This window comes from Helianthus annuus, chromosome 7, assembly GCF_002127325.2.
Source record: "Helianthus annuus cultivar XRQ/B chromosome 7, HanXRQr2.0-SUNRISE, whole genome shotgun sequence".
Lineage (NCBI taxonomy): Eukaryota > Viridiplantae > Streptophyta > Magnoliopsida > Asterales > Asteraceae > Helianthus > Helianthus annuus.
This window is the reverse complement of record NC_035439.2, coordinates 119,427,243-119,499,331: the sequence shown is the minus strand read 5'-3', so window position 1 is coordinate 119,499,331 and position 72,089 is coordinate 119,427,243. Positions and strand designations below refer to the sequence as shown.

Sequence of the window (72,089 nt, the reverse complement as noted above, 5' to 3'; positions counted from 1 at the left end):
AGCAATAACTTTGTCGCGTTGCATTAACACACAACCGAGCCCATGGATGGATGCATCGTAGTAAACCACAAAGTCGTCAGTTCCTTCAGGCAGCGAGAGGATAGGAGCACTACAGAGATTATCCTTTAGTTTCTGAAATGCGGTTTCCTGAGCTTCACCCCATTTGTAAACCATACCCTTCTGAGTAAGAGCCGTGAGAGGCTGAGCAATCTTTGAGAATCCCATGATAAATCTTCGATAGTATCCCGCTAGTCCCAAGAATTGGCGGACTTCGGTCGGAGTCCTAGGGGTAGGCCAATTCTTTATAGAGTCGATCTTGGCCGGGTCGACGTGAATTCCATCCTTGTTAACCACGTGCCCAAGGAAATGGACTTCTCGAAGCCAGAAGTCGCATTTCGAGAACTTGGCATACAGTTGCTCATTGCGGAGGAGTTCGAGGATAAGGCGTAGGTGCTGTTCATGCTCTTCTTGACTTTTTGAGTAGATCAGGATGTCGTCTATAAACACAATCACAAATTTGTCGAGGTAAGGTTTGCACACTTGGTTCATGAGATCCATGAATACCGCGGGCGCGTTGGTCATTCCAAAGGGCATAACAAGGAATTCATAATGACCATAACGGGTTCTGAAGGCAGTTTTGGAGATGTCTTCATTACGGACTCTCAGCTGATGATAGCCTGATCGCAGGTCAATCTTAGAGTAGTAGCTCGATCCTTGCAACTGATCGAATAGGTCGTCGATTCGCGGGAGAGGGTAACGATTCTTGATGGTAACTTTGTTCAGCTCACGATAGTCAATGCACATTCGGAACGTGCCGTCCTTCATCTTAACAAAGAGTACCGGTGCTCCCCAGGGTGATGAACTAGGGCGAATAAACCCTTTATCCAAAAGTTCCTGTAGTTGAGTAGAGAGTTCCTTCAATTCTGCGGGGGCTAGTCGATAAGGCGCATGAGCTATAGGCGCTGCTCCGGGAGCTAGCTCGATTTGGAATTCGACCTGACGGTGGGGAGGGAGTCCAGGTAGTTCCTCAGGAAATACCTCGGGGTAGTCACGCACTACTGGAAAATCTTCAATCCTCTTTCCCTTTTCCTGCGTGTTGGTGACAAGTGCTAAGATAGCGGTGTGCCCTTTTCGTAAACACTTCTGGGCCTTCAAGAACGAGATAACGCCGGAGATTTCTCCGCCTTTGCCACCTTGTACAATGAGGGGTATGCCAGAACGGCGGGGAATACGAACTGCTTTCTCTTGACAGAGGATCTCAGCGCGATGCTTGGATAACCAATCCATACCGATGACGACGTCGAAGCTTCCAAGAGTAACAGGGAAAAGATCGATGCTAAACGTCTGACCAGACAATTCTAGTTTGCAGCCTTCGATAACATGTGAGGCCTCGATGTTTCTACCATTAGCTAACTCGACGATATGAGGAGAACTTAGTAACGAAAGCGGACGCTTAAGCTTCTTACTAATACGTAGGGACACATAACTAGCATCGGCTCCGGAATCAAATAATACAGAAACATAACGATCATCGAGTAGGAACTTACCCGCCACGACATTGGGGTCATTCCTTGCTTCTCCAGCTCCAATCACAAAAGCCCTTCCTCTAGCACCATTCCCAGCATTGTTGTTCTGATCATTGTTTCCAGCTCCCTGATTGTTGTTGCGGTTCTGGTTCAGTTCAGGGCAATTCTTCTTATAGTGCCCCTCAGCTCCACACTGGAAACAACCCTTGGCATTCCCGTGATGTTGTTGCTGCTGGTTCTGCCCCACGGGACGTGGGCTCCTACAGTCCTTGGCCTCGTGCCCCATCTTGTTACATCGCTGACACTGACCTTTCCCACACGGCCCGCTGTGATGTCGATTGCACTTGTTGCACTTGGGGTGGTTACCGCGATAGCCACCCTGTTGTTGAGTGCCCTTGTTGTTTTCAGTTTTCCTTTGCTGTGCTGGGGCCTGAGTGGGGTTAGCATCCTTGCTTTGATTTCCTTCCCACTTACGCTTATTGTCACTAGAAGTTCCGACAGTAGCACTGATCCTTTTGGGCAACCTGCCCTCTTCTACGGCCTGATCAGTAAGTTTGTGAGCAAGTCGAACGATCGGCTGAATGGTAGTGAGGTTGGCTGAAGTTACATGGCTTCGAATTTCTGGAGCCAAACCCTTGACGTACAATTCGATCCTTCGATACATGGGTCGAGACATGTTTGGACAAAGGGCAGCATAGTCATTGGACAGCTTGGTGTAGGTTTCAATCTCTAACCCAACCATCTTAAGCGCATAGTACTCGTTCTCAAGTTTGTGGATGTCATCCCGGTGACAGTACTCCTCCTTAATCATGTCCTTGAAATCCTCCCACGCAGTAGCATTAGCAGTTTCCAATCCAAACATCTGAATTTGCGCCTTCCACCAAGAAAGCGCGTTTCCTTCAAGCGTAGCAGTAGCAAACTTCACCCAATTTGCAGGGGGACACTCACAGACAGCAAAGACAGCTTCAACTTTCTCTATCCAGTGCAGAAGACCTATGGCACCCTCAGTGCCGTTGAAAGGGAGAGGCTTGCAATCCATGAAAGTTTTGAAAGTACACACGGGTGGTTGCGCAGGTGCATGCTGACCTGTTCGTGAGAAGCGAAGCGTATAGATTCAGGGATAAAAGGCGATGTGGCGGTAGGATCTAAACATCCTAGGGTAACGAGTTTACCTCCAGGGTGAGCTGCGAAAGCTGCAACTACCGTGTTAAGCAGGTTAGTGAATTGAGCCTGAGTCATGTTGATGTTTCCTCTTCCACGTCCACTCATTGTCTTCATAACCAGAAAACACAGTATGAGTGTGATGTTGTAACGTAGCGAGAATGAGATAGAAGAGAGAGGTGTATCTATCTAATTAGGCACACTAGTACGTATAGTAAAACAGGAAACATAAGGTAAGCAAACAAGTAAACACTGGTCCGAGCTATGAGGTCAAATGTGTTGAGCCTTGCACTTGGAGTGTAGTGTCGTCGCGAGTCACAGGTTATAGTCTGGTTTTTTTCCCAAAAAGATTTTCCCCTTTTTAAAACCAAGTTCACTATAACCAATGGCTCTGATACCAATCTGTCACACCCCCAAAATCCACATGCGGAACACCACCGCTTGGAGGCGTGACTGACCAGGATCCAGCCACTAATCATACTGAGCATTGATTTAATATTAGAAATATTTACTATCCAAAGTAGTTAGCAACATTTCAGTTTAAGTTCGATGATTAGTTTAACAAAACAGCGGAAGCATAAACCAAAGTAGTTTTAAAGATAGTTCTTAGTTCAAGATAATTAAACCCATCACACGGGTTTGACGAACACTACACATCCCCAAGCAGCAGCTCCTGAGTCACTGGTTACCTGCAAAGCATGCAGTAAGGGGTCAACAATAATGCTGAGTGAGTTCACTAGTTGTCCAGTTTTAGTTTACCAAAAACTTAGGTTGTTTAGATAAAGCATTTATAATCACGTTGTGGGGAGCTACCCCATCTGTAAGCTCACTAAACTGTAGATACCGAAACTGTTGACGGAATGTTGTTGTGCCCCGAGTCAATGTCTATCGTCATTGACCATGTTGCAAGGTCTACTAGTTCACGCCCGATCCCCCCGGTCACGGTGTGAGGTTGTCAAACCTAATAGCGCTATCAACTAATAACCCGTTCGCCCCCGGCGATTAATCGGTACTGTAAGCAGGGACTTGAAGTGATAGAGTTTCGTTTAGCATGGCTAGTTGTGATTTATAAATAATATCCAAACGTATCTCCCCCGGAGATAGTAATTACCCATTCTGTTTTCCCCCGGAGTAATGGGTCAAAAGTGTTTTCCCAAAGTTTGGTAGTTGGTCCGTGTCCCTCCGCGGGACGCATGCTTTTAGTGTGTGAACTCACCTTGGGTTGCTCGGCAGATTAGGTTACTTGTCAAACACGTTGGTCACCACGTCCTAACATGGTTACCGGTATAGGTCAGGTTTGGTATACAAGCATTCACGTAAAAACTTACACATAACTACCACGTATCATGCATACAAGTAAACAGTGGGTTATTGGGCCGTCCCTAACATTTACACAATCAAACAGTAACACATAGTCCAGTCAACAGGCAGCCCAAATTGAACACATTATGGCCCAATAACCAAAGTGAACAGCCCAGTCGCAACAAGGTGGTCTCGAGTCGCAACCATGAGGTTTCGGCTTGTCACGCTGTGGTTGCGAGTCGCAACTGCGTGGTCTCGAGTTGTTACGCTATGGTTACGAGTCGCAACCGCTGTGGTTGCGAGTTGTCATGCTGTGGTTGCGAGTCGCAACCGCTGTGGTTTCGAGTTATCACGCTGTGGTTGCGAGTCGCAACTGTGTGGTTGCGAGTCGTAATGCTGTCCTTTTCATGTTCACGTGTTGATTCAGATACATCAGGCTCAATTGTACTATGTAATCAGGCCCAAATCAAGTAATAGCCAATAAGGTTTCACTAACACTTTTCCTAATCTGACCATTAGTAAACATGGATCAAACATTGCCTTTTTGAAATCTTCAAACCATATTCAACAAGTTCATCCTATATTCATAAATTTCTAGGGTTTTCATCTTATCATAAACATACATTTTTATGAACCAAAATCACCTATTTTAACGAGATCATCATGCAAGGACAAAGAAACATACATTTAGTAACTTTAACAAGGCTTGATTGGTTTAAACATTCCTAAATATCATTCTTCTATTTATTCAAATGTCAAGTTTAGCATGCTCATAAACAACCACAACAATCTTCATATTTCTCATGATTTCTACTTATTAAGTTAGCCAAGATCATGTAAAAGAGGTCTTAGTCATAAACATTTCATTCATCAAACATACAAGGCATCTAGTACACAAATATAACACTAACCGGTTTGTGAAAAAGGCACCGAATAAAAGGAAGAAACCGAGAGTTGAAGTGTCCGAGTAATGGTGATGAACTTGACCGAGTTTCTTGTCCGAGACTCCTTGGCCGGTTGGATCCGAGAGAAAAGGAAGGAGATGAGTTTGGTGGTTTGAGGTTTGTAATGAGAGAGAATGGAAGGAGTGTGGGTGTGTGGTAACTAAAGAATGAAGAATGAGGGGAGGTTGGGATTTATACAAGGGATCTCGAGTTGGGCTTGGGGGTTTCGGCCCAAACGGTTTCTGTAACACCTCGAAAAATTTCGGCCAATAATGTCTTGACACGTGTCATAAAGTTCCGTTATGTGAAAACATACTTTAGAGGGACTAAAAGTGACAAACAGTGAAAACTATGGAACGTAAGGGTCCAAAGTGTCAACAATGGATAAATAGACTCTATGATAACCCCACATAATGTTTATAACCTTTACCGGATGGTTCATGGATCATACGACGCGGAAATTGCCCAAAAGTGAAGTATTGTAAACTATAGGGGCCAAAAGTGTCAACATGTTTAATTTATACCTCTGAGTGAACTTTTGGCAGACCCGAAGCTTTGTATAGCTAAAATATACTCACTAGAATATGTGGTAAAAATTTCATGAAGTTTCGTCAACGTATGAGAAAGTTATGGCCAAAACCGTACTTAAGGGACTAAAAGCGTCAACGTCGAATTCAGGGCTTTTCGGTTGAGCGCAAAGTTATCCGAGGGCATTACCATGTTGGTAAAAGTCCTAAGGTTCTTAGAAACCAAGTTTGGGGGTTTACGGGTCGAGAGAAGTAGCCAAAACATCGCGTACAAGTTCAGGGGTCAAAGCTGTCAACATTGAAACAAGTTTGGCTGATCAGAAGGGTCAGGCGACCCGCCTGGACATGCCCAGGCGGGCCGCGTGGGACTGCCAGCGACCAGAAATTCGTTTTGGGTTGATTTGGGTCCGAATTTGAGTTGAAAACAGTTGTCTCTTGCCTCCTTTTGCACCAATAGCAACCCTTGCATGCCTACACCAACAGTACACCTCAAGAATCAGCTTTAAATCAGTTCTTGCAACCATTTTTGATCATTTTCAATTGGGAACAAGAACACATTCTCACAAGAGCTCTCAAGAACTTCAAGCAAGCTTCTCTGGAGGAAAACTGATCATCAAGGCCGACTCCTAGCGATCATTTAACATCTATAGGACTCTTGTAAGCATTCAATTCGTTCTCTAATCCGTTTATGCTTTGATTATTAGTAAAAGTCAAACTGGGTGTTCATAACCTTTGACTTTCTGATTAAACGGATTTCTTTCAGTATTTTCTCGAATTGAAACTTGTTATAGATTGGTATTTATGTGGGAAACAAACCCTCTAAAGGGTACTAACTGATTCCCACTACATGCATGCTTAATGTCGAGTCAAACCTATTTCTAAAAAGTCAACAGAAGTGATCTTTGTGAAAAATAACATGATTAATGATATAGATGACATGCAACCTGATTGATCATTGAAAATAACTTGTAATATATATATATAAATGTGTTTTAATCATCATCAACTCGACGATCTATAGTATAGCCACGAATCGGAACCGAAAGTCTTGTAAAACGATTATTTCGTAGACTATCGATTCGGATTCGTACATGCATGTTCAAGATCTGTATTGGAAAGTATTTTTGACTACTTTTATTTTAGTTAAACTTTCTGGAATTTTCGTTGATTGAGTCTATGCTTAGCCTATTCGAATGCTTGTTTCCGGTTTATGCATAAAGTTGACTATTTTGCCTTTTTGATTTAAAACGGGATTTTTGGAAAAGTAAAAGAGTAGAGATCTGTATTTTTATTATATAAACTTGCACCGAAAGTTTCGGATCAGTTGGTGGTCCAGATTGTGAGTTATGGCCATTAGCGTAAACTATGTTATAAATTTACATAAACGGTCCTTTTTGCGTAGAACCCGTTTCTGGCCACGTTTTGGTACAAAACTTTTTACCAACTGATTATATATAATATTCTGGGAATTTTGATGATTTTTAATTAATTTTTGGCTGAACGGATCCTCGATCACCTAGCCATTTCGGCTTATGTCGGTTTTGACCGTTTTAGCCATAAAACGAGTTTTACACATCCATTTGACCCGAAACCTTTTTCTACTGATTTTATATGATGAATAAATTATTTTAAGTATTCTGGAAATATAAAAATCTCAGATTTACTGTGAAAACCCGAAAACGCCCTTAAATCGTATTTTTAGCGTTTTAAGCGCTTAGTAAGCGTTGTACTTGTTTTAAACCTATAAAACTTATGCCTACTGATGTAAACCACATATTTTCATATAATAACAGTAAGTATGATATTTTGAACTCAGGTTTCCAGTTTTGGCATTTTTAGCCCTTGTGAAATTACTAAATTACCCCTACGGTGCATAGTTTGGTTTTAAATGATATATTTGGTATATGGGTCATACCCTACTGATATAATATGTTATATTAAGTATATTTACTGTATGAACCAGACCCGCAACTCAGATTTCTAATTTTACCCTTTTATTATCTTTTAAATGACCAAAATGCCCTTCTAAGGCATAAATTGAGTTTAAAATTATCCCGGGCAATATAGGACATAACTTACTGATATAATATCATATTCTAAGCATATTACTTCAGGAAACTTGCATTTGAATCTTTGGTCTACCCGTAACGCCGTTTTCGCGTTCGGTTCGGTTTACGTAACTAGTTTGCGTAAATTGACCGAAACGGGTCAAACAATATCATTTTTATTTCAAAATCCAGAATGTATTTAGTATACCCATATTATACAAGTATTCAAACTTGTCGGGTCTAAATCACATTCTATCCGGTCTTTCGCTTAATCGTGCGTAAACCGTATCATTCCTAAAACTAACCGGTCAAAGCTTAAGCTTAAATAAAAGGCCGTTAGGAATCTAATAGGTTAATTATAAACCTTTGTTCCAGATTAGGAAGCCCGGTAAAAGCTATCACCACTTATCGTTTGTGACTTATACTTGCTCAGGTAAATACATTTTGACTTATTTTCCCTATACGGGCTTGGGGTACGGTATTTAAAATACCGCTTGATCGGGCGCACAAGTCCTGCTCCCTATGGGTGTTCAGTCTTGAATAGCTTGTGTGATTTCGTTTAAACAGTCTTGTCTTACTTAAAGGCTTTGGGGGGTTATTGACCATGTCCCGGATATCCTTGGCATTATCTTACGAGATGGCCACGACCAGAGCACGGGGTGTAGGCGTACACCCGTCGTGTATAACTCTTTGATGTGGTGTGTCAATTAAATCTCTAGCCCGGACAGTAGATCCCGGGCCACCAGAGATATAAGTGCATGTAAATCGTTCACAAGTTTATATTATATAATTATCCCAAGTTAATAAAATATTTATGCCTTGTGCATTTAAATAAATTTTAAATCATTTTCAAAATGAGTCGGTTGATTTGTATTTACCAGTGTAAACTGACGTATTTTTCCCAAAAGATTAAGTGCAGGTACTATACGGAAATAGGCTGGCTGTTTCCTAGAGAGCGTCCACAATAGTCTCGCAAACTCGGACGACATTTATCTGTTGAACTATTTATTTCTATTTTTATTTGATCCGCCTGTGGATCCATTTCAACTACTGTGATATTATTATTACACTTTATTTAAAAGTTGAAATGTTTCTATTCTGCTTCCGCTGTGCATTATTATATTGTGTTGATTGTCTATGACGATGCCAACTACGTCACTGTACCCCACACCGGGCCCACCGGTGACACGTGGAAATTGGGGGTGTGACAGGTTGGTATCAGAGCCAACGCTGAGTGAATTAAACACTAGTCTTTTGTGTTTAATCTCAGTTACACAATTGCACATTCCTCGATTTTCGAGTCTAGACAAAGAACTTAGGAAATGTTCAACATTTCGTTTAATTTATTTTTAATTATTATTGCATTGTCTCATATATATGTTGTGCAACTTGTTTGATTTTTGACAGGATCAGGATGCCGCCAAGGATGAGAGGTCGTGGAGGATTTCCTACATCGCACGATCATGAGGCTGGTCCCTCGCATAGGCGGGCCCCATCTGCTACACACCACACAGCCGCTAACGACCTTTGGAGGTCTTTTGCCGAACCTGCTAGGCATTCGGTTTCCGCGAGCACTTCTCCGTCATTACCCCACTCGTTTGGGCCCCATTCGGAGAACGGGCCCCATGATTCGCTTGGATCGTACATACCATTGCACCAGTCACCACAGCAGTACCCAGCGCCAGCCTACCAGGGTTTGTATAACCCTAATGCTTATGTGGAGGAGCCAGTGGGCCATAACCCACTTGGACAGGAGGACCACTTTTCTGGTGGTCACGGGATGGACGTGGACGAGGAGACGGACCCTTCGCTCCCACCATCAGGTACACCAAACCACCCGATTGAGATATCGGATGGGTCGCCATACACAGGATCACCATTTAATGGTGTGGACAGCTTCCAGGAGAGGTTCAAGCAGCATGATTGGTACTTCACCCCTAGCCACAACTCTCCTATGCTTCAATCACTCCATGGTACTCCGATGCTTCAATCGCTCCATGGATCGCCGGTGCACTCGCAGCACCACTCGCAGCAGCAGCAGCTCCAGCAGCAGCCGCCTCTACCGCAGGACCTATCTGAGGCCCTGTGGCGTGACGTGATCACTCCGTCACCACCACCGCCGCCAGTCTTACCTCCTCCACCTCAGAGGCCGAGGAGGAACGCGCGCATGTCTACGCGCGGAGGGATTCGCATAGGCACCCCTCCACGTGTTAGTAGCAGCCGCTACACGTCTCTACCCGGGGAGTCTGAGACAGGGGAGTCTCAGCATCCAGTATCGGAGGTTACTTCTGTTCCGATCCCGCCTATGCCGCCGCAGAATTTTGGAGAGCCGATTCCGGCTTATGCTAGTGCCGCTCAGTTCAACCCGTTCGAGCAGGTATTCCCTCAGGGTTATGATTACACGGGAGACCCTTATTGGCAAGCTGTGAACTACAGCTCACTCCCACATAGTGGTCCACTTGGAGACCCTTGGGCTGCTGGCCCATCTACTTTTGGTTACCCTCCGGGTTACCAGCAGCCACCACAGCCGCAGCCTTACCAGCCGCCGCAGCCGCAGCACTACCAGCCACCACCACCGGCGCCTATGATGTCGCCGCCGCAGGTTCAGGAGATCCTGCAGGGGATTGATAGCATGCGACGCGAGTTTCAGCACAATATGCGAGAGGATCGCCGACGCACCAGTGGCATGTTTAAGAAGGTATTCGATTTGCTCAAGGGTAAGAGCAAGAAGGATCGTTGAATCCTTCGATTACCATTTCATGTACTCATGTCCCTGCGTGGACATTTATTTCAGTACTCTACCCCTGCGTGGGTATATCTATCTTATTCTACCCCTACGTGGGTATGCTATTCTGTTGACCCCTGCGTGGGTTTGTTTTATTTTATTTTGTTTTGTTATTGTTGTACTAGTTTAGCCCCTGCGCGGGCATGTTATTCATGCTAGTTATGTTATTTCAAAGTCCCGTTTAGGGCAATTATGTACTGGTATTTTATTGGAAATTTAAATGGTTAATTTGAATTTATCATTTTATTTATATGCATGAATAATATTAAAATAATGGAAAATATCAATTTTTATTTGATTTGCCATTTTATAAGAATCTTAGTAAGGTATAACCTAGCCTGAATGCCTTATTAACAGGCCTGGCCCTGATGGTAAAACCTGGTTGAAAGGATTCAACTCCCTGTTAACATCTGAGAACATGTTAACATTCTGGCTAAGCCTGATCTGTAGAATCACACAAGCCACCCTTTTTAATAAATTATCTACAGATTATATCTGTATACAAGTCTGTTAATGACTTGATACCTACGGGTTATGACTATGTCATATAGTGGCAGTTGTGGTCTATGACTCCCTGCCTAGTGAAGAATTATCTACAGATTAAATCTGTACACAAGTCTATTAATGGCTTGATACCTACGGGTTATAACTATGTTATATAATGACAGTTGTGGCTTATGACTCTCTGTCTAGTAAAGGATTATTTGTTTAATTATACAATTTATAATCCTATAAAAATCTAAATTTATAATTTAGTAATTGTCCATGTGACTAGGCCTATAGTGCCAATATATATATTTTCATTCCTTGATTGCTAATAAGAGCCTGAATGAAATTTATTAAATTAACTGCTAAGGTTTTTGATACCGTGGTTAATAAATCGTCTAGGACGATAATACTGTTAGGTTCTAAATAAGACCTTGTCCTTTATTGTAGCTTAAAGCTACGATGGCCAAATCGGAAGAAACCAACAGTCATTCTGGGGAACGCTCAGATAATGCAAAGATTCACGTTACCGGTGCAGAATTGCAAGCACTGATTGATAATGCTGTCGCCAAGGCTATGGATCGGCAGTTCAGAGAATCTAGTGGTACTCAGAGTAGAACCCGTTCAGTGACGCATGTCAAGGCTAAGACTCATTCTGGGGCTCATAGTAAGCCGCCGTCTAAAAAGAGTGAGCCAAAGAAAGTTGAGGATGATAACCATTCCTCCAACCACAGCAGCGTCCCAAAGCAGGAGATTGAGCTGAAACGTGACACGTACAGCAGGTCCTGTACGTACAAATATTTTGTATCCTGCAAGCCCAGAGATTTCACTGGGGAAAAGGGAGCCGTCGATTGTATGACGTGGATCGACGAGATGGACACTGTAGTTGATATCAGCGGGTGTGCTGATAGGGACGTCGTTAAGTACGTGTCCCAATCATTCAAAGGAGATGCGTTAGCATGGTGGAGGTCACTCCTACAAGCTGCCGGTAAGGCCACACTGTACGGTTTGTCATGGGAACAGTTTGTGGCCCTGATTAAAGAAAACTTCTGTCCGCAGCACGAGGTCGAGCGAATCGAATCAGATTTCGTATCCTTAGTCATGAAGAACCTCGACTGTCAAACGTATCTTACTACGTTCAACACGCTGTCTCGTTTAGTGCCTTACTTGGTGACCCCGGAGCCGCGTAGGATTGCTCGATTTATCGGGGGTCTGGCACCGGAAATAAAGGCGAGTGTTAAAGCTTCAAGACCTACAACATTTCGATCCGTAGCGGATCTATCCCTCTCCCTCACTCAAGACGTGGTTAGATTGAGAGCCATAAGGAGCTCTGAGGAGAACAAACGAAAACGTGAGGATGACACCTCACGGAGAACTGAAAAGCGACATAGAGGGAACAACGACCACAGGAAAGGGTCGGGGTCTAGGAAGAGTGATCATCAGTCGGGTGAAAAACCCAGATGCAAGTTTTGTAGGAGGCACCACTTTGGGAGGTGTCGGTTTGAAACAAAATCCCAGTCTTCGGAGAAGCGATGTGGAATCTGCAAGTCCACCGATCATAAGGCTGTGGATTGCAAGAAGATGAAGGATGCAACGTGTTTTGGTTGCAACGAAAAAGGTCACATTCGGCCCAACTGTCCAAAGTTTGCAAAGAAGGCCGAGGAAGGGAAGAAGACTAATGCGAGAGTCTTCAAAATGGACGCAAAGGAAGCAGTCCTTGACGATAACGTCATTACCGGTACGTTTCTTGTAAACGATGTTTTTGCTAAAGTCTTGTTTGATTCTGGAGCTGATAAGTCGTTTGTAGATAATAAGTTTTGTAAACTGTTGAACCTTCCTGTTAAAACCTTAAGCGTGAAATATGAGGTGGAATTAGCCGATGGAACCATAGAAACCGCCTCAACTGTTTTAGATGGATGTGTTATATCCATTAGGAATCATTCTTTCCCGTTATCCTTGCTTCCCTTTAAGCTAGCTGGATTCGACATAGTGATAGGCATGGATTGGTTGTCGAGTAACCAAGCCCAGATTCTGTGCAATAGAAAGCAAGTAATAGTTAAGACTCCGTCTGGTGAGTCACTTACTATTCAAGGAGATACCCAGCATGGATTGCCGGAGCAAGTGTCCATGCTCAAAGCATCCAGATGCATGCAGAAGGGATGTGTCATTTATATGGCACAAGTTACCATAGATGAGCCGAAGCCGAAGATTGAGGATATCCCTGTTATCTCGGAATATCCTGAAGTATTTCCTGAAGAGCTACCCGGGTTGCCACCGGATAGACAAGTAGAGTTTCGGATAGATATCATTCCAGGCACTGCACCTGTAGCAAGAGCACCATACAGATTGGCACCAACGGAGATGAAGGAGTTGAGGACGCAGTTGGATGATCTATTAGCTAAAGGTTTTATTAGACCTAGCTCATCTCCTTGGGGAGCGCCAATCTTGTTCGTTAAGAAAAAGGATGGTTCGATGCGTCTGTGCATCGATTACCGTGAGCTTAACAAGGTCACTATCAAGAATCGGTATCCGTTACCCAGGATCGACGATCTGTTCGATCAGTTGCAAGGAGCAAGTTACTTCTCCAAGATTGACCTCAGGTCAGGTTATCATCAGTTGAAGGTCAAGGAGGAAGACGTACACAAGACCGCGTTTAGGACTCGTTATGGACATTACGAGTTCCTAGTGATGCCGTTTGGGCTCACTAACGCACCAGCCGCGTTCATGGACCTCATGAATCGCGTCTGCAAACCTTATTTAGATAAGTTCGTCATAGTCTTTATTGATGACATTCTTATCTACTCGAAGAGCCAAGCTGAACATGAGAATCACCTTCGTTGTATTCTCAAACTTCTGTATCAAGAGAAGCTTTATGCCAAATTTTCGAAGTGTGAATTTTGGCTTCGAGAAGTCCAGTTCCTTGGACATGTTGTAAGCGAGCGTGGTATCCAAGTAGATCCCGCTAAAGTAGAAGCAGTCATGAATTGGCAGGAGCCGAAGACGCCTACCGAGATTCGTAGTTTCCTCGGATTGGCAGGATATTATAGAAGATTCATCGAGAACTTCTCAAGGATTGCTGCGCCCCTAACCTCATTGACCCGTAAGAAGATTAAGTTTGATTGGGGCCCTAAGCAGCAGGAATCCTTTGACATTCTGAAGCAGAAGCTGAGCAATGCGCCAGTATTGACGTTGCCAGATGGTATAGATGAATTTGTGGTGTATTGTGATGCCTCACATACTGGCATGGGTTGTGTACTCATGCAGAAAGGCAAAGTCATTGCCTACGCTTCTCGACAGCTAAAGGTGCACGAGAAGAACTACACCACCCACGATTTGGAATTGGGTGCAGTTGTATTTGCATTGAAGCTATGGAGACATTACTTGTATGGAACCAAGTGTATCATTTATTCGGATCACAAGAGTCTTCAACACTTGTTCAATCAGAAGGAATTGAACATGCGCCAAAGGCGATGGATGGAAACTCTCAATGACTATGACTGTGAGATAAGATACCATCCAGGCAAGGCAAATGTGGTTGCCGACGCCTTAAGTAGAAAAGAAAGGGTTAAGCCGATCAGAATCAATGCCAAGCGCATTGAAATAAGAAATAATTTGAATGAAAGGGTGTTAGCTGCACAGAAGGAAGCTGTGTTGGAAGCTAACTATCCTGCAGAAAAGTTGGGAGTAACTGAGGAGCAGTTATCCCACGACAAAGATGGAATGCTACGTCTAAACGGACGAATATGGGTTCCGGTATATGGAGGACTTCGAGATGTTATCCTCCAGGAAGCCCACAGCTCCAAATATTCCGTTCATCCTGGAGCTGATAAGATGTACCAGGATTTGAAATCAAACTACTGGTGGATTGGTTTGAAAAAGTCCGTGGCCGAGTATGTGGCCAAATGTTTGACTTGTGCGCAAGTCAAGGCTGAGCATCAGAAGCCGTCAGGTTTGCTTCAACAACCTGAAATCCCCGAATGGAAATGGGAAATGGTGACAATGGATTTCATCACCAAGTTGCCAAAGACGAAAAAGGGAAATGATACCATATGGGTCATAGTTGACAGACTGACTAAGTCAGCTCATTTTCTACCCATAAAAGAGACGTATAGCTCAGATATGTTAGCCCAATTATACGTCGATAAGATAGTAGCGCTACATGGTATACCTATATCTATTATCTCTGATAGGGATACTAGATATACGTCACATTTTTGGAAGAGTTTCCAACAGTCGTTGGGCACTCGTTTGAATTTCAGTACGGCTTATCATCCTCAGACTGATGGTCAGAGTGAGCGTACTATTCAAACTCTGGAAGACATGCTTCGAGCATGTGCGATCGACTTAGGTGGTAGTTGGGATAAGCACCTACCACTGATTGAATTCTCCTACAACAATAGCTACCATTCCAGCATAAAGGCTGCGCCTTTTGAGGCCCTATACGGTAGGAAGTGTAGATCGCCCATTTGTTGGGCAGAAGTTGGAGATGTCCAGTTGTCTGGACCAGAAATCGTCTTTGAGACGACAGACAAGATCGTTCAGATCCGTGATCGTTTGAAAGCTGCCAGGGATAGGCAGAAAAGTTATGCGGATCCTAAGCGCAAAGATTTTCACTTTGATGTGGGTGAAAAAGTGTTGCTCAAAGTATCGCCTTGGAAAGGTGTGATGAGATTTGGAAAGAAAGGCAAGCTGAGCCCGAGATATATAGGACCTTTCGAGATAATCGAACGTGTCGGGGCAGTCGCTTACAAGTTAAACTTGCCTGAAGAGCTTAGTGCCATTCATAATGTGTTCCATGTCTGTAACTTAAAGAAGTGTTTCGCTGACGATTCACTGGTTATACCGCATACAGATATACACATAGACGAAAGTCTAAAGTTTGTTGAAAAACCCTTGTCGATTGAGGATCGACAGGTAAAGAAGCTTCGAAGGAAGCACGTGCCTATTGTTAAGGTCAAGTGGGATGCCCGTAGAGGTCCCGAATACACGTGGGAAGTGGAATCCACGATGAAAGAAAAATATCCCCATTTGTTTGAATAAATCTCGGGGTCGAGATTTCTTTTAAGGGGGTGAGGATGTAACACCTCGAAAAATTTCGGCCAATAATGTCTTGACACGTGTCATAAAGTTCCGTTATGTGAAAACATACTTTAGAGGGACTAAAAGTGACAAACAGTGAAAACTATGGAACGTAAGGGTCCAAAGTGTCAACAATGGATAAATAGACTCTATGATAACCCCACATAATGTTTATAACCTTTACCGGATGGTTCATGGATCATACGACGCGGAAATTGCCCAAAAGTGAAGTATTGTAAACTATAGGGGCCAAAAGTGTCAACATGTTTAATTTATACCTCTGAGTGAACTTTTGGCAGACCCGAAGCTTTGTATAGCTAAAATATACTCACTAGAATATGTGGTAAAAATTTCATGAAGTTTCGTCAACGTATGAGAAAGTTATGGCCAAAACCGTACTTAAGGGACTAAAAGCGTCAACGTCGAATTCAGGGCTTTTCGGTTGAGCGCAAAGTTATCCGAGGGCATTACCATGTTGGTAAAAGTCCTAAGGTTCTTAGAAACCAAGTTTGGGGGTTTACGGGTCGAGAGAAGTAGCCAAAACATCGCGTACAAGTTCAGGGGTCAAAGCTGTCAACATTGAAACAAGTTTGGCTGATCAGAAGGGTCAGGCGACCCGCCTGGACATGCCCAGGCGGGCCGCGTGGGACTGCCAGCGACCAGAAATTCGTTTTGGGTTGATTTGGGTCCGAATTTGAGTTGAAAACAGTTGTCTCTTGCCTCCTTTTGCACCAATAGCAACCCTTGCATGCCTACACCAACAGTACACCTCAAGAATCAGCTTTAAATCAGTTCTTGCAACCATTTTTGATCATTTTCAATTGGGAACAAGAACACATTCTCACAAGAGCTCTCAAGAACTTCAAGCAAGCTTCTCTGGAGGAAAACTGATCATCAAGGCCGACTCCTAGCGATCATTTAACATCTATAGGACTCTTGTAAGCATTCAATTCGTTCTCTAATCCGTTTATGCTTTGATTATTAGTAAAAGTCAAACTGGGTGTTCATAACCTTTGACTTTCTGATTAAACGGATTTCTTTCAGTATTTTCTCGAATTGAAACTTGTTATAGATTGGTATTTATGTGGGAAACAAACCCTCTAAAGGGTACTAACTGATTCCCACTACATGCATGCTTAATGTCGAGTCAAACCTATTTCTAAAAAGTCAACAGAAGTGATCTTTGTGAAAAATAACATGATTAATGATATAGATGACATGCAACCTGATTGATCATTGAAAATAACTTGTAATATATATATATAAATGTGTTTTAATCATCATCAACTCGACGATCTATAGTATAGCCACGAATCGGAACCGAAAGTCTTGTAAAACGATTATTTCGTAGACTATCGATTCGGATTCGTACATGCATGTTCAAGATCTGTATTGGAAAGTATTTTTGACTACTTTTATTTTAGTTAAACTTTCTGGAATTTTCGTTGATTGAGTCTATGCTTAGCCTATTCGAATGCTTGTTTCCGGTTTATGCATAAAGTTGACTATTTTGCCTTTTTGATTTAAAACGGGATTTTTGGAAAAGTAAAAGAGTAGAGATCTGTATTTTTATTATATAAACTTGCACCGAAAGTTTCGGATCAGTTGGTGGTCCAGATTGTGAGTTATGGCCATTAGCGTAAACTATGTTATAAATTTACATAAACGGTCCTTTTTGCGTAGAACCCGTTTCTGGCCACGTTTTGGTACAAAACTTTTTACCAACTGATTATATATAATATTCTGGGAATTTTGATGATTTTTAATTAATTTTTGGCTGAACGGATCCTCGATCACCTAGCCATTTCGGCTTATGTCGGTTTTGACCGTTTTAGCCATAAAACGAGTTTTACACATCCATTTGACCCGAAACCTTTTTCTACTGATTTTATATGATGAATAAATTATTTTAAGTATTCTGGAAATATAAAAATCTCAGATTTACTGTGAAAACCCGAAAACGCCCTTAAATCGTATTTTTAGCGTTTTAAGCGCTTAGTAAGCGTTGTACTTGTTTTAAACCTATAAAACTTATGCCTACTGATGTAAACCACATATTTTCATATAATAACAGTAAGTATGATATTTTGAACTCAGGTTTCCAGTTTTGGCATTTTTAGCCCTTGTGAAATTACTAAATTACCCCTACGGTGCATAGTTTGGTTTTAAATGATATATTTGGTATATGGGTCATACCCTACTGATATAATATGTTATATTAAGTATATTTACTGTATGAACCAGACCCGCAACTCAGATTTCTAATTTTACCCTTTTATTATCTTTTAAATGACCAAAATGCCCTTCTAAGGCATAAATTGAGTTTAAAATTATCCCGGGCAATATAGGACATAACTTACTGATATAATATCATATTCTAAGCATATTACTTCAGGAAACTTGCATTTGAATCTTTGGTCTACCCGTAACGCCGTTTTCGCGTTCGGTTCGGTTTACGTAACTAGTTTGCGTAAATTGACCGAAACGGGTCAAACAATATCATTTTTATTTCAAAATCCAGAATGTATTTAGTATACCCATATTATACAAGTATTCAAACTTGTCGGGTCTAAATCACATTCTATCCGGTCTTTCGCTTAATCGTGCGTAAACCGTATCATTCCTAAAACTAACCGGTCAAAGCTTAAGCTTAAATAAAAGGCCGTTAGGAATCTAATAGGTTAATTATAAACCTTTGTTCCAGATTAGGAAGCCCGGTAAAAGCTATCACCACTTATCGTTTGTGACTTATACTTGCTCAGGTAAATACATTTTGACTTATTTTCCCTATACGGGCTTGGGGTACGGTATTTAAAATACCGCTTGATCGGGCGCACAAGTCCTGCTCCCTATGGGTGTTCAGTCTTGAATAGCTTGTGTGATTTCGTTTAAACAGTCTTGTCTTACTTAAAGGCTTTGGGGGGTTATTGACCATGTCCCGGATATCCTTGGCATTATCTTACGAGATGGCCACGACCAGAGCACGGGGTGTAGGCGTACACCCGTCGTGTATAACTCTTTGATGTGGTGTGTCAATTAAATCTCTAGCCCGGACAGTAGATCCCGGGCCACCAGAGATATAAGTGCATGTAAATCGTTCACAAGTTTATATTATATAATTATCCCAAGTTAATAAAATATTTATGCCTTGTGCATTTAAATAAATTTTAAATCATTTTCAAAATGAGTCGGTTGATTTGTATTTACCAGTGTAAACTGACGTATTTTTCCCAAAAGATTAAGTGCAGGTACTATACGGAAATAGGCTGGCTGTTTCCTAGAGAGCGTCCACAATAGTCTCGCAAACTCGGACGACATTTATCTGTTGAACTATTTATTTCTATTTTTATTTGATCCGCCTGTGGATCCATTTCAACTACTGTGATATTATTATTACACTTTATTTAAAAGTTGAAATGTTTCTATTCTGCTTCCGCTGTGCATTATTATATTGTGTTGATTGTCTATGACGATGCCAACTACGTCACTGTACCCCACACCGGGCCCACCGGTGACACGTGGAAATTGGGGGTGTGACAGTTTCGGCTCAAGAGGCCCACTCGAGACCGAGTGGCCCACTCGCAACCGAGTGGTTGCGAGTCATGATCTCGACTCACTAGTTTATACGCGTATACTTATATATATAATACATACACAACACATATCATGCAAAAAGATCACGTTTTCATTTAATAACATATATATACACAAAAATATTACAAGGTGTTCGTTCGGAAAAACCTAGAGTGTCACAGCCTTCACCTATACATGCAGAGACATTGTCAAATATCTCTTGCTGTCCCCGATCAAAATTTTTGTAGGAGGGCACCCGTCTCATGGTCACAAAACCCGCCACATCTGCATTGATTTCCCTATGCGGCCGCATGTATCTTTGTCTTGGTCTTTGTGGATCGGAGGGTTCAGCTTCCTCCTCTTCATCACCCATCTCTTCATCTTCTTCCGATTCCGGTGGTGCCCCTGAAGTAAGAAACTCATACTTATGACCCAACCTGTCGGTAATAACATACTTGTTCCCCGAGAATTTAATTTCCATCTTCCAGTTCTTCCTCATGTGGGCCTTGTTAATTTCCTCCAACGGTTTAGCTACCCACAGTGATTCCGGGGGTAGGAAATTTTGTTGAACGATCATGACACTAATGAGGCGTGCGTATGGGATGAAACGCCTCAGTGATGATTCCCGAGTAACCCATGTATTCATCATCACTATGTGCCTCCATGATAGTGTAGGAGTCCCGTATAACAAAGAATGTACCACCCTACAATCACTCGCTCTAGCACCTCCTCGATCGCCAAACCTCACCAAAATATTCTCGAGGGAAATCCCTTGGAGAATCTTTCCCTCAATCGTCATTTGACTTCTTTTTGCTTCTCCTCCTTTGCTGTAAGGTAAAACAACTGCTATCAGCTGCTCGGGATCATCATTGTTCATGTGATTATCCAAGAAACGCTCCATGGGTGGGTAATCGTACTCTTGCACACCCAAGGAGTCGAAACGCGCAATACAATTCATTGTTTCGAAGGATATTGTCATGTTCCCTCGGCTAGTCTTCCCCACCAATTTCCACTGCAATGGAGGTTCATTTTTGTTCATGAGCTTCAAAGTGGATAACCATTCACACACCTCCGCTAAATACACCTGGGAGGTGTTGTCTTCACACCAGTCAAGGACTCTTTCCCAACCTAATCGTTCGAACATCTGCACGATCCCAATCTGCCGAAACTCTTCCACGTTCACAACCCGTTCACATATCACCCTTTCAGGAACTGAAGTGTTCACATTGTTTACCATCTTCCACTTCCATAACTTAGCCTCCAGTTTCCTATCCTGATAACATGATAGTGGCTTGTTTTTCTCTTCATCCCAAACTTGAGCACTACGGCTATCCCTAAATTTTTCCCATGCCCAGTCTTGCCTATACAATCTTGCATCATTCTCTTCTACAGAGCTTAGCTGCTCCCACTTCTTCGGTATTAAACCGGAAGAAGAACCCACACCCGATGATGAAGCTTGCCCTGTAGCCTTTTGTCTCTTACCACCAGCCATAACTACAATCACAAACAAGCAAAACATCAATATAAACCCAACCTTCATTAGACTCTCAAACTTTGAACATGATATGTGATGTTGAAATTTTTATTAACAAGTGAATGTAAAACCGCATTTTTTTTAAACTTCCAAAGTCGCCAATTTTATCATATACTTATCAATTTTCTTGTTAATCTTACAATTTCTTACAATTTCAACAATATATTCAACATCACCTTCATGTTCAATCATATATATAACAAGTGTAATTACTTCACTATAGTTATAACATGCCCAAATTCTATCCAAAACAACCAATTATACTCAAATCCATGCTAGCATAACATACATTGTTTAAAATTTCAGAAGAAAAACACTAAATATATGATAAATAAGCATAAATTTAAAGAGAATCCATACCTTTGTGTTGTTTGAACAAGAAAAACTATGAAAAGATGCAAAGCAAAAGGATTGATGCACACCCCTTCAAAAACCCTAAATAACACGCCAGAAATTTTGCAAACTAGAAAGAATCGATGAAAACCGTATTGGGGGTTTTGTTCCTCTTGAAAAATCACGCAAGATAGACCCAAAAATCAGGTGATTTGGTAGAGATTTGGGAAAGTTTGAAAGGTTGAAGGTTGCTAGGGTTCTTGAGTGGTAATGAAGAAGATGAAGTAGGAGGAGAGAGATGACAGTTATTTTGTGGATGCAAATGAGAGGAAATCAGAGGGTTGGTGATATGGGTCGATTATGTGGTGGAATATTGAGTTTGTTTATGTTTTAAATGGGTTACAAGATGTTTGGTTCGAGTTTGTAGTGTAAAAAACGAAACAGGGCCGGAGAGAAATCGACAACCCGTCGCCGACGGGCTTAGAAAATTGGGTGTTTGGCCGACGGCTTACTTACCTGGTTACGGGAATTTGGTGCCGACGGGTGTTTAGGGAACCCGTAGCCGACGCCTAATGGCCCGTCGCCGACGAGCTTTATTTTATTTTTATTATTTTTTCTATTTTTTTTTTTAATTTTTTTTTATGAAAACTAGGAAGAATTTTATGACTTTTTAATAAAGGGACTATATACATTAAAAATTCCTAAAAATCATTAAAAATCTTTTTGTGAATTTTTATAAGTTAAAATTTTAAAACACGCAAACCGTTAACGGCCCTACCACCCCCCGAAAAGTCGTGTATTGTCCTCAATGCACATAACAAAGCCTAAAAGCATACCTTGTGTCTTGATAACCCGTTCGGAATGTCTGGACTTCACACACTCAAGAGAGATCAGTATGAAATGAAAACGATTAACACAAAAACACACAAACAAATAAATAATTGTACATAACTTTACACAAAATGTTACTGGTCCTTATCACGCAACCTCAAAAACCGAGATGCTTACCACAAAGCTCACCGATTCTTTGTTCTCATCCAACTTTTCGTTACCATCAAGGAACGGTTTTAGCCGATGACCATTTACCGTTTGTCGTACCCCATCCTTCAGGTCCTTGATAGTAACGTCACCCAATTGTCCGACCCGGGTGATCACATAAGGTCCCATCCATTTGCTACGGAGCTTTCCGGGAAAGAACTTGAGCTTCGAGTTGTAAAGCCACACCTTTTGCCCAACCTCGAACTCTTTCTTCCTCAACTTAGCATCATGTGCCTTCTTCATCCCATCCTTGTACTTGGACGCGCATTCATATGCCATTTCCCGTAATTCCTCCAACTCGCATAGTTTGAGTTTCCGTTCCCTACCTGCATCATCATATTGAACATTCACTTCCTTAATAGCCCATAATGATTTATGCACAAGTTCAACCGGTAAATGACAATTTTTACCATAAACCAACCGGTAAGGTGTAGTGCCAATAGGTGTCTTATGTGCCGTACGGTAGGCCCATAAGGCATCGTTCAACTTAATTGACCAATCCTTACGGTCCGCCCGCAAGGTCTTTTGCAAAATCTCTTTGATTTGCCTATTTGACACCTCAACTTGCCCGCTTGTTTGCGGGTGATAGGGGGTAGCAATTCTATGATCAACACCAAACCGTTTTAGAAGTTTCCCAAACTGAAAACTTTTAAAATTAGATCCTCCATCACTTATGATGACACGAGGAATCCCAAACCTTGAAAAATATTAGTTTGAACAAAATTACAAACCACGGAATGGTCGTTTGTTTTGGTAGCTATTGATCGACCCATTTTTACACATAGTCAACGGCCACCAAGATGTACAAGTTGCCATAAGAATTGGGGAATGGGCCCATGAAATCAATACCCCACACATCGAAAACATCGACTACAAGGATTGGTTGCATGGGCATTTCATCCCTTTTTGAAATACCCCCTATTTTCTAGCACTCTATGCAATTCTTGGAAAACTCATTAGCATCTTTAAAAATAGTAGGCCAATAAAGACCACTATTCAACACTTTGTTACCCGTTTTGTGACCACTAAAGTGACCACCACATGCAAACGAGTGTAGATGCTGCAACACGCTTGGAATCTCTTCGTCATCTATGCATCTTCTTATCACTTGATCCGCACATTCCTTCCACAAGTGCGGTTCTTCCAACCGGTAGTACTTGATTTGAGACATGAAGTGTTGCCTCTTCCGTCTATCCCAATGTGTTGGCATATCACCTGTAACAAGATAATTGACAATGTTAGCATACCATGGCAATTTATCTAATTTCATTATGTGCTCATCTGGGAAAGATTCATTAATCTCTAAGGACTTAGGATCCTCTTCAACCATCAACCGGGACAAATGGTCCGCTACCACATTCTCGGTACCCTTTTTATCCCGTATCTCCAAATCGAACTATTGGAGCAACAACACCCATTGGATTAACCTCGGTTTTGCATCCTTCTTCTCCATGAGGTACCTAACTGCAGTGTGAACAGAGTAAATAATCACTTTACTACCCCATATATAAGACCGAAATTTATCCAATGCATATACTACCGCAAGTAGCTCTTTTTCGGTGGTGGTGTAATTTAATTGTGCATCCGAAAGAGTCTTACTTGCGTAGTATATGGCAACGGGTTTCTTCTCGACCCGTTGTCCCAACACGGCCCCCACCGCATAATCACTTGCATCGCACATAATTTCAAAAGGTAAAGACCAATTTGGCGATTGCAAGATTGGGGCCTCAACTAACTTCTTTTTCAAATTGTTAAAAGCGTTTCGACAATTTTCATTAAAATCAAACGGCTGGTCTTTTAACAACAAATTGCATAAAGGTTTTGTTATATGACTAAAACCCTTAATAAACCGCTGATAAAACCCCGCGTGACCTAGAAATGACCTAACACCTTTAACAGTCGTGGGATACGGTAAAGTAGATATAACTTGTACCTTAGCATGATCAACCTCTATCCCACGACTTAACACCACGTGTCCCAACACTATTCCCTCTTGAACCATAAAATGGCTCTTTTCCAAACTTAAGACCAAACTAGTTTCGACACACCTTCTTAACACTTTATCTAGTTGGTCCAAACAAGCCTCAAAAGATGACCCAAAAATTGAGAAATCATCCATGAAGATTTCCAAAGACTTCCCCACTATATCTGAAAAGATACTCATCATACACCTTTGGAAGGTGGCGGGGGCGTTACATAATCCAAGCGGCATTCGCCTAAATGCGAAAGTGCCGTAGGGACAAGTAAACGTGGTCTTTGCTTGGTCTTCCGGATGGATGGAAATTTAGTTATAACCAGAATAGCCATCTAAGAAACAATAAAATTTTTGTCTCGACAATTTCTCAACTATTTGGTCGATGAATGGTAAAGGAAAATGATCTTTGGAAGTTGCGGTATTCAACTTCCTATAATCAATGCAAATTCGCCACCCGGTTACCGGCCGAGTGGCTACCTCTTCACCTGCGTCATTTTTGACGACTTGTATACCCGCTTTCTTGGGAACCGTCTGTGTTGGGCTCACCCATTGGCTATCCGATATCGGGTAAATGATACCCGCATCGAGCCATTTCAGCACTTCTTTCTTCACCACCTCCAGCATATTCAGATTTAATCTCCGTTGTGCATCTCGAACGGGAGTCACATTCTCTTCCGTGATGATTTTATGCATCACCACCGAGGGACTAATACCCTTCAAATCCGCAATGATCCATCCAATCGCCGCCCGGTTGGTGACCAACACTTCCATCAACTTTTCCTCTTGCTCCACGGTTAAGCATACTTGAGATGCTTCGACAATGCCTTCAACTCAACCTCCGGAGGCTCTACTAAAGACGACTTCAATTTAGTGTCAATGCTCTCCGGTAAACTTTCAACTTGGTGCGTCCATGTCAGTTTTCCTTCTCGAACCACAAGCACCTCCAAACTCTTCACTTCCTCGTCGATGCTTCTTTCCACCTCTACCTGTGACCTGTCAAACATATAACAGTCCTCCATTGTGCTTTCCCCATTCACGACTCTGTCACAAAGAGGTATACACGTGTCAACAATATCTGCCATATAGCATTCATCATCAACTGGAGGGTTCATAAGTCCGGAAAAAACATGCAACCTCAACCTTCGGTTTCCAAATGTCATGTCAACCGTTCCTGTTCTGCAGTCAATTTGAGCATTTGTAGTTGCTAAGAACGGTCGACCCAAAATCACCGTGGGTTGTTTGGTTGGGTCCTTGGCCACGTAATCAAGTACTAGAAAGTCCACCGGATAGTAAAAATCTTCGATTTTCACTATCACATCCGAAACAACTCCACGGGGTAGTTTGGGTGTCAAATCGGCTAACACCATGGTGGTGTTTGACGATTGAAGTGGACCAAACTTGTATTGGTCATACAAACTACCTGGTAGAATGCTCACGCTAACACCAAGATCTAGAAGTGCCCGGTTGATTTTAAAATCGCCTACTTGAATTGAAATGATAGGCGCACCCGGATCTTGGAGCATAGGTGGAAGTGCACCCGAAAGAATCGAACTCACGTTTTCGGTTAAATCTATTTTTTTTTTGGAAATTTGTGAGTGCGTTTTTGGGTACACAAATCTTTCAAGTACTTAGCATACGACAGTACTTGTTTGATTGCATCCAAAAGAGGTAAATTTATTTTTACTTGTTTAAAAATTTCCAACAACTCTTCTTGTTGTGGACCTCTTTTGTTTACAATTTTCTTTATGGGTCCCTTCAATGCTTCGGGATAAGGGGTGGTATTAGCCTCCACACCCTTTTCCTTAGCCTTGGGGACGAGGATGGTCACAACGGGAGTATCATTGCTCTTTTTCAAAGCATTTTTATTTTGACCCGTTTGACCATCCTCATGCTCATCCTCACTAGCATCTTCCACCACCCCTTCAACAAATTGGGGTGATGGTGTTTTGACACCATTATCAACGACTCGACCACTACGTAAAGTAATTTTGTTAATTGGTACCTCGCGTGTGTTCCTTGAGCTTGACCCTTGATGATTAGGGTTCACCGCGGTGTCACTTGGGAGCTTTCCCGTGCTTCCTCTCAGTTGAGCCATTTCTTCCGCGAGTTGGCCCACTTGCTTTGCCAATGCCTCATGTGCTTTATCCCAAATCTCGTTTGTCTTCTTTATCTCCTTAATATCATGGTGAGATTCTTTTATATTGTTTTGAGATTCTTTTTGCATATTCAACAAAGCATCCATTTTGGCACTCAAGTCATCGCCACCGGTTTGATTGTTCGACCCGCTTCCATTACCGCCTTGATTGTTGTAATTCCTTTGGTACTCACCTTGGTAATTATTGTCCCTACCTTGGTACCCTTGGTTGTAATTTCGTTGATAACCTCCTTGGTTACCACCTTGACGGTTTTGATATGATGACCCGCTTTGACCTCCTTGGTTACCCGATTGAAAATTCGGGTTCATTTGATTTGAAACATTACCATATCGGAAGTTAGGGTGATTTCTCAAACCCGGATGATAAGTGTTGGAGTTCATGTCATATTGCTTCCTATTTCCATACACTTGATTGACTACCTCCGTGTAGTCACTCGGCCCCGTTGGACATTGTTCCGCTCTATGTCCAATATCACCACAATCTTCACATACCTCGAATTGAACCGCATTTACTTCCATTTTCTTCATTCGAGCCATTTCCCGCTCTAAGGTGGAAATCCGATCTTTAGAGTCAAGATCGGGAAGTGACCGTGAAATGGGATGCTTCTTAGCTCGATTGGCCGATTCTTTCTCTTTCGAACGTTTACTCATCCGTTCCAAGAATTCCCAATCATTATCTTCATGGTTGCTTAGAAGGGTCCCATTGCTCGTTGTTACAAGTCGGTTCCATGTGTTGTCGTCTAGACCTCATACAAAGCACTTGACCAACTCCCACTTCTCTATTTGATGATGTAGGCACTTTCGCATCAACTCCCTAAATCTCGTAAAGGCTTCATGCAACGGCTCGCCCGATAATTGGCGGAAAGACCGAATTTCATCACGAGCATCATCGGTCTTTGCCATAGAATAGTATTCATCTAGAAAAGCTTGTTGCATTTCTCCCCATGTGCGAATGCTATTGGCCGGGAGTGTAAGGAACCATTGCTTCGCTTTGTCTTTCAACGAAAATTGGAATAAGTGAAGTTTGACCCCTTCTAATGCAAAGTTGTGCCCCCCAATAGTGCTACAAATAGAAGAAAATTCCGCCAAATGTGCGTATGGTTCGTCGTTAGACCTTCCGTTAAAATAAGGAAGTATGTTGATGTAATGTGGTTTACAATCAAACATCCTCCTTTCACAAACGATTGGTGAGTCATTTTCGGTGACCACCGGCCTAAAACGGTCATTCACTCCCCGTGGAGGTTGTTGACGACGATAAGGACCGTTAACCTCTTGATCACCCATTCTTCGGTTATCCCTTCTATCATCTCTCCTTTCATTCCTTCTTTCATCTCTTCTCTCATCCATTCTCTCATCCCTTCCTTGATTCCTACCTTGGTTACCTCTTTGGTTGCCACCCCCCACAAAACGAGGAATCCGGTTATGGTGAGCATTGTTGTTATTGTTGCGACCCCCACCATTCCGGTTCCGTTGATAATCATTTCGTGGTTAAAGGTTGTTCTCATAACCATCATTTCTTCCGTCCCCATAACCATAGTCGTCATCCCCAACATAATTGGCATTTTGATAGCCAATTTCTTCATCTTCATATCTTCTTGCATTATACCCATTACCCCGATTAATGTATCCCCAATCTTCATCATCGTCCACACGATCATCATAGGAACCCCCATCATCCGAATTTTCTGTATGAATGCTTACATGTTCCGGCGATTGATAACCGGGAACACTATAAGGTTCATCATCGGGGATTGCATTTCTCAAGTCATCGATGTTGAAAAATGGGTCTTCATTCGCGGGATTGCCGCGATCACGATTACCTCTACGATCGGAATTGACATTCCGATCATCAAGGTTGATAGGTAACGGAGCTTGTCGATGAAGGGTTTGTTGTTGGGGTGTTCGTTGGGTGTTATTGGGATTTTGGTTTCTGAAAGGTGGAGTGGGTGGTCTAGCGTTGACGTTACCACCCGGTTACTCTTGAGGTATAGGTTGGACGTTTTGGGCGGGATTGAAGTTGCTTCGGTATTGATATTGGTTCGGGTTTTGGTTTTGGTTGGAGTTTTGGTTCGCCATTGAATCGGTTTCAATGGTCGATGTGAGTTGTGGTGTTTGGTTGGTTTGATTAGAAGCGAGTGTTGCTTCTAACCGGCTTGCTAAGTTTCTTCTTGCGACTCTTTCGATTTCCGGTTCGTAGACTAACGGTGAAGTTCTCCTGGAGTTCCGCGTATGCATGCACTACCTGTAACCTGCACAAGTAACACACACCGCGTAACAAAGAAAAAGACAAGTACAAAAAGAAAGCTAAACAATTTAAACAGATAATCACGCAAATTCAAACAATATCCAAACACAAAGCGCACGTACTCCCCGGCAACGGCGCCAAAATTTGATCGGAGTGTCGCGCTCTGGTCAAAGATAATATTTATATGCCCTAATTACCCTTAGCAAATAGCTAGTGGTAGCAAGGGGTCGAACCACGAAGAGTATGTGGTTTGTGTGTGGATTCGATTGAATTATCAAGAATGTCACAATTTATGAAGCTTACTAGAATGTTTTTGTATTTTTGTTTAATTGAGAGATGTGAAATTAATCTAAAGAAATTGGTGTAATTGATTGACAACTTAAAAAGTAACGATTGCACAAAAATTGATTACTAGAACAATAATAAGAAAAAGGAATCACACCCGGCTTCGGTAATTGCTAACTTAGGATTTCTACAAGTTTTAGATTCAACTCAAATGCATTCGATTAACGGATTTAGTGTACCGTGACTTAGGTGCTAATAGCTATCAAAGTCCCGACGAACGGACAAGAATACACTTTGTAATCAACACAAGTAAATCCTAACAACGACAATGCACAATTACATATCACCGTTTCGCAAAGTCATACTTTTAACATCGTTCGACAGTTTACGAATTCGCAACAAATGTAATACTATTGTCAAAAGTTTCAAAAATCAAACACAAATTGTCACTAAGTTGAAACAAGAACAATTCGAAACCCTAGAATTAACAACTACCTACACCGGGGTGAAACCGAGATGATTAGCCGCTCATGGTTGAAGAATCTTGATCACCGGATGATTGGAACGCGAATGAAGTCATCTTGAAACTTGATGGATGAAGGAATGATGGATGATTAGGGCTTGTGGATGGTGATGGTGAGTGTGAATGAAGGTTGGAGAATTAGGGTTTTGGATGGTGAATATGAATGATGATGATGATCTTCACAATTCGGGTTGTAGATGTTGTAGTGATTGAATGGTAGGTGAATGATGATCAATTGTGGCTCCCAGAACAAACTCTTCCACAAGTGTAACTTACGACTTCAATGCCCACCAGCCAATAGAATTCGAGTTTAACCCTCAAATCAACAAAAATCGCGTTACAGGATTTGACAAGCCGTCGCCGACTGCCCTCAACCCGTCAGCGACGGGCTTTGGATTTGCTGACTCCGTCGGACGCGTAAATTAACTGGATACGGGGTTTATGTGCCGACGGGTGTTTCTGGAGGGCGTCGTCGACGGCCTGGACCCCGTCGGCGACGGGCTCTCGTTTGCGAGATTTCTATTTTTTCGCTCCCGACACTCCCGGTTGACCCGTGGTGCGTCCCAGTGCTCCGGTTTTCGATCCGACGACACGTAAAGCTCTCGAAAAGCTCCTTAAACTTCATTGAACCTGCATAATCAAAAGTCTAATTAAAAGTAGGCCATTCAAGATTAAAACTCATATAAAAACATAACATTACACCATTACGAGCACCGGCTTTCAACCACGTATTAGCGGATATCCGAAGTTATCCCCTTCTCCTGTAATCGAACTCGAGATCTTCCGGGCAGGAACCCCACTTATGTAGGTAAACCTTTCCACCTCTGACTAATTGAACTAGCCATCACTGGCGAAATCTTTGTATATTTAGAAGCAAGATCAAACCAGATGTTTACTAAGAAATATATATTATTTAGGATTTTCCTTATATTCAGTAGTGAAGCATCAATCATAAAAGTTAATAATTTCTTTGGTTTTAGTTGTAATATATACATTTTTTTCAGTTTTACGGCATCAAGTCTTTATTTCTAAAAAATTCCACATAACCAAAAAATTAAACATCTTTCGGTACTTGCTCCAGAGTTAAATAATGCTTAAAATGAGGTATGTTTATCATGTAATCACTGATTAGTAAAAGTAAACACATTTAAGCATATAGAAATCGTTCATCGTAATCAAATTAATTCATTATATAACTAAAATAATTTATAAAAAAAATCAAAAATCTCTTAAATAGTTATTTGAGTTACATACTCCAATAATCGACTCAATTAAATATGTTTGGTTGCAAGTTTAGTATTGATCTTGTTTAAATTCCTTAGGCTTTCACTAAGACTAAACAGTGTGGGCGTGAAAGAGGTAACGTGGGGCTTCCCCAATGTCGGCACACCACCGCTTCTTATGGCATGGAGGCGGCGTGGCTAAAAGGGCATGGGATTATGCACGGTGTGGAGAGGGATAAGATGGTGACTTGGTGAATAATATAGTGAAATCGTTTGCTAAAACCGTGATGAGGGTAATCCGCTTCGGAACTCCTTTAAAAGGGTGGTTGGCAATGGGCGACATACCTTCTTTTGGTTGGATCCTTGGTTATTCAACGAACCGTTAAAAGATATTTATCCTAATTATTTAAACATGAGGCTAACAAAAAATGTAGTGTTGAAAGCAGATTTTGATGGTTTGAAGGCGGAACTTGTGTGGTAGCTTGGAACTGGAAATGTGGGCCAAGAAGCTTTATAGAGATCTCGGAGTTAAATTTGCTGCATAGAGATTTGGATGCGATAACCCTCGAACACCGAAGCGACTAATGGACGTGGACCGAGGAGAGTTCTGGTGAATACGCAGTCGGAGCAGTGTGAAGACAGGAACATTGATATTGAAGTGGTGTTAGTAGATTCCTATGAAATGCAACACGTTCGCATGGAAGGAGGAAATAGGGAATATTTCCACAGGGATAACACTCAAAGACAGGAACATTGATATTAAAGACCTCTCGTGTCCTCTTTGCGGGTCAAGTGATGAGACTTCTAACCATCTTTTCACGACTTTTATGGTGGCGAGTATTATTTGGCAAAGAATATCGGCTTCGAGCAGGGTGGCGCTCATAGTCGTGTCGATTGTTAGGGACCTCTTAGAGATTTGTAATCATGTCGGGTTGAAAGGGACAACTGTTAACGGGATTTTCCATGGGGTTGTGATGATTAGTTGTTTGTGAATTTTGCGGGCAAAAAATGGTGTGAAGTCCGCTAATAAACATGCCCGGGTGAAAGATATAACTAGTGACATTAAGTTGATTGGTTTTCTTTGAATTAAAAAGAGATTCAAAGCTAGGTCGGTTTCATGGACCGAGTGGTGTAATTTGGTAAATATGCAATTCTTTTTCAGTTAAGCCGCTCCATTTTGTGGGTTGTTATGTTCTAATGAAGTTTACGTTTCAAATAATCATAATAATAATATTAGGAAAATTAGAATAGTTCGTTATGTTTATGTATTTCTTGCGTACTTTATCTTAACAATTCTGTAAGCACTTCATCTTCTCAGATTCTAAAATTTCTCTTCCTCTGTTCTCTCTCTCTCTTCCAATATCTTTGGATCAAACAAAGAACCTTGTGTTTTTCTTAAACACACTTTGTTTCATGGCATGTTTCTAATCTTATATCCTTTGTTTTTTTCAGTTTCACGTAATATATGTCCCATTGGTTGATCACATTTTTTTGTTTTCCACAATCTTTAGGCATCCGAATCCTCAAATGTCAAATATGAGGAGGTACATATTAATATTGTTTTTTCATCATAATGCTTGGTTTTCCGATTCTTTAAGATATTAGGCATGAATGAATCATATTTCTGCTAATATTTGCAGGAATTTATTACAAATTCAAAGGGAAAAAAGCTTTTTACATGTCGTTGGATTCCGACGAATTTTGAACCAAAAGCTTTAGTATTTCTTAACCATGGATATGCTATGGAGTGTAGTGTCTCCATGAAAGGTGAATACTATTCTAAAATTTTATATAAACATTTTATATCAGAATTACGAAATTATTGGAATAAACAGGAGCTGCGATGAGGCTTGTAAAGGCGGGATTCGGAGTTTATGGAATAGATAATCAAGGCCATGGGAAATCTGATGGAATTAAGGGTTTCATCTCTCATTTTAATGATCTTGTTGAAGACTGTTCTCAATTTTTCACAAGCATTTGTGGTAAATTTTATTTAGTTGTTTTATGTTTATAAATTTTGGGTTCTTAGATGTTTGTTTTATTTTTAGTGATATTTATAAAATCAGGACGATTAATAAAGTGGTCACATTGGCGCCTCATTAATCAGACTCGTGGAATCAACTGTGAACCAAACTCGAAGAAATCAGATCGGGTTATATTTATAGATTGCATAAATTTAAATAATATATTTTTATGTTGTATATATTTATGTAAATAAAAGGTTATATTGTTTTTTTTCAAAGAAAAATATAAAATAATAAAGAGATTTAATGGAAGATTGGGCATGGAATTGATTATAGAGAAATAAAAATCAACATGTTTCTTGACTAGTAGGTAAACACAAAAACTTACATATGTGTATTAAGAGTTTCTAAGTTTAACCACATGTGATTTAACCGGTGTCAATTTCAACCCAAAGTGACCAAACTGGTTAAGGGTTCGGTGTTCGATTCAATCCATTGTTCTATCATGTCATAAACAAAATACTTAGTTTTAATCTTGATCAACTCTATTCAAGCTTTTATTTCTTTTATTTATTTTCAGAAAGGAATGAGAACAAAAATAAATTGAGAATATTGCTTGGAGAATCCATGGGAGGAGCAATGGTGCTTCGGTTACATTTGAAGAAACCAGACTTTTGGGATGGTGGAGTATTGGTTGCACCCATGTGTAAGGTGTTTACCAGTGTTTTCAGATCTAGACCGGACTGGCCGATCGGACAGGGAATTGGGACCTTGGCCGGTCCAGTTTAGGCTATCAGATCAGATGGATGAGAACTGGGAGGTCGGACTGGGAACAGGTCGGTTGAAACGGAAAACCAGGAGGTTGGACCAGAATTTTATGGGGTCAAACCGGATTTTGATTAAAAAAATTCTAAATTTACCTTATTTATTTTTATATTATTTAGGATTTCATCTGGTCTTACATTTGATCTAACCAGTCCGACCAGTAGACCATTAAAGAGACCAGTTTGACGTTTGTTCCGATTCTGTAAACGTTGGTGTGTACACTCTCTATCTTCTGGTTATTGTCAACAATTTCACATTAATATATTCGGATTTTAACCTTTTTATTTTCTTTTTACTAGTAATGTCTTAGCAATTTTAACAATGTTAGTTCCTTTTAGTAAAGGGCATAATGTTACAGAGCAATTTTCTAACTCTTGTGCGGCGACTTAGAATTGATCTAACTTAAGGCTTTGACACGGTTTTGTTGTGATTCAAGTAATGTGATGCATAAGCGTTTGAGTTATGAATAAACAAGACTTTTTGTTGATTGAAGGAACAAGGGTACAAGAATATATTTACAACACTTTTACAAGGCTTGTAGTGTTGTGAAGTTGTGTAGGTAATGTGGATTATGAGTAAGATGTGTGGTGAAGGGGTAAGGTCCCAAAAACCCTATATCAAGTACATGGGACCACACCACAACTTCGTCTTTTGAACCCTCTTTAGGCCTTGCGCGGCCACGCACTGGTCCCACAAGGGGTTTAGAAGAAAGACAGCAGACAACACTTGCGCGCCAAAAGGAAGCAAACAAGTCCTTGCGCCATTTTCCATAACAAACAGGGATAAAAATCCCAGATAAACATTTCCGCGTAATGATACCCAGACTTGGGTATTATTTACCAAGCTGATACCACACAGTAAGGAGTCACACTGGATTATGACAATAATCTTCTAGAAGACTCAATCGTGCACCACTAGACGGTTATAACCGTCTAGGACACGTGTCATCACCCCAGTCCATCTTAAAATCACGATGATGGCATGGAAATGAGGAGAAACCTCCACTTGATTACTTTCCACGTGGCAGTACTCCAGCCATCGATCAGGATCGCGATTCGTGTGCTTCCGCAATCTGATCAAAGGAATTAACGGAAGGAAAATAACCGCTTACAGGGTTAGCATCTTCCGTTAATATTTCAACAACGAGTTTTCCCGCCCAAACTTCCGGCTATAAATATGAGAGTAATTCAGGTATGAACTTCAAGTTACACTCACTTCGTCAATGCTTCTTCTTCTTCACAAACACATACTTATTCTCACGCCAGAGTCGGGTCAAGGAGAGAACCCCTCCTCTTCCCTTGATGAGGCTAACGGTGTTCTGTTTTGCAGTGTTCGCCGGAGAAGAAGATCTGTTCCTTTGAATCAAACGAGCGAGAACCAACCTTTTATGCAGAACCTAAACCCCTAGATAATTTGATTCCGGTGTTTTATCTAGTGTTTCTTCATTAGGGCCCACCGATTTCTCTGTTTCACCTGTTTTTTCTCGTTCTCGATTCATTTGATTCCATTCAGAAATGGAGGAAACTTCAACTCATCGTCAAAACGGCCCTCGGCCAAACTTTGTTAACAATACCCAAGTTGAGGGTATTGTAGAGGAAGCCTCGGATGACAATGAAGCACAGTTTGCTAATAATCATCCAAGCGAACCTATCACCCTACGGGTATAGCAGGAGATCCCTATAAGCTCAATTCTGCCCCCAGGAGAAACCCCAATCTCTAGGTACGTCAGATCTCAGGGGGCGTTGAATGTTGTGTACACACAGCTGTGTGCACAAACTGCCCCCCAAACTCAATCACGAAGGCCTGTATCCCATGCTAGGACACCGTCGGTACCTCATGTTTCCCAACATGCTGGGCCATCCCGGGTCCAGATCGAAGACACGGAGATTTACTCTAGATCTCCCTCGAGATACGAGTATACTCAATCAGAAAATCGCAGAAGAGAGTATCGAGACGAGTCACACCCTCATCGGAGACCATCAGTTCACACCAGGTTGGGATCTCAGCGAAATACCCACACCAGTGAATATGATCGAACTTACCGTGAAGGAGAAAATGCCAGTGTATTTAGTCGGTTACAACCGAATTACAGCAAGTGTAGACCCCGTGCGGTTTACAATCCTAAGGCTGAGCACAATTATGATTTGATTTATCGTCTTGCTGGAACGGCTGAGAATTCAAAATTTACAAGCGAATTGCTCTAGCTCCGTTAGAGAAAGCAAAACTCCCGTCTAATGATGGGTAAGTTCAACGAATGACAGACCCTGACGATCAACTGCGAGTCTTCACAAGCGCAGGACTGGTAGGAGGCTGGACCCTACCAATGTGGTGCCACCTTTTTGTACAAACCCTTACAGGCGCTGCAAGAATCTGGTTTGACAACTTGCCCATTGGAAAAATTACGTCATGGAAAGATTTGCGCGACAAGTTTCTGGTTCATTTCAGCTAGCAAAGACGATCAATCCGTGACACTTCGGATGTGATGAACATTTGGCGTCACCATGATGAAAGTCTGGAAGACTTCATCACTCGTTATAACAAGGAGGTACTTGAGATTGGGGACGTCCATGAGCAGCTGATTCGAGCCCAATTTAAATATGCAGTCAGGTGCGACGATATGATAAAAATCCTGTTTGGGACAGAAGGACTCCCGAAGAGATGGGAAAAAGTAATGGCAACGGCAAAGGTTTATGCCCAAACAGAAAAGAATCTGACCACCAACAGGCCGCCACCACCACACAATCGACCCTCAGATTTAGGCTCAAGTGGCGGAAGGAAATTTAAGAAAGGTTGGCGCGATTCTAGCTCAGGGAACTATTCGTCCGAGGATGCTCAAGCCACAATTAACAAGCTCACTGCGCAGAGAGAAGCCAAACAAGAGAATAGGGAGAGACAATGGACTCCCCTAACCAAGACTCCTGCAGAAGTTCTAAGCACGGAGGCTTACCAGTTTAAACCTCCGCCACATATGAAGAACAAACGTGGACAAGACCCGAGTCAGTATTGTGAATACCACAAGGACAATGGGCATACCACCGATAACTGCATTTCCTTGCGCATAGAAATTGAAAAGGCACTTAAGAATGGTGAGCTTACTCACCTCCTACAGAATGTGCGCAAAGAATTAAACAAATCACTCGAGGCGAAGAAGGCCTGAGTAAAAAAGCAAAAAACTTAGAAGCAACTCAATGATCTCCCTGCAGAACGAAGCAGACTCTACAGTTTATCAAATCTAAGCAGGAGATAGAGTGTAAGTTAAGATCCATGTAATTATTTTTAATAGACTTTGTAACGGCCTCCGCGCCTTATCTTGGAATAAACAACGAAGTTCTATTATTCTTGTGTTTTTTCTTACAAAATGCATGCAATTTCTTTTGGTAAGCGCAAAAACATTATGGTAAATACAATACAAGTCTCATGAATGGTCAGTGATTACATCACACAAAGACCATACGTTCACACATGAGCTTCATACCACCTTTATTCGCCTTACCTAATCAAAGTAATTGTACACATGCAAAATTTTGTAAACTAAAAAAGCACAAATAATACTATTCCAAGCGCACCAGCACGCCTTCAAAAACTATCAAACACGGCAATGTTTTAATGTACGTTACTTGCGCAGCAGCGCATTAACAGAAAGGGGATACACTCCCCTAAAAATTACACAAATTGTTCAATACAATTACAAAAAAGAAATCTATGCTAGATCTTCGCTTTCATCTGGAAAGATTTCCTTTCGCTACGCCACGTGGTCTTCGGACTGCAATGCGATGTTTATAAGATCCATGACAGGAAGCTGCAAATTATTGAATTCTGATTTAAGGATACAAGCGCAGCGCCGGTATTTACGCCATGAGTAGCAGATCTGCTAGTATCTCAATCAACCTTCAGAGCACTATTCACATGCTGCGAACATTCAGTATAACCTTGGGCATACCCGTCATTCCACGCAGCAACTACCAAGCGCGCAACAGTCTTATCTAGCTCCTCAGAATTCAACATTGACTCAGCAACCTACAAAAAAGGCAAAATAAGGGAAAGGCGCAAAATGTTTTCACAAGAAAGACAACAAAAAGACAACTTACACAGGCAATCCCTCGCTTCTTCAGCCATGCCATGTCACTTTTCAAAGGTTCAAGCTCGCTCTCTGCTGTGGCCCGCGTCGTTTCAGAATTCTCCAGTTTCTCTTCAGATTCAGTTAAACGGCGGGAGGTTTCAGTTTTTTCGGAAAGCGCAAGCTCCAAATCTTTTTTAAGTTGATCCTGGTCAGAAAGCAAGAGGTAAGTTCCTCTATCTCTTTTTCTTTAAGAGCAATATTGGCGTAAGCATGTACCTCTCGTTGTTCACTGCGCTCCCTATGAGAACGCGCCTCTTCTAGCGCAGCTTCCACATCAGCCTTTTCCTTTTTTAACTTTTCAACCTCCGCATCCTGCTTCTTCAATTTTTTCAATCTCAGCCCCGAGATTATTGATAACATTGCGGAGATTCACCTTTTCAGCGTTATCTTTTTCACAAATTTTCTTCCAGTTCTTTCGTTCCTCGGAAAGGAGGGCAGCTTCGGCTTCTGCTTTCCTCTTCCAGTCCGCAACGGACCATTCTTCAGTTTTCCGATCAGCCTCAAACTTGGCCTGGTCAGCTTCCAGCTTAGCCTTTAACTGAGCAACACGGCTCTCATCATCCGCAACTTTTTTCTTAGATACCTTAAAGGCAGCCCAATCTTTATGCATACTATGCCACTCGCGCACTATGCGGTCTGTAGTGGATGCATGAGAGGCAGCTTCCTCAAGGTAGGCATGATAAGTCTGCTCATGGAGATGGCTCTCTTGAAACTTAATCTCCCCAGGTGGAAATATCCCCTGAAACCAGTCACGACAGACGCGCCAATCAGAGAAAGTGTCACCTTTCTTCAGGTTCCAAACAGGGGCATGAATCTCGGAGGCATCCTTCTCCGAATAAGTTCGATAGTAATAATCCCCCAAAGTTTCCTCTGGGCAGATGGGAGAACTCTTGCCAGCACCAGAAAACGAGCCCTGCTCCTCAACAGTAACCTTCTCAACGTTTTCAGGCATAACACCAGATGATTTGGGAGGAGAAGTTGTAACAGGAATTTCTTCGGTAGTTTTCTCTTTCTCCAAAACATGAGCAGTAAGATCAGGAGTTCTTGGGTTACCAGCACCATCCATAGTCTCTGGGCTAATAACCTTTTCTGCATCCACAGCAACATCAACAGGCCTATGAGCTCCAAGATCAACAACTTTTTCCGCACCACCCTCGGGAACCTCAGTATTCTTTAACAGATCAGCAGCAGAAGCGCGCGGAGGAGAGGGTGGGAGTTCTTCATTAACCACAGGCAGTGATTCTGTGGGAATAGGAGAAGTAGGTTTTTCTGAAAAACAAATCTATAAGTCACAAAATATTCAATGCGCTTTAGAAGAAAAAGGCAAAAGATGACACTTAGTAGGAGCAGACTCTGAAATAAAGGCGTCCAGATTGCCTCTCCTGGTAATTTTCTTCCTCTGGATCTTCTTTGCTAGCTAACCTTCAGCCTTAGCGCCAGATTGTTTTCCTTTCCCTGCCTTATTCCTCACTAAGTGCTCAGGGCTTGATTCCAAGTCAATGGGATCATCAGGATTGGATGGGGGAATATCAGCAGTCTCTTTTGGTTCTGGTTTTGGTCTTCTAATAATAACTGCAGGCGCAAGAGCCTCCAAAGAATCAGAAACCTCCACAAAATCACACCAGGAGTCAGAAGAATGGCGCATACCTTTCTTCTCTCCCCCAACATTTTTGACCTTGGAAGATTGAGCTTTCTCAACATCATTCTTCTTAGGCGCAGCAGTAGTGGTTATCGCGCGTTTCTTCTTCTCAGGGCCTATGCCCAAGTTCGACAATTCGCCTACTGACAAAGCGCAGAATACAACTTATTTGAACGCGCAAAAATAGCAGACAAAAATTAAAAAGATGAAAGCTTACCAGCACTAGCAGTTGGTTGGAAAGACAGATCCGCGTCCCGCGGAAGAACAAAATTCTTCACAATACGATGATACCAAAGCTCTTCATCAGGCTTTTTAGCAATGGTAGCCATCTTTCCGCCTTCCCTCTCAAATGCAACGAAACAACTGCAGGGGAAGAAGAGCAAGTTCAACAAAAAAAAAACAACAACAACACAACAACAAAAATTAAGAAACGGTAAAACAAGGCAAACCCCCAATCTTACCTTTACCATCCTCCGTATACACCGGTTTGTCTTCCCGGTCCATCCTCCAATTCAAACTCATGCTAGCACCAACAAGAGCTTTCTCCGGCAAAGCAATCGACGGAACATCTTTCAGATCTTGGTACAAATTTTCGTCAACAGGGGTTTGAATGGTTTCAGTAGGAACATCTTCTTTTCCTCTAAAAATCATCCTCATAGGAATTACCCCGGCCTTGATAAAAAAGAATTTCTGTTTCCAATCATGGAAGGATTTTGGGGGTTGCAGCAGAATTTTCTTCGCCGATGCTCTTTGAATAAAAGAATAAAAACCCCTGAGTACAGTGCATTTGATGAAAAACCCGAAATCGAGGAACCGTCGGTTCAATATGCATCGTCCGACACACAAACTCGAAATGCCGAACCCTAACCATGCCAATTGGGTCCATTTGAGAGATGTGAAACTTTATACTCAGGAATTTCAAGGAAAAATTTTGTCACAGGTAAATGGAAGTTGCCTGCACAGATGAAATCCCAAAATAGGGTTACATATCCAGCTGGAGCATCAGCCGCTGGGGTATCGGGCACCCCAGTTCTCCGGAAACCTAAGATTTTGAACCAAGCCATCAGAAGTTGCCCTAGGCCACTTTAACGATGGAAGTTCAGCAGACATTTCTTCAGTTAAATCCTCATGATGATCTCCGGTTGACATAAGAGGAAGAAATGGCAGATTCTTTCTTAACAGATGAAGAAGACAAGAAGGGGAAAAGTTTTCAACGAAGTAATGATTAACAAAAATAGGCAACTCAAACAAACTTATATACCCACCGCCATAAAGGGCATAGGTAACTGCAACAACACCTTTTTCGGTAGCACAATTGCCCAAGCGACAGGGCGAGTGGGGATCAACACCAACGCGACCTCACGCGCGCGTATGAAACACGGTCAGTAACACACATCTGACAATGACTGCCTGTCACACAGTCATTACTATACCTTTCGTACCCAAAGTCAAGATTTTCAAAAATCATAAAATAAGCAAAGTGTGTCTTCTAATAGAAGATTCCACACTTTAGCGCCAAAAAGCCTATAAGCACCACTCTCTCATAGTTTAGTGCTCCACTTATTTGCATAAGAGCAACACTAGACTGGGGGGACTTGAAGGGATAAGGTCCCAAAAACCCCATATCAAGTACATGGGACCATACCACCGCTTCGTCTTTTGAACCCTCTTTAGGCCTTGCGCGGCCGCGCACTGGTCCCACAAGGGGTTTAGAAGAAAGACATCAGACAACACTTGCGCGCCGAAAGGAAGCAAACAAGTCCTTGTGCCATTTTCCATAACAAACAGGGATAAAAATCCCAGATAAACATTTCTGCGTAATGATACCCAGACTTGGGTATTATTTACCAAGCTGATACCACACAGTAAGGAGTCACACTGGATTATGGCAATAATCTTCTAGAAGACTCAATCGTGCATCACCAGACGGTTATAACCGTCTAGGACACGTGCCATCACCCCAGTCCATCTTAAAACCACGATGATGGCATGGAAATGAGGAGAAACCTCCATTTGATTACTTTCCATGTGGCAGTACCCCAGCCATCGATCAGGATCGCGATCCGTGTGCTTCCACAATCCGATCAAAGGAATTAACGAAAGGAAAATAACCGCTTACGTGGTTAGCATCTTCCGTTAATATTTCAACAACGAGTTTTCCCGCCCAAACTTCCGGCTATAAATATGAGAGTAATTCAGGTATGAACTTCAAGTTACACTCACTTCGTCAATACTTCTTCTTCTTCTTAAAAAACACATACTTATTCTCACGACAGAGTTGGGTCAAGGAGAGAACCCCCCCTTCTCCCCTTGACGAGGCTAACGGTGTTCTGTTTTGCAGTGTTCGTCGGAGAAGAAGATCTGTTCCTTCGAATCAAATGAGAGAGAACCAACCTTTTATGCAGAACCTAACCCCCTAGATAATTTGATTCCGGTCTTTTATCTAGTGTTTCTTCATGTGGGGTAATGTGGATTATTACAAATAATGCATCGTATCTCTATTTATAGTACTTCAAGTTTCTCTATATCATTCTAAGTCTAGAGAATTTTATACAACAAAAACTCTAGAGAAACTTGAAGTAGTATAACTAGGGATGTGAGACATCATTTGTTATCACCCCACATTACCCTAGATAACTTACTCATAACTCACATTACCTACACAACTTCACAACACTAAAAGCTTTGTAAAAGTCTTGTAAAGATATTCTTGTACTCTTGTTCCTTCAATCAATATAAAGACATGTTTGTTCGTAACTCAAACGCTTCTGCATTACATAACTTGAATCACAACAAAATCGTGTCAAAGGCTTAACTTAGATCGATTCTAAGTCGCCGCACGAGAGTTAGAAAATTACTCTGTAATTTATGGACCCGAACGTTGTACATTTTCCAGAGACTTCCAGAAGCACATGGTGCTTCTTGAACGGCCCGGAAAGTTCCGAAAACAAGATCTAATGATATGATTTTTAAGCGAGATGTGGCATCAAGCAACTAACACGTTTTTAATATAATAAAAAATAGAAAGTTTGACAATTTTAAATGAAGACAATAATAGTTAACAATTGTCAAAGGAATGCAAGAACAAAGAAAAAGAAAGATCAAAATGGTAAATTTTACCAAGTTAAAATTTGTTGTACTCTTTAACCCGCTAAGATATCATATTCTTGTCAGAACAAGTCCCTAAATTAATGGAAAAAAATATGTGCTAGTCGTTTATTAGTTAAGTCTTATGTCTTTGTTTCTTACTCCTATTGTCCTATAACATTTTATGTTTAACTTTACAGATTGCAGACAATATGAGACCATCACCAATTATGTTTAATGTTCTAACACAACTTAGAAAATTTATACCCACTTGGAAAATTGTCCCGGGTGATGATATTGTTGAGCTTGCCTTCAGAGATCCTAAAATTAGACAGGAAGTAATTAAATAATTTATGCTAATTTATCTTCTTTTTTTTTGGTTTTATTAGCTATGATTAATGATTTTAAGCATGTTGTATAGATTCGTGATAATCCGTTATGCTACAAAGGTCGTGTGCGCCTACAAACTGCTATGGAGTTGTATACTGTGACTGTAGACCTTGAGAAAAAGTTAAAAGACGTGACAATGACATTCTTGATTGTGCATGGAGAAGATGATGATGTGTGTAAAATGCAACATATAAATCACATCAATTAAGGCATAAAACTAACCCTTTTTAAGTACTAATGTTGGAAAAAGAGTGTTTTTGTCTTCCTTTTGTATTTTCAGGATGAAATGAGCTCAAAATCACAAAAGAAGCAAAAAGACAACTAATTCTAGCATAAATACAAGAAAAGGAACAAAAGTAGACTGCCCGGACCCTCAACGACACCTCCCAAGGCAAAAAAGAGAAAACAGAGTCTGAACACGCCCCGTGTCCAGCGAACACGGAGGCGTGCCCAGGAAGCAGCAGAAAAGACAAACCAGTAGAAGCTTCCATTGCCCACCACGGGGCCGTGCCCAGCGGACACGGGGGCGTGGTGAAAGTACAGCAGGCGCATTAATTGTAATTGCGAATTACAATTAATGAAGAGAGAGAATGTCAGACGGGCACGGGGCCGTGTCCAGCGGACACGGGGCCGTGTCCAGCCTTCTGTTCAGCCTATAAATAGAGGAGCTTGGTTTCATTCTCTCTCATCCCTTGGCACACCACCTCTCTCACACTTCATCCACCACCCACCACCACCATAACACCATCATCCACCACCATCATCCATTGTCCATCGTAGAGTGTGTGAGTCGTCTCGGGATCCAAGATTGATCGTAAGAGATCTTGACAATCAAGGCCATGTTTGCCTAAGTCTCTTACATCACTTGGTGAAGACAAGTGTTTAGTATAATACTTTTTATTTTTAATCTTTTGCACTTTTTATTTGGTTTTGTATTAATGACTTTAATAACTAGTTACTTATGTTGAAGGTGATCTTTCCTTATCGTTTGTCCGTGGTGTCTTGGCATTATTTTACTGTCTATATAAAATAAAAGATTTTCACCATTCATATCTCCACGGTCTATATGGAGGTATGTTGGCTACCTGGTCGGGGGTTAAGGGAACGGTTTGGTAAGGGTCTTGCCCTTGTTCAGCGTTTAGAGGTCCTGCTTGGGACCTGGGTCAAATTTAGTAGGATCTCCTTCAATGCCCATAGGTATTGGATGGCGGGGATCCAAACTCTTTGACCCCCTCATAAGTTAACTACTATTAATACTATAACCCGGCTACTTAGGACTGTATCCCTGCTGACTCAGACTACTTAGCCGAGGGTAACGTCACCGCCAAAAGCGGGGCCTACCACAATTTGCATTAATAACTTAATTCATTATCTTTCAATAATCCGACCCTTTAGGATTGTATCCTTGCTGACTCAAACTACTGGGTTGAGGGTAACGTCGCCTTCAAAAGAGGGGCCTACTACAATAACTAAGATAATCTCTTAAACAAGTGCAAAAGTGCGAAAATAATCAAAGGTTATACTAATACACGTGTCGGATCCAAGTGATTCATCTTGTCTATCTGTTTTTATTTTATTTTATTTTTCAGCATATAGTTAGTTTTTATTTTTCTTAGTTTAAAACATTTTTCTCACTTTTTGATTTGATTAGACGTTGAGGATAAACCGGTATTAAAAGCTCTTGTGTCCTTGGACGACCTCGGTATCTTACCAACACTATACTACGTCCACGATGGGTGCACTTGCCCATATGTGTGTTTAGTGTTAGTAAATATCGTGTTTTATAAATTTAAAACTTGGCTAAAAGTGTAAAAAGGGGCTTAAATACTCATCAAAAATATATCGCACTACACACGCATCAAGTTTTTGGCGCCGTTGCCGGGGACACAAGGATTTTAAAAAAGTTAGGAATCAACGGCCTAGTCATATTTTTATTTTTCTTTATTTTTTTTAGGATTTTTTCTTAGATTTTCAGCTTCTGCAGAGCTCAGCACGGGGCCGTGCCTGGTCGGACACGGGCCGTGCTCAGCATTGTTACTGGCAGTTTTTGTTTTTCAAGTTACAGAAGGCTGACCACGGGGCCGTGCCGGTGCAACACGGGGCCGTGTCCAACTTCCAGTAACTGGGATCTGGAAAACAATCACTGTAACTCCGACCACGGGGCCGTGTTCGCTCAACACGGGGCCGTGTTCGCTCAACACGGGGCCGTGGTGAACCTTCTGACCAACATTCTTTTCTGTTTTTATTGCAGGACTTGGAACCCGACGCCAACCTCACGTAGTGTATGAGCTCCAGTTCCAATAAAGACATAAAAGAACCGCTAGAAGAACCCGAACGCTTTCTCAGAAAAAGGTTAAAAGCCAAAAACCAGGAGAAGGTTTCGGGTGATCCACCTCCAATGGCGGACCAACGTACCCTTATGGATTATCTACGACCCACCGTAGGTAATCTAGGCGCCGCTATCAATGCCCCGAATGTCGAAGCCAATAACTTCGAACTTCGGCCGCATTTGATACAAATGCTCCAAAACTCCGCAACCTTCCACGGACTTGCGGACGAGGATCCCCATCTACATATAACTAATTTCTTGGAAATATGTGATACCTTTCGGATCAATGGAGCATCAAACGACGCCATCCGCCTCCGTATGTTTCCATTCTCACTGAAAGACCGAGCGAAAGCTTGGCTCAACGCCCTCCCAGCTGGATCGGTAAACACCTGGGATGAACTAGCCCAAAAATTTCTATATAAGTATTTCCCTCCTGCTAAAACTGCTAAATTAATTACTGAAATTAATACATACTCATAAGAGGACGGGGAATCCTTATATGAAACTTGGGAAAGGTTCAAGGAGCTATTGCGCAAGTGTCCCCATCACGGCCTCGCGATATGGCAACAAGTATCCACTTTCTACAATGGATTGTTGCCACACACTAGGCAGACACTTGACTCTAGCTCCGGGGGACTTTTAGGTAACCGACGCCCACACGAAATATATAATCAGATTGAGGAAATTGCTCAAACCAATTTTCAATGGCACACCCCCCGGGGAAATAAATCTATCGCCCCGGGCGCCCATAAGGTCGACGAAAGCACTTCTTTACAAGCCCAAATCGAGGCCCTTTCTTCAAAAATAAAAAAATTAGAAATGACAAAAACAGCCTCGGTTATGGCTTGCGAAGGGTGTGGTGGGTCACATGAAAATTGGAGTTGCATGAAAGAAACGGACGATCAACAAGAAATGGTAAACTACATTGATAATAGACCTAGGCCGTCAGGTCCCCCAACGGGCACTTACAACCAAGGATGGCGAAACCACCCAAACCTTGGTTAGAGGGAACCCGGCAATAGTAGTAACCAACAAACCCAAAGAACAAACTTTTAGCAATCAAGAAATGAGTCACAAAATTTCACTCAACAACAAGGTGGACGAGAAAGGCTCGAAGATACTATATCTCGCCTTGTCTCTGACACTAATAAGAAAAACTCGGAAAGATTTCTACAATTAGAATCTAATTTTAGGAATCAACAAGCTAGCATTCAAAACATAGAAAAACAAATAAATCAAATAGCTCAAAATTTTTCCGAGAGACCGCAAGGCGCATTACCTAGCAATACCGAAACAAACCCAAAGGCGCAAGTTCACCTCATCACACTACGAAACCGCACCGTAGGGCCTGCAGAAGTACCACCACCTACGGAAGACACAGTGCCAACGCCTCTGCAGGAGAAGAACTCTCCTCCATCACCAGAGCCTACCAAGGCTCCTCGAGTTCCGTACCCCGGTAGGTTAATTCGTCAAAAGACCAATGAGCAATTCGCAAAATTCGAAAGTCTGTTAAAACAATTGCATGTCAATATTCCTTTTATAGAAGTCCTAACCCAAATGCCCAAATACTCTAAATTTATGAGGGACTTCCTTACACATAAGAAGAAAATTGAAAATTTGCAATTAGTTAATTTAGGCGAAGAATGCTCTGCCCTCGTACTCAATAAATTGCCCCAAAAGAAAATCGATCCCGGAAGTTTCACGATTCCGTGCTCAATAGGGGAATCGCCCGTTCGCAATGCCTTGGCCGACCTAGGGGCTAGCATTAACCTCATGCCCTCATCAATGTTCAAAAGGCTTGGCTTGGGAACCACGAGCTCTACAAAAATGAGCATACAACTCGCTGATCGATCCGTCAAATTCCCACAAGGTGTCATCGAGAATGTCTTGGTAAGGGTAAGCAGGTTCGTTTATCCAGTTGACTCATACTCGATATGGAGGAAGACACCGAGGTCCCCCTTATACTAGGGAGACCCTTCCTTGCCACAGCACAAGCAGTGGTAGATATGAATGACGGGACACTCACTTTGAGGTATGGGGATGATGAGGTGAAGTTCGGAGTTGGGAAGAGAATAGAGGACGACGACCCAGTAAATTACATGAAGGTTATTGATTCGAGCTTGGATGCTGCTCTCCGACGGTGTAACATGGGAAGCAAGGTATCCCACTCAGAAGATATATAACCTCGAATCGGGTCTAGCCAAGGACCCTTATAAACGTGGCGCACCACGGAGGCATTCCGCGGAACCATCCTTAATTTAGTTTAATCTTTTAGTTTTTGCAGAATAAAACACACTCATGGTGGTAATGGATGAAAAAGGGAACGAGAAAAATGGAACATGCACGAAGAACAGAGCAACCCGACATAAATCTCCATCACAGAAGGCTCAACACGGGCCGTGCCCAACCAACACGGCCCCATGCTGAGCCACCTGCAGAAAATCACCCAGTTCAGGTAACTGGACACGGGCCGTGTTCAGCGGACACGCCCCCGTGTCCAGGCTTCTGTTTCAATTCTCTAATTTTTGTTACTGGCACTTGACCACGGGGCCGTGCCCGGTCACCACGGGGCCGTGTCCAGGGTGCCAGTAACATAAATTTTTGCTTTTTAAACCACTTTTACACATTCTAATCAACCAAAAACATTATTTTTGGACACATTGAGGACAATGTGTAATTTAAGTGTGGGGGGGATGCTAAAACCTTGAATTTTGCAAATCCTAAAAACAAGCCTTACACAAAACTCTATTGGAACCGCTAAACACCCCAAATTTTTTTCAAAAACTTTTTCATTTTTTTTCTCATTTACTTGTCTTAGTTTAAGTTGGGAATAACAAGTTCTAAAAAAGGTTATATTTTTACAAGTTTACAACCGATAGCGTCGTGATAACAAAGAACCAACATAAGAAAATTATGAAACGGCATAACAAGTCTAGTTAAAAATTCGATTATATATACTTGACCACATTAAAAACCCATTCCCACAAAAGTGAGTTTTGAGCCTTTATTGAGCATAAAAATATACATATTTAGATTAAATGCTCATTTTTCGTTTCTTGTGTGAATAGCCGCTTGGTTCTTACAAATCTAGAACTTGCCACGACGATTCATTCCCGGTCCTTACCAACTTAAACCCAAGTAAGTAAATGATTGAGGCATTAGGACTAACCATTTTTCTTTCAAAACCATTATTTTTCATTTTTTTTCCTACCCAAAATCCCCCTAGATAGTCCCTTTGAGCCTAAACCTTTCATTTCATTACCCCACAAAAACCCTTTTTACCCACCAAAAACCTTTTTATTTTTCACCCTTTATTTTAGTAACAAGCTCGGTTTTTCGTAAACTCGCCTTTTTATGTGATGAAAAAAAAAATGATGAAGTCAAAAACAAACAAAAGCTATATAAAAGCTTGTTTGGAGAAATACTTCAAAATAAAAAGTCACTAAAAACAAGGTATTTAACGAAAACCGAAGCTTCTTACGACTTTTCGCCCTTTTTACTAACCACTAACCCAACCACCCACCTTTAACCCAAGCCTAATCCTTCACCCCAAAAGTCCTCTTGATATTTACAAAGGTAAAAAGTTAAAAAGGAGGAGGATTGATTGCTTGGCAAGCCTATGGAAGGCGTAAGTTCCATGCCGCTCTCGAGTGATTCACTAAAAATATACACCTTCGGCCGAGTGTTGAGTGATCCCCCGTGAGGTATGTGAACTTATATATAATGGAATTTTAATAAGGCATGCTATGCCCAAATAAGTAATTTATCTTATGAAACGTTCAAAATAAATCATAACGAATAGGATTGTAAATAAATAAAAATAAAAGTTACAAAGACCTTGGATTCCCGACACTCTACGACAAGCTAAAAAACTTCTCTTCTACCTATTCCAGTTGGGAGTGTAAGCCACATTTAAAGAGTTTTGCTTGAGGACAAGCAAAAGTTCAAGTGTGGGGGTATTTGATGTGTGTAAAATGCAACATATAAATCACATCAATTAAGGCATAAAACTAACCCTTTTTAAGTACTAATGTTGGAAAAAGAGTGTTTTTGTCTTCCTTTTGTATTTTCAGGATGAAATGAGCTCAAAATCACAAAAGAAGCAAAAAGACAACTAATTCTAGCATAAATACAAGAAAAGGAACAAAAGTAGACTGCCCGGACCCTCAACGTCACCTCCCAAGGCAAAAAAGAGAAAACAGAGTCTGAACACGCCCCGTGTCCAGCGAACACGGGGGCGTGCCCAGGAAGCAGCAGAAAAGACAAACCAGTAGAAGCTTCCATTGCCCACCACGGGGCCGTGCCCAGCGGACACGGGGGCGTGGTGAAAGTACAGCAGGCGCATTAATTGTAATTGCAAATTACAATTAATGAAGAGAGAGAATGTCAGACGGGCACGGGGCCGTGTCCAGCGGACACGGGGCCGTGTCCAGCCTTCTGTTCAGCCTATAAATAGAGGAGCTTGGTTTCATTCTCTCTCATCCCTTGGCACACCACCTCTCTCACACTTCATCCACCACCCACCACCACCATAACACCATCATCCACCACCATCATCCATTGTCCATCGTACAGTGTGTGAGTCGTCTCGGGATCCAAGATTGATCGTAAGAGATCTTGACAATCAAGGCCATGTTTGCCTAAGTCTCTTACATCACTTGGTGAAGACAAGTGTTTAGTATAATACTTTTTATTTTTAATCTTTTGCACTTTTTATTTGGTTTTGTATTAATGACTTTAATAACTAGTTACTTATGTTGAAGGTGATCTTTCCTTATCGTTTGTCCGTGGTGTCTTGGCATTATTTTACTGTCTATATAAAATAAAAGATTTTCACCATTCATATCTCCACGGTCTATATGGAGGTATGTTGGCTACCTGGTCGGGGGTTAAGGGAACGGTTTGGTAAGGGTCTTGCCCTTGTTCAGCGTTTAGAGGTCCTGCTTGGGACCTGGGTCAAATTTAGTAGGATCTCCTTCAATACCCATAGGTATTGGATGGCGGGGATCCAAACTCTTTGACCCCCTCATAAGTTAACTACTATTAATACTATAACCCGGCTACTTAGGACTGTATCCCTGCTGACTCAGACTACTTAGCCGAGGGTAACGTCACCGCCAAAAGCGGGGCCTACCACAATTTGCATTAATAACTTAATTCATTATCTTTCAATAATCCGACCCTTTAGGATTGTATCCTTGCTGACTCAAACTACTGGGTTGAGGGTAACGTCGCCTTCAAAAGAGGGGCCTACTACAATAACTAAGATAATCTCTTAAACAAGTGCAAAAGTGCGAAAATAATCAAAGGTTATACTAATACACGTGTCGGATCCAAGTGATTCATCTTGTCTATCTGTTTTTATTTTATTTTATTTTTCAGCATATAGTTAGTTTTTATTTTTCTTAGTTTAAAACATTTTTCTCACTTTTTGATTTGATTAGACGTTGAGGATAAACCGGTATTAAAAGCTCTTGTGTCCTTGGACGACCTCGGTATCTTACCAACACTATACTACGTCCACGATGGGTGCACTTGCCCATATGTGTGTTTAGTGTTAGTAAATATCGTGTTTTATAAATTTAAAACTTGGCTAAAAGTGTAAAAAGGGGCTTAAATACTCATCAAAAATATATCGCACTACACACGCATCAATTACAAGGTGACCGATCCTTTGACGAGTAAACTGTTATACGATTCTGCTTCTAGCACCGACAAGACCTTTAAGTTGTACCCGGGAATGTGGCATGCCCTCACGTATGGGGAGTTTACTGAAAACACTGATATTGTTTTTGCTGATGCTATTAGTTGGATCAATGAGAGAATTGCCCGAGGAAACTCAAGATCGGAGAGGGAGCTAAAGTCGAAAAATGATAAGCCTCCTGACACCGATAAAAAGAAAGATCATAACTAGATTGGGTTGCATTTCTACTTATAGGGTATCCCTACATTTCTTCCCATAATAATTATATTTCCTATAGTTTTTAGAGTTGTAAAAATTATGCAGATGGGCTATTTTGATCTAGACATGTTTATATGGATCAAGATGGTTGTGTCAATGAGCGAGAATTCGTATTAAATGATTAACCATTGCGAAATCTTGTGATAAGAATCAAGCCAATCTTGAAGTAAGATAGAAAAGCTCAGCCTAAACTTTCAAAATGAAAAGTCAATCATGGACCTTCCAAAATTAAAAGTCAATCATGGACCTAAGTTCGCCCAATGGAACATATCATAGGGTCTAAAGTTCAAAATTCTAATTAAAGATAATCGCGGGTAAAATAGCTAACTTCAATATGTGAGGTTCCTTACAATATTAGCCCTTTGTGAGTTCTTGCTTTCAACAAGGAAAGCAACAAGGATGATGGTTTTATTCTCCATTCATTCATATTGATAAAGGAATTACAAAGATGCTAATCAATGTGAGTTTATTTGTTTATAGAAACACAAGTGCTTGAGCACATAATCCACAAGCATGTCTTGAAACATGCATTGTTTCCTTGACATGGTATATCAACTCATTCATTTGTAATCACTACCGATTAATATACCCTAGTTATATGTATTTCAAAGATACATATTTTAATAATTAAATGTAATTTAGTTTTTAACGGGTCCAATAACCTAATTAAGTGGCCTTAGGGCTTTCATTTAATAGGCAGAACTCATTATTCGAAGTAGAACTCAAGAGGACAATAAACTAAAACCAAAGATCTTAGTATATACTAACAACTTTCATACCAAAAAGACGATTTAACATTAGATTATAATTAATTTAAAAAATGTCCACAACTTGTTTCGGGATGAGCTAAATGCACCCCTCTTTTACTTTGCACACCGTTTTCTTTTAAAAACGATAGTTATGAAATTATCAAATTCCACCCTTTTAAAATCATTATTTTTACTTCTATATATAAATGATTGATATAAACTTTGGATAATTTAATAAATTTATTTGAACTTAGATAAAACTTGGTTATTAGGGGTGCAAACGAGCCGAGCCGAGCCCGAGGTCGACCAGGCTCGAGCTCGAGCTCGTTTAACATATGAAAGCTCGAGCTTGAGCTCGGCTCGATTCGAGCTTTATTTCTAAAGCTCGAGCTCGGCTCGAAGGCAATTTTTCAAGCTCGAGCTCGGCTCGGGCTCGACTCGTTTAGTATTTATTAATTAATTTTCATTAATTATAATTATTATTATACCTATAATTAAGTTATTTTTTATATTTATATAAATTGTAATTATTATTATATAAATATATGTTTAATATATTAATAAAAAAATATATAAACAGAAAGCTCGTTTAGGCTCACGAGCCGGCTCGAGCTCGATAAGCGAAGCTCGGGCTCGGGCTCGTTTACTAAACGAGCTTGTTTTTTAGGCTCGGGCTCGAGCTCGATCTCGTTTAAGCTCGGCTCGTTCGAGCTTTTTTTTCGAGCCGAGCTCGAGTAGCTCGCGAGTAGCTCGGCTCGTTTGCACCCCTATTGGTTATATAATATAATTAAGTTTTTTTTAAATATAAAAAATCTTGATTTGTTAATTGATTATTTTATTTTTATTTTTATATCTTAAATTGTATACGTCATTTCAATTATCTAGATATCTAAAGAATTATTTCTGTCATATTTGAAAAATACTAAAAAAGGAAAAACTATACATACCAAACATTCAAATTCCATATGTTAAATATCAAATTAAAATATTAATTATATGACTGAGAAAAATAGAATTACTTGTAAACTAATTAACGGAATTTGTGTATAAAAAAATCATCCTATATATGTAGAAAATAAAACAACTTTATAAAGGTTTCAAGAGATGTTACTTAAAAAGTTGTTTAATTATAAATAAGTAATCATGTAAACTAGCGTATGGAAAGAAAATTATATTACAACCTTCAGTTAAAAGGTTATGGACTTTTGGCAATGCCTAGATTAAAAAAATATATATAGTTATTTGAACAACATAAACACGTTATCCAACATATACATTTATCAAATAGGGGAATAGTGTCAGGCAGCTACCTGGCACTCCTTCATTGGACCAACACGTTTATTATTTTATATTGATTTTAAAATTACGTTTTTTCCTCCAACTCAAAATAAAATTACGCTTTTTGTCTCCATCTCAAAATTACGATCTTGCTCTCAATTCAAAATTACGACTTTGCCTGACACTCCCCCATTGGACCAACCAGTTTATTATTTTATATCGATTCTAAAATTACGTTTTTGCCCCAGCTAAAAATTACGATTTTGCCCTCTGTTCAAAAGTATGATTTTTCTCCGTTTAAAAAATTGTGATTTCGTCCTCAATTCAAAATTACGCTTTTTTCCCAGTTCAAAATAAAATTATGTTTTTGTCCCCAACTCAAAATTACGATTTTGCCCTCGGTTCAAAATAAAATTGTGCTTTTGCCTACAGCTTAAAATTACGATTGTGCCCTTAGTTCAAATTTATATTACGATGTTACCCCAAGTTCAAAATTACGAATTTGCCCATGTGAAAATTTACAACTTTGCCCCTGGTTCAAATTTACAGTACTGCCATTACTTTAGCTTTTAGCAAATTACGATTTTACCCCAGTCAAAAAATACAACTTTCCCTCGGTTAAAAGTGTTTTGTTTTAGTTGGTTGACTCGATTTAATTGTTTTCCGTGTCAATGAGCTGCCTAACACTCGCTCATTATTCGGCCATCATACTGCAACGCGAACGAAGCATCAACTAGTTATCAACATATTCAACTCAATTATTTTAAACTAAAAATCACACCTCTCACTCTAGTGATACTCACATACATTCAACTCAATTTTTTTACAAAAAAAAAATTACAGCTCTCTCACAATCCACTCTACTCCCACATGGATCTTTTTAATATTGTACCATTTTCTACTTCGTCATTTTCATCAAGTTTCAATTATTTGTTCGATGACACGAACACTCATAATTTGTTATGTCTCGTCTGTGTTGCTAAAGCCGCTTTTAAGGTTTTAGTTACATAAAATGGTTAAATATATATTTAATTTAATTTTTGGTATTAGAATAATTATTTGATAAAAAAAATTAGGGACGTTCAGAAAACCTCACCCCGCATATTTAAAAAAGGTTTATTTTTTGAATGACAAATTTCATTCACACAAAACCACCCCTAAAAAACAAAGGGGCAGCAAACAAACAACAAGAAAGAAAACGTCACAAAAAACTTACACCACTCAGTGCAAATAACGTACTTTAAACTTTGATCTATCTTTATACCATAAATAAGTAATATCGATTTCACGTCTATGTCTTCATGTCTACAATAATGTCTTCCATCTTTTTAACCTTGAGGAGAAAAGGTGAAAAGCATGTGATAGGGCAGAGGCTTCAAAACAGTTCATAATAGGATGTCTTTGTCACTACTTTCAATTTTTGGCTTTTCAACGTCACGTTCACGAGCAATGTTCTAGATGTAATAAATACGGAATACCCACTCTTCAGATTATAACATCTTAATTATTTTACTTTTGTTCTAATATAACATAGCATTATTTTCTCGTTTTAATGTTGTTGTTAGTCTTACGACAAGGATTAAAAGAAATTTTGGTTAAAAAAAGTTCAGAGAATCATAATTGAATATAGCTAAAAGACTTGTAGTAGTTGCTATGGTACCCTTTTTTTGTATTGTATATAAGATAATTTTTTTTTCTTTCTTTTTGCTATACGTAATATTGTTCTGTAACCTCAGTAAATGTATGCAAAATAACGATAATAACAAACAACAAATATACTTTAATTGTTTTTTTAATCAATGGGTGTAACATAATTGTATATACATACATCAAAACGTAAGTATGTTGTATAAAAAGGGGATTAATATTCACACACCCCTCTTCTCTATCTATACATACATAGATACATATAATGAGAGATAGAGTGAAAAATGATGTGAAAATAAGATATAGGATGTGGGAATAAGAATTTAAGGACGTGGGAATAGAATGAACCTTAAAATATTGTAAACATGGACAGCTAAAGTTTTATAATATAACTAGTGATAACAATTGTGAATACATAAACATAATTTATGATTTCTACTCAGACATTGGGCTATCACATCGGTTTACATAATCGTGCAACTGTGTCGATCGATCACTAAGAGCCTCCACATTTCACAATAGTTGGTTTAGCAACGTTTTTGAAGACGTAAGGCATGATATGGAGGAGAGATGACATCATGTGGAGTAGAAAAGGCAAGGTTGACGTTTATGTGCAAAAACGTCTAAGAACAACCTTTGTGAGTGAAGGAAGGAGACAGAGGGCTTGTTTTGGGTATTTTTAGACCATGTGTAGTGGTTAAACAAAATAATGCCCCCCACCATGGGGCATTATTCGACACGTGGCAGTCCAGTCAGCATGGGGTGTTATTGCAAAAGTGGCGTATTGGGAATAATGCCCAAATAATGCCCATTCCAATCATTAAAAAGGAAAAACCAAAAAAAAAGCAAGCTATTTATCATTGGCCAGTCAAACCTTGGACCACTCCCATTGGTCACATGCAAGTTGTTTTGGGTGTTGTTAATAAAACGTTGGTTACCTTTTTTTTAAAAAAAAACGCCATATAACGCCCTATGTAATGGGGGCCGGGTCCGGTGTTTTTGGGCGTTTTTTTTTTCAATTTTTTTTAAAAATAACGCCCCACTACGGGTGGTCTAAGAGCTGGATTGTGAGGGGGGGGGGGGGGGCAAAGCACGAGAGAGTGAATATGTGTTTACACATAACCAAATTTAGAGTCTGCTATTTTGGATGGTTTAATATATAAATTTGTTGAAATTTTTTTCCTTCTATTGGTTTTAAATGAATTAAGACGTAGGCTTATGATGTTATATAATCAAGAAACAATCATGACCAATAGAACGTGCGAGTCATAATTTTTTTTTTTTTGTTACTTATTTCAATTTTCATGAAAGAAACATGCTAAATAGTAAATATGCTATAAATAGAAAAATAGAAAAAGAACTTTGCCATCAACGAATAAAGTAGATTCAAAGTTATATGTTTATTTACAAAATTAACATCCCAAGAAATGTTGTCGTGAGTAGTTTATGAAAGATTGGAACTGTTAATAAAACAAACATATTTTGTTCGATATTTTTGTTTACATTTTGTTGATACCTGATTTACAAGGTTTTTTTTTTTTTTTTTTTTTTTTTTGTGCGCGCGCGCGTGTGTTAATATAAACAACTAGGTCATATATCTATACACTAATCAATTCCAGTTAAAAAGAAAAGTAAATTTAATGATAAAATAAAGTGACATGTTATGAGTGTGAAAAGCTCAACATTTAGTTTCTAGAAATCTATTATGTATAAGATACAAAGCACGAGAGAGTGAATATGTGTTTACACATAACCAAATTTAGAGTCTGCTATTTTGGATGTTCTAATATATAAATTTGTTGAAATTTTTTTCCTTCTATTGGTTTTAAATGAATTAAGACGTAGGCTTATGATGTTATATAATCAAGAAACAATCATGACCAATAGAACGTGCCGGTCATAATTTTTTTTTTTTGTTACTTATTTCAATTTTCATGAAAGAAACATGCTAAATAGTAAATATGCTATAAATAGAAAAATAGAAAAAGAACTTTGCCATCAACGAATAAAGTAGATTCAAAGTTATATGTTTATTTACAAAATTAACATCCCAAGAAATGTTGTCGTGAGTAGTTTATGAAAGATTGGAACTGTTAATAAAACAAACATATTTTGTTCGATATTTTTGTTTACATTTTGTTGATACCTGATTTACAAGGTTTTTTTTTTTTTTTTTTTTTTTTTTTTTTTTTTTTTTTTTTTTTTGTGTGTGCGCGCGTGTGTGTTAATATAAACAACTAGGTCATATATCTATACACTAATCAATTCCAGTTAAAAAGAAAAGTAAATTTAATGATAAAATAAAGTGACATGTTATGAGTGTGAAAAGCTCAACATTTAGTTTCTAGAAATCTATTATGTATAAGATACCAAGCATATTAGAATAATCAGATATGATGCTATAGAATATGTGCGATTAATTAGATGTGATTTTGATAATATATCTTAATCAAGAATTTAGATATGTGGATTCTTTGTAGGTTTTGACCAATATTGACCAAGAGTGGATTTTTGTGAGAAATTATGTTACAAACAGATTGAAATTATAATCAATGAAAACCCAAAGTTTAATTACAGAATTTATAGTTGTGACTTGTGACAAAAATGATGATTTTGACCAAAAATGATTTTTAAAAAATATTAAAAATGTAAATGTGGTGAATTGCTTGATCAAATTGATAAATAATGGTTTTAACTTATTAATTAGGATTCTCACAAGTGTTATCAAACATAAAAGTTTATACTAAAGTTGATCAAACTCATATAGTAGACTTTGATACAATTGTGTCAGGTTTGGTTGATTGTGAACAAATGAAGTCAAACTCCACTCTTAGGTGTTTCAACATGACTAAACGGCTGATAATAGTTAATTATGAAAAATTAACTAGAGCATGTAGGTGATAAAAAGGGTCATTAGGTCATTAACTTGTTCATTGTGCTAGACAAAAAACATATTGATGGGAGTTGGATTGACTATTAGGTGATCAACTGCCATTGAGAAAGAAGTCATAACGTGGATGCTTAACTTGTCATTGTGAGTACGTCGAGTTTTTTCATGAGTAGGTGGGCAAATTATTCATTTTAAGGATACATATGTGCTCAATGTGTCGTGTAGTTTTGTACGGATGACCTTTTTGAGGTTTGATTTGAGTTTAGACTCAATGCGCCTTGGTGTGAATAACATGCTATTCTTGTTGTTTGATACTATAAAGGACATGCTAGTTTTTAAGTAGAAACTTGCTAGTGTTTGAAAACTTGACAACTTGATTTCATGGAATGAATTTAGGAATCCACTATCTTTACAATGAAGGTTAACGAACCTCCCTCAATACTATAATCGTCACTCGTTTGAGGTAAGTAACCCTCACATTCATTATGAAAGACTACGATCTTCAAAAATTATTTTTGGAAACAATAAATAGTAAAATTGTCATTGATGACTATAATCCTCACTAATTTATCATTAAGAATAACAATTTTCATAATACGTTTGGATTGATTTCTCTAATGTGTGCATATGGTATAACTACTTAGGTAGCAATACCATTTTGACTAATGTATGTGGGTTGAACTTGTTGAGTGACACATTTGAATGTGCTTAATGAATAACTGTGGCAAATTGAGTGAGTTTAAAACAATACAACTTTTCATCAACAAATATTGGTTTTTCTTTGAGGTTGAAACAATGCACATGATTGTGTTAATTCGATTTACATAGGCATGTCTTACCACACGACTATGTCAATGATTTTTACATTCATGTCAATGCTAAAAAACCTATTTTTTCATAGAAAAATCACTTGAATAGATCGGTGAATGAAACAAAATTTTCATAAAAAAGAAATGTATTGAGTTTTCACACAGTCATGCCCCTCCAGTCCGATTTAAAATGTTAAAAGAATAGAAACCCCACATATATTGAATTAGATTTCAATGCTTGTGGTTTGTATCTAGTTATATAACTAGCTTCATTTAGACCACATTATGGTGTCATGTTGCATGTATAGTTAATTATCTATATCTATATAATATAATAAATGAAAATGATTTGTGACACTTGGCCTGTTGTGGTGTAAGCTCAAGGTGAGTTGGGCAGGAAATTAATCCGAATGTTATTCGGGTCGGATTATCGAATCTGGATACACACCTTTTGTAATCGGATCTAATATAAATTGCAAGATCTCAATTATTGTGATCATAATCTCAATTCTTCATCGACACAACTCCGCTTCTCTCTCTCTAACCTAACTAAGTTCTTCATATTATTCTTGATCTACTCGAACAATCTCATGAAACCGAAGTAAGTTTGTTGAACCATTATATTATATTTGAATGTTTTCGATTAGATTTTCATCATATAAACATCATCGTTCATCTTCTATCTTTTTAGGTTCGAGCACTACAATTATAGGTAAATTATAGATTCGTGTTGTTTCTATATTATATAGATTCGAAGTTATTAATGTTTGTTTTCTTTTGTTATTTAAATCAGTACCATCAAATCCTTCATCTTCTTCTTTTTGCAATCACAATCATAGGTATGTGTGCGTTTGATTTTATGTGTTCTTCCTTAATCCAAGTTACAAATGTCTTTGTTTTTATTTTTTATGTTAAAACTCTAAATCGGATAATCTTACGGCTATTCTTCAATTGGAAAAATAGGTTTGTTCAATGTTGTTAAAGTTTGTTATGTTCTATCAGTTTAACAATCTTTTTCTGTGTGTGTTCAAAATCCTATATTTAGTTGTAGGTTTTTAAGTATCGCTTTTTTAGTTTTATTAGATTTTTAAATATATGTTTTGAAATGCAATAAATGTGCGGTTATTTTGGCTAAATGATATGCAATTATATTAAAGTGTTTTTGTATTTCAATTATTGCCTTTTTAAAGTATGAAAATAGTTTCAGTTAGAAATTCTACACTAAATGCAATTGACAGACACTTCAATTACATTTTTCATGGTTTATATTTAGTATTGTTAATAATTGATTATTATTATTATTATTATTATTATTATTATTATTATTATATAATGCGTTTTTTAATGGTGATGACAAATTTTCTGCAAATATGAATCCTAAGAAGATGAATCTCAGATTATTTAAATTTATCGATAATCTAGAATCGTTCTACTTGGTATGTTACATGATTCTTTTTTATATTGACTTTTATCAAACTTGCTTATTCTTATAATATGTATAACCTAACATTTTAGTATGTTCTTAAATAGTATGTTAACTATATGTAAATAAATAGATTTTCTAACTAATGAGATGTTTTAGATTTTCAATGATTTTTTTTCAATGTTCTTATGTTATGTTTAGACAGATCCAAAAAATATTTGAAATTTTATAAACCGGATTTTGATAGTTCTACATGTTTAATGATTTATATTGAGTAAATGTTAATAATTCTTTTTTGAATATTTAATACATTGTCTAAATAATTACCATATTCAGTTATGTATATTTTTGAATATTTGAAATATGTTTATTTATGGCCGATTTCTAAATCAATTTCAATCATTCTTTAGTTTGTAATTATCATCTATTAACTTTCTAATTAACAACCTTATAACTTAAATTTATTTTATTTGTTTATTATCCAATATAGAAGATTTTATTATGGTGGTAATATAATTATAGAGCAAGTTAAGACCAGTAAAGTTAGTTTTACTAAAATATTATTTTAAAGCATAAATGTTATATTATATGAAACTCATTTTTATTGAATATTCAGTTATTTATATTTTTGGAATTTTGAATTTGAAATATGTTTATTAATGGCACATATATAAATCACTTTCAAGTAAAGGATATTTTAATCATTTCACACACTCTTAACTGAGAAAACTAACTGATGTTAGGCACAGAGACTATTCGGAAACGAAAATTAAAAAGTTGGGACTATAGCTGTAATTTTAGAAAGTTAGGGACTAAAGATGAAAAAAGGGCAAACGATAGGGACTATCCAGACATTTAACTCTATTTTTAAATAACTTTTTTAAATGTGTTTTTTTGATATTTTTTAGATAACGCTATTCTTATTAAACTTTTATTTCTATATTAAATAACACCATTCTTATTAAACTTTTATTGCTATAAATTGTTTTAAGGTTTTTTTAGAAAGTGATACTATTTGTTCAGCCACCATATACTCTTGACCATAGAACAAAATTTATAAAGAATATAACTGTAAATAAATTTGAAGATGTTTTTTAAGTTATATAATTTACAAAAGAATATTGACCCTAGTATGTATAAATGAGTTTCTTAAATCAAAACTAATGTTTTTGAATTTCCATGATCATTAGGTGTGTTTTGATTCGTCAAGTGCCATGGTGTTTTTTTAATAAACATTTTAAACTTTTTTTCTAATAAATATTTATAATTTTTTTCTCGATCTTTGATAGCTTTGTTTTTATTTATATTTTTTCTAATCAACCTTTATGATTTTCTCTTCTAAAAGTGTTTCGGACTTACTAAACATTCCCTCTTGAAGTTTTCAAATAAATATCATTTGAATTTAAAAAAAAACTTGCATCTATTTTAAGTTTTTAAATAATTCAAAGAAAAATAATAATAAATTATATAACACCAAAACTTATCCAAAATTATGTACACAAATTTATTAGTTATTATTAAATATCAGATTTTACAACTATGTAAATTTTAATTGGGTTGGTATGGAAAAAACATCTTGAAAATATAATTAGAGAAGTTCACTCTCGTATTAAATTTTCAAATTGATGTACAACTTTTTACAATTTGAAATAGTTAAATGTCGATTACGGATTATTATAGTTAAATTCTTAATTTGAATGTACAACAGTTTACAAACAACGACCAATGTGATGATGAACCTCAACTTATATACGAACAACATTCAATCAACTTTAACATGTACTATCTCAATTATTATTATTATTATTATTATTATAATTTTTATACGAATTTCAAATAGTGATAAACAGTAGCCTTTATTTAAATAAACTGATTTTTAAGGTATTTTAGTGGGTGGAATTGACACTTTTAAACATTTATTTTTAAAAAAGAGGTATGACGAGTAAAAAAAGAGAGTGTAGTTAACTGACCCCTTTATTAACACATCTAATTAATAAAAAGAAGCCTATAACTGTATCATAGCCTATATCAATTTATAAATTCTTAACAACTGAAATTTCCGGTTATACTATTATAGGTTCGGTTTGGGGGTCACCAACCTATGCTCACCGAATACATCATTAACCAACATCAATAATATGCAATTATAATAGTATTAACATGACTTGGATTATTAATAAAAAAATATATTATTTTTGCTAAAGCCAATTGCTACTTCTAAGAGTCCGAGATGCGTAGTGGGGAATTTATATTTTTTCTTATTAAACTGTTGGAAGCTCAGAGTAAATTGGCACAAATAGATACTTTAGCTGAAAGTAGATCATTATCGGCCGAGGAAATAGTCATTTGGCAGGATTGCAAAGATAAGGTTAAAAGGTGGCATGGCAAAGTGGCGTCAGATTTACAACAGAAGGCAAGGACAAGGTGGATTGGATTGGGAGACGAGAATACCAGCTATTTTCACTCGATAGTAAATAACCATATAGCTAGAAACAAGATCAATGGTCTATGGATAAATGGGGTGTGGGTTTCGGATCCAAAAGAAATAAAGACACAATTTTTGTTGGCATTCCAAGCGAAATTCAAAGAACCGATCTATGTGAGGCCGAGAATCGAAGCAGGGGGTTTCAAAACGTTAAGCGGGGATGAAGCGGATGGGCTAGTGAGCCAGTTCTCGATTCAGGAGGTAAGGAAAGCAGTTTGGGATTGCGGAAAAGATAAGTCACCAGGACCGGATGGGATCACCTTCAAATTCATCAAAGTTTATTGGGAGGAAGTGAAAGGAATAATAATGGAGATCATGAACCAGTTTTACACACACGGATCAATCCACCACTCGTGCAGTGCTTCATTTATCGCTCTTATACCAAAGGTAACGGATCCTATTACTTTTTAAGACTTTAGACCCATATCTCTAGTTGGCGTGATAAACAAAATTATTTCAAAAGTGTTAGCTAATAGAATCAAAAGGGTCATAAAGAATGTAGTGTCCAATGTTCAGTCGGCATTTATGACGGGTAGAAACATAATAGAAGGTCCATTGATAATAAACGAAGTGGTGGGTTGGGCAAAGAAAGCGGGAAAGCGCCTGTTTGTTTTCAAAGCAGATATAGAAAAAGCTTATGATACGTTAAACTGGAAATTCTTGATTTCCATTTTAACACATATGGGTTTTCCTCCAAAATGGAGGAATTGGGTTATGGGAATACTTTTTGCGGGGAGAGGATCAATCTTGGTGAACGGTTCACCCACGGGTGAATTTCACTATAGGAGAGGTTTAAGGCAAGGGGACCCTCTGTCCCCTTTTTTGTTTATCATCGCTATGGAGGCCCTACATGTGATGATGTCGAACGCCAAAGAAAATAATTTATTCGAGGGAGTAAAATTACCAAGGGAAGGGCCATCTTTGACGCATATGTTTTACGCGGATGATGCGATATTCATTGGGGATTGTGGGGAAAACAATGTAAAGAATCTCAAAAGGATTCTTCGCATTTTTTATTTAATATCAGGCTTGAAAGTTAACCCAAGGAAGAGTCACTTATATGGGGTGGGTTCAAGTGAGGAGGAAGTGAGTAATATGGCAACATTTTTTAATTGTAAGGAAGGAAAACTTCCGTTCGTATACCTAGGCCTAAAAGTCGGAGCGAATATGAACAGAATAGCACACTGGAAGGAAGTAATTGATCTATTTAATAAAAGGCTCACAAATTGGAAGGCGAAAACGTTGTCTTTCGTAGGGAGGGTTATACTTGTTAAATCAGTGATGGGCAGTTTACCAAATTATTACTTTCCTCTATATAAATGTCCAAGTGGAGTACTGAAGGTTTTGGAAGGGATACGGAGAAAGTTCTTATGGGGGGGGGGGGGGAGTACATCAATCAATAAAATTAGATGGGTAAAATGGGAAAAAGTGGTTGCTTTGAAAGATTTTGGGGGACTAGGTATCGGTAACTTGAGAGACATGAATTTGGCTCTCTTAGCAAAATGGTGGTGGAGATATAAGATGGATCCGGAAAATCTGTGGTCTAGAGTAATTGGGTCGATACACGCGAACCAAAGAAGAATTGAGTCGATTCCATTTAAAAAATCAATGGTGGGGATATGGAAAAATATTGTGGAAATAGATAAAGAATTCATGAAGAATAATATAAATATAAATACAAGTTTTAGAAGTAGAGTGGGATTGGGGGACAAAACTTTGTTTTGGGTGGATATATGGTTGGGTAATGAATCTTTGAGGGAACAATTCCCAAGTCTATACCAGTTGTCATCTAAGAAAAAAGTAAAAGTGCAGGAAGTCTATAAAATTGTGAATGGGGGAATATTATGGGATTGGGCTTGGAGTAGGGCTCCTTATAGTGATATGGAGAAACAAGAAATGGATATTCTGAAGGATCGATTGCAGCATATAAATATAGTGGATAAGGAAGATATTTGGGTGTGGAGATATAATGAGAATGAGGAATTTAGTGTAAAACTGGTGAGGCACACGTTGGGTTGTAACCTGGATATAAATGCAGTTCCGAATTCATTCTGCTGGAATAGTTGGGTAACAAGAAAGAGTTCCACGTTTGTTTGGTGAGCAATTGAGGAAAAGATTCCGTCGGCCGTGGCATTAAGAAACAGAGGAATGGATCTTCAGGATGTCATATGTAAAATCTGCGGAGAGTATGAAGAATCAGCGATTCATATCTTGTATTCACATAACTTTGTATTTAAGAAAAAGAGTTAAATGCCATTTTAGTCCCTGTAGTTTGGGTCATTTTGCCAGTTTAGTCCAAAGGTTTCATTTTTCACCTGTGGGTCCAAAAAGGTTTCACTGTTGCCATTTTCGTCCACTGGGTTAACTTCATCCATTTTTTATGTTAATGAGAAGGCCAATTCGGTCATTTTATATGGCTAAATTACTCTTCTAGTTAACAGAATTACAAATAAAATGACCGAATTGGCCTTCTCGTTAACAAAATAAATGGATGAAGTTAACCCAGTGGACTAAAATGGCAACGGTGAAACCTTTTTGGACCCACAGGTGAAAAATGAAACATTTGGACTAAACTGGCAAAATGACCCAAACCACAGGGACTAAAATGGCATTTAACTCTAAGAAAAAAGTACTAATGAAGCTTAAAATAAAAAAAGGCGATGGGTTAAAAATACAACACATAGCAAATCACATACTCATGTCTTAGACCACCCGTAGTGGGGCGGTTTAAAAAAAACGCCAAATAACGCCCCGGAGCCATTACATCCGGCGTTTTCCGACGTTTTATTTGACAAAAATTGATTCAGGCGTTATAAAAAAAACGCTGAAGTGGTCAACTCAAAATTGCATGTGGCCAATGGGAGTGGTCCAAGTGTAAGCTTCATTTTCTTATTTTTTTTATCCTTTTCTCTATAAAAAAATAATTGTTTAATGATTGGAAGGGGCGTTATTGGGCATTATTCCCACTACGGCACTTTTGCAATAACCCCCAATAATGCCTCGTGCTGACTGGACTGCCACGTGTCGCAAAACGCCCCATGGTGGGGGCAATATTGAGCTAAACCACTACACATGGTCTTATAAGACCACCCGTAGTGGGGCATTATTTTCAAACCCCCCCCCAATTACATAGGGCGTTTTTGGGCATTATTTTTGAAAAAAAATTGGATTGGCGTTTTTAAAACAACGCTCAAATTGGAAGAGAACATGTTGACTGGCCAATGGGAGTGGTCCACTAGTAGTTTCTTTTTCTTTAACCTCCTCTCTATAAAAAAATAATTGTTTAATAATTGGAATGGACGTTATTGGGCATTATTCCCACTACGCCACTTTTACAATAACGCCCAATAATGCCCTATGCTGACTGGACTGCCACGTGTCGCAAAACGCCCCATGGTGGGGGCATTATTGAGCTAAACCACTACACATGGTCTAAGCATATTTGTTTAGCAATTACTGATTCGGTGGCAACTATACATACAATATTTTAATTGTACATTTAATTATAAATTATTATTTCAAGACATGACCACCACACTCGTATGTGCCTGTAAAGTGTAAACTATATATTTACTTGTGTCACTCTAACAAAACTGGCATAAAAATATTGTTGCGATGCTAGTCATCTTGTTTTAGAAAAGCATGACGCGCTCCAAGGCGTATAAGACCCAAACACTGAGATGGTGTGCATCATGTATGCGAAGCATTGCTCTATATTGAACCAAATAAGCTTTATTTACATCTAGAAGCTAAGTCTCTCAACTGTTTTACAGATCAACCGTCTTATCAGGCAAACCTTTGACATTTCATAATTTCTTCATCCCTTTGGTTGTTCTTACATATCAGTCTCTTACAAACCCTAACTTTAACCAGTCTTGACACAGAAGTACATGAGGCATAGCCTCAAGACCCTGAAGCGCTTTCCTAGTCGTCTTTTCTAGTAACCCGACTTATAAAAAACCTGTGTTAGCAACTACTTCATTTGCCAGTCTGTCAATTTTATGTCTAAAGAAATCTTGCGAAAAAAGACCATAAGAGACACAAACTAGAACCATACAATCATCATTTATACTGCAAAGTGAAATATACATATATGAAACAAAAACTGAGCAATGTGATGCCAGCAATAGATTCCGTTTATATCTGAAAACCTATATAGTACATACCCCTTGAATATTTATAGCCCGTTCACCAAAATAGCAACAAACTTAATATTAGCAGAAAAACTATCCCCGTCCATGAAACACCCCCCCCCCCCATTCCATCAAACTACGATTCAAGTCCACACTCAGAAAACCCAATCAACTAAAAATCACATCAATTAGCAGCTCATCTATATCAAAACTAAGCCACTCTATCCTAACCGTATACCAGACAATTAACACATTTTTTTCCAAAACAAAAACACGCACACCCCATTGCAAAATAACACAACACAATCCACCATAATAAAAAAAAATGCAACAGATTAGCACTAAAAACACAACCTTTTATACAATAATATATACAATCAAACAAACCCTAAGCAAACAAAGAATCAGCAATCACCACATACAACCTAAATCCAAAATCAATCACACATAAAACCTCTACAACAACACAACCAATTCAACAAGCAATAATCCAAAACCTAAACCTAGCTGCCGTTGTGCAGGAACCGTAGGAATCCGCTTACGAAACACGCCAAACAACCTATCAGCACCGGCGTATATAAGCCTAGACGCAGGGTCCACAAGTTTCGCAAAAAAGCTAAGGTTATTGTTATTGTTCTTGATTGCAATAGGAGGCCGATCGTACGGCGTCGTTTGAGAGCTACGGCGAATTGGTCGCTTCCGGAGCTTTCCGCCGTCTCCGCCGCTCTGGTAGGTTGTGAGTTCGTCGCCCGCCGTCACCATTGGAGAGCTTTGAGGAGGAATTTGCGTAGAGAGAGAGTGGAAATTAGGGTTTTTATCTGAGAATGAAATAAACAAGGGTTGTTGATTTTGTGAATAGTTTTTGAGTTTATGTTTATTTTTGAACTAGGTTTTTACCGGGATTGCTTCCCAGGCTCGGAAAACTTAGTTATATCAATTATTATTTCTTATTAATACAACCTCATTACATCAAGCATTTCATTGGATTCAACATCAATGTTTTCACATCACCGGGATTGCTTCCCAGGATGCAGAAAGTTATTAATATACTTTTAAACAAATGAACGATCAGTACCTTACATGAAAAAAACGTTCAACAAACAATAAATTCACAAAATGTAACTCCACATGTGATCCTTATTAATGGATAGTTACCATATTATTATAGTAAGGAACCCGCGCGATGCTGCGGAACACGCAACACACTAACACAAACACCGGTAGTTAGTCCGTTAGCTAACCTTGTTAGGATCGGAGGGTTTCGTGATTGTGCTTGTTTGTATAATTTAAACGAATCAAATAGAAATGAACGGAGTTTAAGTGCAGCGGAAATGAACAACAAACTTTGTAAACACAATCATAGAGGAAGATAGTTTTGATAAACATTTGCTTTTCTTTAAGTTGAAAGATTACAAATCAAAGCAAAAGATTACAAGCATGCTTACAAACTAAACTCCCCCTCAGCCTATTACTCCATGGTTGGTTGCACAAGATGAAATGATTGAATTGAGGAGAAGAACTCACTCAAGACGATCAAATGTAACAGTACAGGGTACTGCTCCATTTATAGACAATCCAAACAACTGAGGCATCTCAGCTGACGTCACCATGAAAGCGACGTCTAACAGCCTAACAACCTGTAACAACTGTTCCTATACAAATACTGCTATTATTAACCACTGATTCTACATAAAACAAGTAATATACTAAAGTACTGCTATCCTCTTCCATCAGTGTTTTCCTCAAAGTTGATCAGTCCTTGAGTGGGCAATGCTTTGTCATCAGTAGATAGAACCAGCAGTGTTTACTTCTTCAGGGCTTTGTCAGCAGTTTAGAGGGTAGCAACAGTTGTATACGGACAGTGGGTAGAGAGCCACCAGTTTTGACTTTCATTATCTGTTCCTCTGGTATGGTTCAATCCCAACAATCTCCCCCTGGAACAGATAATGCCAAAACCCTTCATTATTCTGGATTTTTATTTCTCATCAGAAGTTCCCTAGCTTGTCTTTTAAAAATTATTCTTCAAAGTCTTTGGAACTTGAGTCATCCTCATCCCTGCACAGTGAAAGTTCAAGGAGATCCTGCAAATCTTCAACACCAAGACCTAGTGCTTCTTTCCTTGATATGTAGTTCACTTCCCCATTGGATCTGACCAAGGTCAATACGTGGGTCTTTTGATCAGACATCCACTTTAGTACTTTTGTACCCAATGGGTTTCTTGGGAGAGATTTATTTTCTGATGAGTTTGAAGAAATTGATCTTGTGAAAAGTTGTAAACTTTCAGACATTTGTTTGAAGGCCATTTCGATGACATTATTTGATGCAGCTATATCTTCTACAGTCTCTCTTTCAATCTGCTCTTGCCTCTTCTTTTGATCTAGTTCAATGTCTGTCATGTCTGAAGTGTTTGGTGATGCAGGTTTGGTTAATACCTTTTTGGCAAGGTCTTGAAGCTTTGCTGATTTGTCTTCTTTTAGATCCATTTTCTTGATAGCTTATGTGAAATACTCAGCTTCCTTTTCTTTTTCTTCTTCACTGGTCAGCAGTTTTCATTTTTCTTTGTTTTCAACAATGATAGGGTTATTTGCTGATGTGATCCGTGTTTTAAGAGCATCAATCTGCTGTTCTAGCTTTTTGTAATCAGGCTTCTTAGAAGTGTCTGAGACTGTTATCCTTCTTTTCTTAAGCCTTTCATAAGCCTCGTCGGTATACTGCTTTGTCCATTTTGCTATGGCTTCAGAAGTATCCACCTTAGCATCCACCAGCTCTTGCTTCTTTCTTTTATACTCAGATGTAAGGTCAGCAATGAGCTTTTTGAATTTGTTCCAATTTGGAGCTGTCTTCTTCTTTTTTGGATCGTTTTTAATTCTTTCAATCCTGTTTGCCTCATGCTTTAAAGCAACTACTGGCCATTCTTCAAATTGTTTTTCTTCAGCAGGATAGAATTTTTCTTTCATGATATATGCAAGATATTCTTTTCTCATTTTATTTCGTTGATCTGTCTTTTCTTTGTTTAGATCTTGTGCATAGTCTTCCATCTGCTTGACCTTAGTGAGCAAGAATTCCAATTTTTCAGAGATGGCTTCGTCACTTTGACCTTCACATTCAACTTTTGCTCTTATTTTAGCCTGTCTTGCTTTGAGCTTGAGATATTCATCCATATCTTCTGGGACTATGAAGCCGATGAGAGAAGGGAATCTTCTTGTTGAAGGATCATCCTTGGTGTAGAATTGTCTCATCTCATTTTTTACAGCTTCCAGTTCCAGTGGATATTTTGCAGCATTAGGATCATGTTTGTTTTCATCTGCCTGAGTTATTTTTCTTTTTCTGGAGTAAATTTTATTCACTGAAGGGGTGCTTTTGGGTGATTTGTTGAGTGGAGTGAAGATGGTTTGAAGTGAAGTGAGGGTAGTGGTGAATAGTGTCTGACTAACAGATGTTGTAACATGTGATGTCTTCTGCTTTTTCGCAGGAGGTGATGGTGGTGATGTGACATTGATGAGAGCAGTGGTGGATAACTGGCAAACAACTATTGAAACAACTGGTGTTTCAACCTCTGTTGTCATTACAACTACTGATGTGTTAGTAGATGTCTTATGCTTTTGAGCAGGTGGTAATTTGGTGGATGGTGTTATAGTTTTAGGTTCTGGTAGGGCAGTGGTTGTAGTGTGTGTTGTAGTGGTGTGTGTTGAAGAGATGGCAGCTATTTGGTTAGTAGTTTTTGAAACTACTGACATATCAACAGTTTGAATGGAAGTTTGAGTTTTTGTGGTTTGAGGTTTGGAGCCTTTGGGAGGTGGTTTAGATGTCTGTTTTTCTTGCTCAGGTTCAACACACAGGCCATGTTATATTCCCTTCTTCTTCAACTGCTTCAGTATCTCCCCCTTTTTGGCATTATCTGCAGGGGGGTTATCAAAGAATAGTAGAGTGGAAGGAGCTTTGCTAGTGGTGTTTTGGATACTGGCCTTTATAGCCTTGATGTCTGCTTGAGTACCTAGACTCCACCATGTTTGTCAGCATTTGTACATGTATTGCATGCTGGTGATCAGCCGCTTGTTTTTGTTTTTGGAGCAGGGGTTGGAATACACTCCATAGCTCATTTGCAGCAAGTGCAGGTTATGCAGGTGCTTGAGCTGGAACAACAGTGGATTGTGCTTTTTAAGCTTTTAACAGCTGTTGCACCATATCCTTTATTTCAGCAATTGATGTTTCAAGTTTTTCAACTCTGCCCGTTAATTCCTGATATTTTGAATCATCATCCAATTTAATGGAATCATCTGTTTCCCCACCAGCAGTGGTTGTACCAATGTGTGACTTAGGACATGAAGCCCAGAAATCATCCATTGATGCCCCTTGTTCTTGGTACTGGGGACTTCTTTCTTCAGCACTTGATAACCTTTCGATGGTACCAGTGGTTAAAACAAACTCACTGGTGGTTACCAGAGGTGCTATAGAAGAAATTGCCTTCAAGGGAGTCTTACTAATGAAACAACTGTCCAAATGTAGACCTGTTGATCCATCACTTGTAGTTACTGCTCCACTTGAACTATCACCAAGAGTTCCTTGACTTACTTGTAACTCAAGGGGTGTAACCTCCTCAGTTGCTACAGGGATAGCAGAGGTATAATCATCAGACCCAGTCACTTGTAGGAGTATGCTCTCAGTGATAGGTGATTGAGAGGAACTGGTTTGTGTCTGAGCTATATCAACTGCATGCAACAGAGGTATCATGCATTGGGGTAATGTCAGGGGTGAGGATAAGGGTGTTGAAAGAGACATGTCCTTGGGATCAGGACTGTGGAAGATGGATCCGAGTGGATCCAGAGCTTCATAATGTAGATTTCATATTAACAGTTAATGATGCCAAAACATTTACTAAAAGTGACTATTAATTACAATCACATGAGTATTGATAACATTTCACATGCACACTCTCCTTTCTATTGGACCTCACAAAATAGTGGGCTGACAACTTGATCAAATCACATGCAATACTCAATTCAAAGCACTGAAACATTTAATTCAGATCACTAACACATGTATACCCTACACAACCTAATCATTCACTGACTTCATAACACTTCATGAAATCATTAACATTAATTAATTGAATGGGCCTACTTTAATATTTGTTAACATGAACAATCTTTCAGTAAGTCACGTCATCTTTTGATCATGCACATTAAATCATTAACATTATCATGACAAGATTATCAACCATTACAAGATACCCTAATCACGAAACCATCCTTGGTCCACCAACATGTTGCAACTAATAATCCATGTAATATTTAGCATGTACGACTGTTTGGTGATCCATATCATAAACCATCACATATTCTAATTGTTTTTTTTATATTAGAAACAACAAACAGGTTAACAATTAGCATGTATGAGCATGATTCAAGTCAACCATCAAGAACAACAAATGGATTGACAATAGAAATTTACTAACCTGAGACAAGAATACTGATTGAAAGGATCAAAAGGCTTCGATGAAGAGGGGGGTATCTTTCGCCGTGCGAGTTCTTGAGAGAGGAGGGTAGGGTTAGATTTATTTAAGTTTGTGATAATGAATCCTCACATATTACGTACTCCAATTAATTAAGATCTTTGG

General features: G+C 39.3%; 1 protein-coding gene and 1 non-coding gene across 2 annotated transcripts; one reads left to right on the top strand and one right to left on the bottom strand.

Annotated features, from left to right (window-relative positions):
* Nucleotides 1-31,419: 31,419 nt before the first annotated feature.
* Nucleotides 31,420-51,010, top strand: LOC110866816 (caffeoylshikimate esterase). The gene is made up of 9 exons (XM_022115964.1): nt 31,420-31,710; nt 32,195-32,200; nt 32,254-32,286; nt 32,383-32,509; nt 32,578-32,724; nt 33,287-33,417; nt 42,578-42,715; nt 42,799-42,939; nt 50,759-51,010. Exons 1-9 carry the CDS (start codon nt 31,420-31,422, stop codon nt 51,008-51,010), a joined length of 1,266 nt encoding a protein of 421 aa, XP_021971656.1.
* On the bottom strand, nt 45,544-45,650 carry LOC118480777. The gene has a single exon (XR_004863754.1). It is a non-coding gene; the product is annotated as a small nucleolar RNA R71 (small nucleolar RNA).
* Nucleotides 51,011-72,089: the final 21,079 nt, after the last annotated feature.

Bases quoted from the DNA above. Each gene is read 5' to 3' on its own strand.
- LOC110866816 (XM_022115964.1), top strand. From the start codon at position 31,420: ATGAAATGCAACACGTTCGCATGGAAGGAGGAAATAGGGAATATTTCC. The intron at 32,287-32,382 runs GTACATATTAAT...TAATATTTGCAG, and splicing joins CAAATGTCAAATATGAGGAG to GAATTTATTACAAATTCAAA. The intron at 42,716-42,798 runs GTAATTAAATAA...CATGTTGTATAG, and splicing joins ATCCTAAAATTAGACAGGAA to ATTCGTGATAATCCGTTATG.